Source organism: Crocodylus siamensis, chromosome 4 (genome assembly GCF_052110815.1).
Source record: "Crocodylus siamensis isolate JL-2025a chromosome 4, ASM5211081v1, whole genome shotgun sequence".
Classification (NCBI taxonomy): domain Eukaryota; kingdom Metazoa; phylum Chordata; order Crocodylia; family Crocodylidae; genus Crocodylus; species Crocodylus siamensis.
In genome coordinates, this window is record NC_143398.1 from 162246628 (window position 1) to 162318716 (window position 72089).

General features: G+C 43.1%; 2 protein-coding genes and 1 long non-coding RNA gene across 3 annotated transcripts in view; 1 reads left to right on the forward strand and 2 right to left on the reverse strand.

Moving 5' to 3' along the window:
- Window positions 1–1287: 1287 nt before the first annotated feature.
- Window positions 1288–49116, reverse strand: ZNF652 (zinc finger protein 652). Its single transcript, XM_090044694.1, has 6 exons — window positions 48777–49116; window positions 19522–20669; window positions 9896–10043; window positions 8926–9041; window positions 7220–7364; window positions 1288–6815 (listed from the first exon to the last, which is right to left on the reverse strand). Exons 2-6 carry the CDS (start codon window positions 20428–20430, stop codon window positions 6301–6303), a joined length of 1833 nt encoding a protein of 610 aa, XP_089900820.1. The 5' UTR covers window positions 20431–20669; window positions 48777–49116; the 3' UTR covers window positions 1288–6300.
- A 102-nt stretch (window positions 49117–49218) lies between these two features.
- On the forward strand, window positions 49219–52054 carry LOC149867057 (uncharacterized). The gene is made up of 3 exons (XR_016441608.1): window positions 49219–49263; window positions 49715–49940; window positions 51283–52054. It is a non-coding gene; the product is annotated as an uncharacterized LOC149867057 (long non-coding RNA).
- A 20015-nt stretch (window positions 52055–72069) lies between these two features.
- The window catches only part of PHB1 (prohibitin 1), an 8768-nt gene continuing 8748 nt past the window's right edge, over window positions 72070–72089 (reverse strand). The window contains exon 7 of the mRNA XM_090044696.1: window positions 72070–72089. This exon is cut by the window's right edge and continues 1209 nt beyond it. The gene's annotated coding sequence lies outside the window, so the exon portion shown is untranslated.

Genomic DNA, 72089 nt, shown 5'->3' on the forward strand with positions numbered 1-72089 from the left:
TGCCACTCACGTAAGTGATACTCAGGGATAAAATAAGGATGGGGTGGATGGGGTAGAAGAAAGCTAGAGAGAGCCCTGAGGCACTCAACAGAAAGGGATGCAGGGGATGATGCCTCCCCACCAAAAATGAAACAACTAAGAGGTAGGTTTTGAACTGAGCGGAGTGTACTTGAGATACTTTTTTCTTCGAGGCACTTGAAGACCAAAGGGACCGTTCTAAAGCTGTACAGAAAGATAAGGTAGGAAGATGCTCACACTCTTAGAAGTTAGCCCCCAAAACCTGCATCTGTATGATATGAAATTCATAGCTGGTGCCTTATCTAAAAAGGTCAAAACCAAAATCAGATTTTATTAATCCAAGTTTTTATTTTGGTTTTGCATGTCCTGAGATCTTTGCAAAAAAATTAGGTTTTATCTATATACATACAAATATATTGGATGAGGCAACTAAATGTATCCCTTCGCTTGCTTGAAGAGGGCATAGCGAGCATCAATGCGACTAGAAAAGGCTTCTGTAAAGAGGAGATCAAACAGTTCTACAATATTTTGGTTAAATAATGAGTAAAACAAGTAACTGATGTGAAGTCTTTTGATGTAGCAAATTATGTTTGATGAAAACTGGTTAAATGTTAATGGGATTTCAGAAACTGCAAGGTGTTTATGACACAGGCTCTCTCAAATTTAATCCAGCAAAGACCTAATATATTACATATTCATAAATACTGAATATATCTTTTTCCAACTCTTGGAATTTGGCTGATTTAATGAGAAAAAAAAAAATCACTCGGTGATCTTCAGCATTAGTATTTAGCAAGTTGAAGAACTGACACATTTGTGACTAATGTTTAACTCTTAACATTTTTAACAGCACCTCTGACTTGCTGAGGTAGGGTTTAATGCAGCGAAGTTTGATTATTTTTTTGCCAGAAGTGAAAATAGTATGATAGCTTTTGCAACAAAACACTGCTAACATCCGTTCTGATCTTTGACATTCCCTATTATAACTATGCAAAAATTTTCCAAGTTTAAAAAAAAAGAACATAAAGGTTGCTCCTTTTGAAAATTTAGTGTACAAGGTTTTTTAGCTCAGTAGCATGCTTTAAGCAAAGTCTGGAAATTAAAATCTATTTCCCCATTAAGCACCACAATATTTAAGGATGTAAAACCCTGAGGTTACAAGGGGGGTTTTTTTCTTTTGAGCATTACTGGAAAAAGTGGCAGACCTCTGCTTTCAGGAGAGGTTTAATGTGTTTGGGCAATACTATTGTTTTATTTTGTAAAAAAAAAAAAAAAAAAAAAAAAAAAAAAAATCACTCACATCTTATACCTCACTACATTATAGACTGGAAAAAGCTCCAAGCATTCTGTTCTTTGCCTATAAGGTTTCTTAATATTTGTTAATGGAAACTGCCACATGTATTTACTTAACTGGCCTTAATGATCTCTTGTGTAAATGTGTGTCCTGTGCATCTTTTTAAACAGCTTTTTAAAGACAGAAGCTTAATTAAGCTCTACTTACAGATAAAATGCTCCATATCAGTGGGTAAAACTCCACAGTTCAACAAGTTTATTTTTTTTTAACTATTCGGGAATGGAAATTAAACCATAAAACAAACATTTAAACCAATCTGGGCTACATTCCCAAGAGCTAGGAAGTTTCACATTATTAATTTAGTAAACTCAAGTGGCTCATTAAAAATTACATACTGTTTTATCACACGGTCCCTCACCACTTCTGCATCAAGGGCATGTTACTGTACCTTTATACTCCGTATGTAATCAAATTAACAGGGTTAATGCAGGAATATTTTACCCAAGTCCAAACACCACCAGTTAATATGACATAGCACTCTGAAAAAAACACACTTAAGAATGCATACAATACAAATAATAGTTTGTATCTGAGCCACTAATAATAATACTATTTGTACTGTCAAGGGGTAGGGAGCAAAATTAACGGTCTTAAAAGTATTGATCATTTTTGGCTCAGAGTTGTATTTTGTTGCTCGACTACTTGGAAAAAACAGAACTGAGGGTGACAAATGGAAGTGCTTTGTGCTTTAAATGATATAACTTCAGCTTTACCTCCTTCTCTTCTTTACCAAACAGGAACTCCCACCAATAATTGGTACAAGATCAACAAACTATAACAAGGAAAAAAAGCAAAGACTTTCATAGATAAGGGCTATATGCAGTAAGTCATATATGGAACGCTACGAAAGAGATGGTGCCCATCAAAGACTGTACTGCTTAGGCCTGGCTCATTTTCCTCCATAGGACCCAAGCTTGAATTTGGCTTACAACACAAAATCAAGAATTATTATAGCCTTACAGCTGTTCAGGGATTCATAGGAAGTGTTACAGCTAGATGTGAGGATAGCTTTTGATGTAATCATCACTCCACCAAGACCAAGACTGACCACTAATTACTACTTTTGTCACCCAAACCAACAGAAAAGACAATCACCTAAACAGGCATGGTAACAGCTGTTCTCTTATCCCAAATGCTTCTTTTCTCATCAGCAAAAACTCAGCATAGGGATGCTTACACTTCTGTTGTTTGTCATAAGGATAAAGATCTGTCCCCATTCCTAGCAGGTTTTAAATTTTTCCTAAGCTACAAATTTACACTTAAAAAAACCCAGCTGTCATGGCTGCTGCTATTTGCAAACATACTAACACTTAAAGGAAGTTAGTTTATTTTGTGTGGTAATTAGTGTTTGTCAACTCTGGTGAATTTTCTCTTTTAAATTATATGTTTAAAAGTCTGTAAAACAAATTTGATCTAGAGTCTAGTTTTTTCGCTCAACTCAAGTTCAGTGTGTTGGACTTAGAAAGAGTGAATAAACATGCCAGAAATGTCACGACTTGACTGCAAATGTTTAGCTGATGTAAATTGTCTTTGCTCCAGTTGCTTGAATGGAGCTATGATGATTTACAACACCTGAGAAACTGCTCCTTGGAAGGCTCAACTACAACTATGCTTATTTTAAATGACAATGTAAAAATAAGTGGCCTTGTTTCAAATAAAAAAGCAAACACACACAGCCCACATTTGCTAAATCCTTAGAAATTTGAAAACAAGTTACCGATCTACAATTCAAGAGAAAGTTCCTCAGCAAACCAAATTTACAAGTTTTGCTTTATACTTTTGTAACTCAAAACAGATTTTATTAATGCAAATAACTTCCATTCCTGGACTGCCACCTGTATTTCCTCTGGGCTGAAACTCTTAAAATTTAGTATTTTTCTGTCACCGTAAAAGTGCCTAAAAGGCCTATTACAGTATCAGTAACAATAACTGTTAGTATACCCCAGGAAACTCTTTAGAAAACTAAAGGACACTCATGCATTAAAGCTAATACATACATTTATGCTTAGTTTCTCCACATATATTGGCAACTATTAGACAAGTGTTTTACCATATTCCCCAGTGTTGTGTGAACCCTGTGAAAGAAGATTCATACTAATATAAAATCATCAAGCTATTTTAGGCATAATCAAGTAGCCATGGCAAATCTCTCCTTTGAATTTCCTGATTTGTGTACCACTCAGACTTTTCTGTTACTCTGGCCTGTGTTTTTATGGCACAATAATGCAGGAATTTCAGAACAACATATCAGATTCATTTTTAATTTGTCCCCAGATGATTAAAGAGAATCTCTCAAAGTTATAGGTCGTACACCATGAAAACATATTCAGAATGTGATTATGAAAGCTCATTTTGGGAGCCAATTTTGCTTCTTTCCATAGGATAGTAGAAGTTCATATAACTTAGTAACAAAATCAAATGAAACCCAAGATGTGCTGTTACTATGCATCACATAATAGTAGCCTAATACTGTAAATTTATTGAGAAGAAAATCATTTTGCAAAACTGGAATACAAATGATTTGCTAAGATTTCTTTTAGCATTGAAAAATCATTTAATAACAGGCCTGGTCATAAAATAGTGGCACCACAGAAACTTAGGTTGCAAACATGGTGTGGAATGCATAGAACCTCCGGGCAGACCTGCCACAGTAAATACAACAGTTGTAATCATAAGTGTAAGTTCACCTTCATAACTTGCTTTATCACCTCTAAGATCGGGTATATATAAATATTATAGAGAAACATGTATTTATTTTTTTAGAAAAACAAACATTATTTTTTTTTTTTTCCAGAAATGCTGGGGGTTCAAGTTCAGTCAAAAAGGTATAGGTATGATGGGCCAAGACTGCCTTTTTCTGTTCCTAAAACTTCTTATGTTTTTATGAAATGACATTAACTAACAGATTGTAGAAACTCAAAATATTAAAAGAGCTACTTTCAAAAGAGCAAGAACACGGTATTTCAAAATACCATGCGCTTAATAGCATTAACCTTGAGAAAATAACGCTGGGAAGAATTTCCACAGTTTATACTACTGTGAAGACTGAAGAAGTATCAGCCACAAAAGTCCAGTTCAGGAACAACTAAAATGGCAAGTTAGACTTTTGTCTGCTGGGGTTTCTGGACGTGGAGTTGGGTGGTACTCGATTTATTAAGCAGCACAAAATAGTAGGAAATTGTTTAAAAAAAAAAAAAAAAAAAGCTTACAGGTACATGGCCTTGGGCCTGTGTCATCACTGAAGGGGGCAACCATTACCTAGACTGCATAATGCTGCTATACTCAGTTTCAGTTAAAGAGAAACACAAAGCTGAAAAATAATAGCCACTCAACTGGTTAAAACTAATAATTTGGCTTTCCAGCCCACCATTCCTGTACCAAACTTGCCATTGTCATTCACTCAGTGGCTTCCAAGATTATGAAACTGTGACATGCCTAAAATTCAAAGTTTTCTATCCTATAACTGTAAAACAAATTTGCCAAAAACCATGACTATGAACCCCTACAAATCATCCCATATTTTATACACATACTATGTTTATGGGATAGAGCTTCATACCATAGACACAGTGCTATCAGCATTTTGTTTAACAAGACCATTTTCCCATTCAAATTTCTCGTCTGCGCAATCTGACAACCAACCGATCAGAAACATATTTATGATACTCCCATAATTTCCCTCTCCTAACAACTCAGGAATTAAAAAAAAAAATTGGGAAGAGCAGCATTTGATATGATCCCAAAATTAAAATCATACCATTAAAAAAAGCCACGAAAACCAGGCTCTCCTACATAGAGAGAAAAGATGCTTGGCTGGCTTGAGATAGTTTATATCCTCTCTGATGTCAGATCTCTCACTCACCTGTAACTTCACAACTCATGAACTATTGGATCTCTTCACTTGTAAGGAGTGTATCCCTTTCTAACCCATTCCACACTTCAGTCCAACTGATCTAAGTGAAATCTGCAGAGCAGGAATATGGTATCTCAATATCCTTGTCCCATAAACCTAAGAGACTGTGGAAAAGGAAAGGGAAGGTTTAAAAAAAAAAAACCAAAACCAAAACAAAAAAGCCCCCCAACTAAATAAATTATATGAAAGCTCTGAAATCAAGACCACTTCTGAGGAAGCCTTGCCAGGAATTTCTTGGATTCCTCTCTTCTCTGAAGCACCTTTTGAGTTGTATGGATGTAAGAATAACTTTAACTATAGAAGCTATATGCATCTTTTAAGAATCACATTTTGATGATTATAAAAATTTATCTATTATACAACATAGGTCCAGCTACACTGAAAAAATTACACTGCTTATTGAAATACATTTCATTTTAGAAACAGACTACTAAATAGGTCTATACAAAAAACTCTAAAATAATTTCTGTAGTAAAATAAAGAGTGCGTTAGGAGAGCTACACAAACAAGAATTTTTTTGTCTTTCTCTATAATGCTTGTTATACTGTGATACGTGGCTGGCTCACTCCACAGCCAGCACCAAAAGCTGAAAAGAACTCATTACGATACACAGTGATACAATTAATGCTCTGTATTAAATCTCACAGCCTTTCCGATTAGTACAAAGGAAACCAGGCCTATCTCCTCTTTGAGGAGAAGTCCAGGATATAAAAGCAAGCATACCTCATCAGCTGATACGAAATTATAAAATTCCACAAGTCTGAGTATTTGAAATTTAAAAAAGTCCCCAGTAAAACACAAGCAAATTGGGTTTCGACCTGTTGGTTCCTCTGGTTCAAATGACCACCGCCAATTCAACTTCCTTGTTTTTTAACTGATTCATGGAAATATCAGGATGTTCTGCTGGGAGGCACGATAGACGGAAAGATCCTCACCAGCTCTCCCTCTGCAATTTCCAGGAGAACATGTTTCCATATGCATAAAATGGGAAAACAGGTGGCAGGAAGCAAAAATATTAGTGGTGTTGTGCTGAATTGTTCTTTTCTGCCAAGTGTCGCAGAAAGTTGTCCTCACTCTGGCCTCTATGATTTAAAGGCTCACTCTTAAAGAGAGCAGGAGGTGGGGGCAGATGAGGAACTGGGGGAACTGGGAGATGGTGTGGGTGGTGAGGGTGAGGGTGGAGGTGAAGGTGTGAATATGGATGGGGGATAGGACGTGGAGGAAGCGTGGTCACTGGGTTCAGATTGATTGGTGGAGTTGGGGTGGTGGGTGTGTTCACTACAGAAGGGACTGTGGTAGCAGGAGAAGTTGTGGTTAGTGGAATCTGGACAGCAGGTGGCACATTAACAGGGCTTGTGACACGAAAGCACTTTTCCTTATGGGCCTTGAGCATGTTGGAGAAGCGAAATCGCTGGCCACACACATCACATGGATAGGGCTTCTCTCCTGTGTGAGTTCTGCGGTGTCTCTTCATGTTTGGGCGGCTAGTGAAGCTTTTGCCACAGATTTCACAGATAAAGGGCTTCTCTCCTGTAAGACACATACATGCAGCAGTCGATTAGGGCCTACTTCAGCTATAAGCAGTGAATGTTGCATATCGTATGAAGAACACTAAGTTAATTTTGACCAAAATAAAGACATAACAACTGCAGCTCTCTCATAGATGCCCTTAATTTTCTCTTGCATTTTGATGTATGAAGATATTTGTGGTAAGTTCCCTTCAAGCCACAGTAACTAAAAAACCATACCCAACCTGTTTTGCACATTGAAATACAGGCAGTGGGAGACAAGAGTAGCTAATGCATTAGCCTCTCATCTGTTGACTAAGGCAGAAACCAGCTATGGTCTCAAAATTTGTTGGGATTAATACAAATTAAAAACCTAGTATGTTAATGTGCTTGTAGCATCTGTCCTTTTCTTAGCTATGTTCTTACCAGTGTGTGTTTTCATGTGTTCATCAAAGTACTGTTTCATGTTGAAGTCTTTGCCACACCATTGGCACATGAACTGTTTGTGCCCAATGTGGATGCTCATGTGGGAACGCAGCTGGTATTTGTACTGAAACCTTTCATCACAGTTCTGCAATAGAGGGTAACCATGACATTCAGATATCACAGATAAAGCAGCAGAAAAGTTTCATGGGAGGCATTCAATACAAAAAGCACCCAAAGTAGTTTTAAGATTAAAACATAGACCCTCATGAACTAATAAAACAGTCCAGACAATTTAACAAGAAGAGTAGAGTTTGGGTCTGCACTAGAAAGCTCTGATAGTATACCCACGTCAGCTTGGAGAGTGAAAAAAAGATCATAACCTGCCACTGACATAGCTATGCAATCAAAATCACTGCTGCAGACAGAACCTATACCAACAGAAGACTGCCCTAAGCTATCTAATTGCAAATAGTAGCCTCTCTCACTCATATATACATCATACACAACTCTCAGGGGATCCCTGCTTAGAGCACTACCTTGTATATTCAGAAGGGACGACTGTAAAAATAGTTATGAAGTTAGGGCTTAAAGTTAATATATAAGATCTCTCTACTCCACTCCTAACAGGTTACCTCATGTGAGTGTGTACTACAGCAGTGCTCAACCTTCTAGACTCACAGGCTGAATGAGTGGCACTGGGTCCGCATTGCAGAGTTGGTCCAATCTGACTGCACACTGGCAGATCTAGTGGGCAGAACCATGGCATCCAGCCTGCAGGGCTCCCCACAGGTCTGGAAATTTGGCAGCGGGGAGTGACAATTAATGCTCCGCTGTCACCAAATTTCCAGATCCATGGGGGGGACCCATGAACCAGATTACATGTTTTGTGGGCCAGAGATAGAGCACACTGGTCTAGTATATTCCCCGTGCTGCTAGAGGAAAGAGACAATGGGTTTTTCCAAGAGCACCGTCTGCATTCTTCCAAGTCTATTTGTGGTTTGGCCTGCAGGTGTCTGATATATTTTGATTTTCATCCTCTCCAAATCATGGGGAGAGGTGGGGGGCAGGGAAGAAGGTCATCTGTTTCACTCTCTCCCTCCTTACCCTCACACCTAGTGCTGGAAGTAATAGCAAGCTCTGTTTTTTCTTTAATTGCTCCTAAGGTATAAAACAAAATATCTGGATAAGACGTCTAAAACACCTCCTCTCACTCCCATTTATTCCTGGCTTCAAGACAAACTGAGAGCTTCTTGCTTTTCCCCCTCAAAGCGTTCAGAATAATAACTTTTCTTTGCTTCCATAGCTTTCTCTGGAAGCAACCTCATACAGTAAGTAGTCTGTGGTTATTTTCACTGTTCCAGCTTATATTTGTTTCAGACAACAGTAAAATAAGTGAGATTAAATGTTACTTTGCTGTTGGCAGTGGTAGAGGCTGGGACTCGATTCTTTCTATCAAGGGTGCTTCAAAACCTGACAGGAGGAACAGGCAGAAGTAACACTAACCCAACATTTCAGTTATGCATTACTGCTGTGAGTACTCATGCTCTGCTCTCCACAGCGTGCCTTAGTTTCAAGCCTTGATGGAACTACACCACATTCACACCTCAAACACTTCCATATCCATTTGTCTCTCTAAACTGGTGGTGATACTTTGTTGCACAAGCCTTTTACCACATCAAAACCTTTCATTAAAATGGCAGCCTCACCTCACATCTGAAAGGTTTCTCCCCAGAATGTTGTAACGAATGCACTTTAAGTGACATACTGCGTTTAAATGATTTTCCACAGGTTTCACATGTAAATGGCATGTCCTTTGTATGTGCTGCAAAACAATTTCATACAAGAAAAAGTTATTAAGAATGCTACACGCTACATTACTTCACTCAATCTTGAATCCTAGAAAGACTGATTCTTTAGTGGTGAATATTATCTAGTGTTCCCAGTACTACGAATGTACCCTTTTAGTTTTTTCTCTCTATCCTTGATCATGCTAAGGCAGGGGTGGGCAAAATGGCAGATCCAGCCAACAGACGGACACATTTCCCAGCAGCCCCTGCCTGTGGCTGGTTTTCATGGAGACCCCAGCAGCAGCCATGCTGTGATAGCACAGTGACCAGGGTTTCCATGGAGACTGGCCCCAGCAGTGCTGGCAGGGCAGAGAGTTGCTCCAGGGCTGGGCTGGGATCTTGCAGCAGTAACAGCGTGGTCCAGAGCCAGAGCCGTGATCTGCAGCCTGCGTGCTCCAGGCAAGGATGTGGAGGCAGTGGATAGCGGCTCTGCCTTGGCTCCGGACCATCCTGTCACCTCTGCAAGGAGCGGGGGCAGAGCCATGATCCACTGCCTGGAGCATGCTGCAGATTGTGGCTCTGCCCTGGCTCTGGACCACGCTGTCACCACCGCAAGACCCCAGCCCAGCCCTGGAGCAGCCCCCGACCCTGCCAGCACTGCTGCAGCTCATCTCCATGGAAACTGGCCCCAGCCACGCAGGTAGGGGCTGCTGAGAAATGGAGTCCACTGCTAGCCAGATCCGGCCTGCAGGCTGGACTTTGCCGATCCCTGTGCTAAGGCCACTGGGTTACCTGTGTTATATGCTGTTTATTAAAAACAGTGATTAAGATGTACAAACCAGGAAGACAAGGTGGAAGTCTGAATAAACATAAAACAGCAAGAACTCACCAACCATGTGCTTTCGCACATGGGCCATGGTGTAGAACTTCTTTTCACAAATCTCACAGGAGAATTTTTTTTCTGCATATCCGTGGACAATCTTGATATGTTCATGGAGGGACCAGAGCTTCTTGAATGATTTATTACAGGAAACGCACTGAATGAAAGGGACAAAAATAAGGAAGTTCAATTCAGAAAAAGATTCAAAGCTGTGAGTTTCAGGAGATCAGGCTCATATCTGCTTGCACAAGAAAGAATGACCCCTCAAACAAGAAGGCAGTCAGCGTCACAGTACATACTACATCAGTTTGTATATCAGTCCATATTTACTACTCTATGAATTTGGTAAATGTAGATATTTACTAGGACTACACATCAAAGTAGAATGGGTGAAAGAAAAAGAGTTAATATATTTGCAGTTTGGTGCCATCTGCTGAAGTCTCAAGAGCAGTGCAGTTACTACACTAATTGTTTACAAAACCCAATGGGATTTACAAGAACAGCTCATGCTGGATCAGAGTCTCAACTCACACTCTAGTATCAGAAGCAAAGTTTTAGTCTGACCACATCAGGGTCTTTCAATAATAGAGCTAAAAAACTTCAGGCTTTGCAAATATCTTGGATGGCTCAGGACTGAAAAGGAAGCAGTGTCTCAATACCAGACAGCTCATTCCAGCACCAGGACCCAAAAGATAGCAATGCATGGTCAGACTTCTGTGCCTCTTGAACTCTGGGTTCCTGGAAATTGTAAGATTAGAAGGTAACATGCAGGTCCCTCACTACTGATCCAATACACTCCCAGATGCTGCTATTCTTATCTTTAATTTACATTAAGCAGAGGCTGTCAATTCTTTGGTAGTTTTATAGGGTGGGTAAGTTAGCATAGACTTATTTTCACATATTAAGAAAGACAGCTAGATGCCAGAGAAGCACAAGTCCTAATTCTGGTTTGTAAAATGACACTTTATGACGTTTGGCAAGACACTTAAGAACATGGAAACACAGGGCTGAAACAGTCCTCTTGCAACATGAGGTCTAGTTTTCTGCATTTGTAGGCATCCATTTACCTAAAGACACCTAAAAATTGTACACTTTGAACACTGGCACACCACAACCACCATGCACAAAACCAGAAACACAAGGAACTTGCTACCACATGCCACAGGTAAAAAGCAAGAGAAATTAAACACTGCCAATGCTCTGCCACTGAAGCGGGAAAAAATTGCTAACTATACATTCAGAAGATCACAGGAAGTAGACCACGCCACGTGCTACAGAAGAAGGGCAAAAGCCTCCACAGCCCTCATCTCTCAGACCTGGGGGAAATATTCCTTCCTGATCTCAAATTTGTCAGTCGGTCTGATGATGAGAAGACCAAGACTCTCTAGCCAGATACCTGGGAGGTTTCTTAGGACTGGCAGGAGCATGAGCATACCCTTAGTCAAAACTCATAATTTAGCCATTGCCTATGTCCAGTAGTTCAGAGGAAGGGGGGTGATGGAAGGGGAGCAAACAAACAAAATCCCTAGAAGCTAATAAAATGCTCATGAGGGGGGAAAAAAAATCTTTTCTGCTCATGCAGACAACCAGAGAAAGCCATGAAGCACGGGGTTACCAAGCACTTGTCACACAGTGAAAGAGTTCTCTTGGTACCCCAGAATGGACCACAAATACTCGAATCCAAATACTATGCACAGACTGCTGAACCAAGAACTTCCTATTGTACTACCCTTTCCATAAAACTTACTAACTTCTTTCTTAAAGCAATTCAGATTCCTTGCCTCGTATTTTTCCTGAACAAAATGGGGATATTACTGCAGGAGTGCTGAAGAACAATTAACTTCTGTACCGCGTTTTTCAAACTGGACAGTACTATACTACTAATATTCAAGAAAGATTAAAACAATTTGGCAAAGATAGTGCACTATATTCTGCAAGACAGTACCCTTCTTTAAAAAAGGAAGACGGAAGAACTGGGGAATGACAGACTGGTTAGCGCAACCTCAAAACCCAGAAAGATGGACGTCATCAAGGAATCTATTTCTAAGCATCTAGACCAGAGGTGCTCGATTCCCAACCCATGGGCCAGATCCAGCCCATGGAGCTGTGTCATCTAGCTTCCAGGTGCCCCAAGGAGCCAGAAATTTGGCAGCAGCGGTGTGGTGGTTGCTGCATTAATTGCTGTGTTTCTGGAAGCTGTAGCAGCATGACCAATCCTACATGTGAGACTGGGGCCATGCAATGGGTCAGCCCACAGACCAATCCCATGCACCTGACCTGGCTCATGGACCATTCCCACCCCATTCATACAGCCTGCAGCCCAAAAACATTGGGCATCACTGACCCAAATGATAACAATGTGATCAAGAACAGTCAGCATGGATTCAGCAAGAGCAAGTCATGTTCTTATTTCTTCTACAAGGTGATGGGCTTCATGGGTGGAGAGAGAGCAGATGCAATTTATCTTAACTTTAGCAAGGCTTCTGACATTGTTTCCCATAACAGTCTCATTAGTAAGCTAAGAAAATACTGATCTAGATTGAACTACAGCAAGGGGATATATAACTGGTTGGATTATCACACTCAAACAACAGTAGCCTCAATTGTTTCCTGTCCATTTGGTAGGAGATCCTAAGTGGGGCTCAGAGGGACATGTTCTGAGTCTAGTTCTGTTTACTACATTGAAAGATTTGAAGCAGGGCGGTCCAAATGGCAATTTTGGCTGTGTGCAGCCCACAGTGAGTTAACTGATGGCCTGTGAGCTCTCACTGATGCATCGATCCTTCCATTGCTCCTGCTGCCACTCGTCACCAGGATCTCTGTATTCTCTCTTCTTTCTTCAGCTTCTGTTTCCTGGCCCCATCCTGGGGGTGGAGCAGCTCATGGGGCCTGCATGGCAAAGAGGGTGAGAGGGTGATCCATCAAGTGTGCGACCACTCAGGAGTTGGTGAGACCTGATTTAGAGGATGGGACAATTAACAAATTTACAGATTAAATCAAGCTGTGTAGAGTTGCAGAAATATTGGAAGATTGAATTAGGAATCAGGTTGACCTTGATAAACTGGGGAAATGGCTCAAAATGAATCAAATTAAGTTCAATAAAGACAAGTAGAAAGTGCTGCACTTGGAATAGAAAGATCTGGTACATCACACAAACACATGCAACCAAGAAGGTCATTCTCTTTTCCAAGTACCTACTTGCAGACATGTCAGAAATAACTTAAAGTCCATTCAGGTGGAGGGATAGTGGGGAGGAAATTGAGAACAAAACAATGTTAAAAGGTGGTGAGGAATCATTTGACTTCATAAAAAAAAAAAATTGAGAAATGTAAGCCCAGCATTTCAATGAATGACCAACCCTAAGCAATCTAGCTTATACAGTCAAAATTAAGCTGGTTTAATAAGACCATACAAAATTTTGTAACAATATTAAGTGAAAAAATTTACGGAGGAGACAGTGGCACTTCTAAATTGCTATAATACATCATGCAGACCAATCTTAGGTTTTTACTAACAGTGGTCTTTATAGTTTATCAGTCCAACTGCTACTTAGGTAGTGAATCCACAAAAAGCTTCTTCTGGACAAGGTCTGATGCATACATTACCCCAATGTATACTGCCAACATATTATCACTGCCTTCGCTGGTCAAATTCTATTTTTAAAAAGTTAAAGTTTGATCACTGCTTTGAAACATGTTGGAAATTTTAAAATTCACAAAGCATAGTTGCCTTGAAAATTTTTACAGGGAAAACCTAGCGCTTCAGCCTCAGACAGCTGCAACTGAAACAGTAAGACGCTCAAGTCAGAAACCGATCTGGCAAGACACGGAATCCACTTGCTTCCTTCTGCTCCAATTGGAGATAATATCTTCCATCTTACAATCTACTTGACTTCTTGTAGACTGGGTCTCAAATCATATGTCTGTCTGTCTTGGAGATATTATCAGGTCAGGCTGAACTTGTTATTCAGCACCTAGGCTGCAGTGCTTATCTTTACAGCTGTGCATCATTAACCAAACAACACCTCTATGAGACAGTTCCTCATTTACTACTAATAAAGTTGAGACACAAGGAAAGTAAGTAACTTGCTGAACATCTCTTAGCAAGTGAGTGAAAGGCTGGAGATTGGCTTACAGCCAGCTGTTTCTTACAATAGACCAGGTTGCCTCTGCACATTTAAATCCATTTGCTAAATCAGTTTGAATAATTAATTTACCCTTTGCTATTATCAGCCCCTTCTGTGTTTTAGACACATTGCTGTTTATATTTCTTTCCATTGTCCCAGCAGCCAAGTACTTCTGGTCCACTTCTGGGTCCACTGGGGAGCATGTGGGGGCTTCCCAGTGCTCATCTGGCTTGGCGATTGGCCATGGGGGGACCCCAGGTGCTCCTCCCAGACCCAGGAGGCACCAGTCATCAAGCCAAGGGAGGTATGGAGGGCTCCCTGGCAAACTCCCCGGTGGACCCAGAAGCCGGCCAGAAGCGCTTCTGGTCTACTTCCAGGTCTGCTGCCAAGTGCGCTGGGGAGCCCCCCGCACTTCCGTGGGACACTCATGTGTCCCAGCATCGCAGAATTCACGAGCCATCTGCCACCTAGAGGTATGTAGAAAAAACATTCAAAGCTGCGTCTATGTCCGAATCTCTGAATCGATTCGGAGAGATTAAAGGGTCCTCTGATTTGATTCTGTTTGGAGATTCATCCACCGAACTGGGCCAAATCTCTGCTGAATTGAATCAGGGACCAAAGCTTCGCACAGCCCTACAGCCTACCCTACCAAGATCCCCATGTGTAGGGATCATTCTGTGGTATTTGTGGTATTTCTACAACAAGACCCTGGTCCATAACTAAACTCCTAGGTACTGCAGTAATACAACTAATACATAAATAAATAAATAAATAAAAGAGGGCAAGATGTGTCACTGCACTATTATAAATTGTATCTATATAGATATGTGACACTATTGCAACTTTACTGTTATCTTAGAAAAGGCTTTGTTTGGCTCACTTCTATGCTATCTTTGTTTTAAAAAAAGTGGCTTACCTCTGTTGTTGCAAAGTCTTAGATTATGGAACACAAGACACAGCTATCGATGTAGCTGTATTAATAGCATTACACACAGAGACCCAGTTCTAGAGTTTATAAGGACCACAACCATCACATTATATGGAAGCAAACAACCATACTGTGCTAACTTTAAAATGGCTACAGAAATAAAATTTTCATAACAACCCAAGTAACATGGCAGCTTACACTTTATTTTCAAAGGTGACTTGAGCACTTTGGATTTGATTTTCAATTAGATGTAAGCTCTTAAATGGCTTGGTCACTCTTCCAAGTGTAATTTTGGTTTCTACCCCATTATGTTCAATACAAACATACTAACAACAGTGGTCAAAAGACTAACTTTCTGGACTAATGACCCCTTTCCCAAGTGGTAAGCATCTGTACATGCAGTTTTGACCTGCACTTCCAGATGTCCTTTATATACCATGTGTTAATTCCATTTATAAATTCCTGATGACAATTTTAAAAGGTCAGCTTCTATTAACCAAGCTACTTTAATGACAGCCACACCCTTTCGATGTATAGTTAAATAGTCTCTGCTATATCAAGAGGTCTTGAAATAATTCACTGAAATTACAAGAATTTTTCTAATTAGCTGACAGAGAGGCGAATGCAGCAAAACCTTTAGGGTTTTTTTTTTTATATTTTATATACAAATGCATGGAATTCTTTTTCAAGGGCAATGAGTTTCACATTTATGCCAGCATCTAAACCATTTATCATTCTCTCAAGATTCCACAAGTGCTAAGTGATGCTACCAATGCCTTACTTTTATATAGATGCACAGTAATTTCTCATTTTTCTTTCTGATTTATTATATGAAAAAAAATCACAGAAGACTCTATTCTCTTAGGCCAGGGCCCATGGGCCCCAGCAGTGTCCTCTTCCTCTACTGTGTGGCAGTAGAGGGCCCTGTGCTACTTGTGTGGCAGAGGGAAGGGGTGTATGCTGCTGGCAAAGGCCACACTGTGGGGGAGCAGGGCAGAGCCCACACAGGGGACTGAGCTGCTGGCACAATCTGCACGAAGGGGCAGGGAGCAATCTGTGTGGCCCATACAGTGTGTACCCAAGGGGCCACACACTGGTTCCACCTGCAGCTCCTGGCTGCACTGAATTTGGAGAGCCATCGTTTACTTTGGAGAATTTTAAGAAAAAATAGCATACTGAAACTATCGGTGATTTGAATGCATGTGGCACTACTCATTAATAGGACATGGCTATAATTGATATATCTGTCCCAGAAGCAGTCTATGAGGAATGTAAGAAACTGTAATTCTGACAGCTATGCTGGGAAAAACAAAGGGTAGAGACATAATTATACTAAAAAGAAATATGAGACTTTATAGGTAAAGCTTTTTTTTTTTGATCAGGGGAGGAGAGAGACTGATAAAAAAAATATTACTCTGGCAGTATAGCTCCATCCTCAGTAAGAGTGCTTTGCAGTCCACCCTCTGTAAAGTGCTCTTACTGGAGCCAAAGTTCCAGTGGTTTCTAGAGGTTTTTATTACAAAGTCATTTATACCTACTGAGAAGCAGGTTTACTTGGCAGCTTGATACCAGATGCAGATGAGTTGTCAGTAGAACTGGCTGATTTTTTCCTATGCTATCAGGTACATACAAAGCTTTATCCAAGCACCTAACAAGATAGCTTCTCAATGTCTGGTTATTCTCATGGCCTGCTTAGTTATAGCTTCATAGTCAAACCTTTTCCCAGCACTTCTGGCTCCAGGAGTGACTTCATATCCATTCTTAAAGCCTCCTCTCTACCATTGGCAATGGCCCCATTTCAGTCATCAACAGCCAGAAACTGGGTATTATGTACCTAGCCCATCCCTTGCATGTAGACAGGAATAAGAAGGGGTTGGAACCAATTGAGGTCACTCTGCTTGTAACTGGGAAAATCCAGATTTGCTTTGTCTATATTTAAAAGCTCTGACGCAGATACACCAAATGTCAGTCACCGGTGGCTGAATTATGGCTGCTCCAAGGAACAGACAAGGTCTTAAGGAAAACTATTCTGAAATTTGTGGAGTCAAATGGCCTAACCTGCTGTTAGCTCAATTTTTAAAGCCCAGTCTGGTTTATGAGATAAAACATAGGGCTGGAACTCAATAAAACTGGTTTCTATTCCCCACTCTGTCACTGGTCCACTATCACTCAGCAGACAAGTCCCTTTGCTATGTCATCTACATCAGTGCTTCTGAACCTTTTTGTATCAGGACCCGTTTGTAAACATTGATAGCCAGTCCTAACCCAGTGCCCCTCACTGCCGACCTGCTGCTCTCCACCGCCAAACCCCCTGTGTGTGGAAGGGGTATGTGTGGGGCAGGCATGGGAGCCCCCCCAGACAGCCCCTTGCAGGCTGGAACTCTGCCAGCCTGCAAGGAAAAACCCATGGTTTCCCACATTTTTCTCCCTTAAAGGAGAATCTCTTTTTAAAGTTTGCTCACGACCCTTTTATATATTATTGTGACCCATTTTTGGGTTGCGACTCACAGGTTGAGAAATGCTGGTCTACACCACTCAATCACCATGCCAAGCAGTGAGGCAGTGCTGCCCTGATATGATTCACAAACACTTCATCCCAACCAGAAGCAATGTAACCAATCTACTGTGGTAGTGCACATGTACCGATAAAGCTCTGCCTCTCAACACTAGGTCAACTATGCTACTCTGGTTCAGATGTAGTTTATACAAAAAAAGTTTGAAGCATTTGAGTACAGCACTACCCGACTATTATTTAGTGTAGACAGCCAAACCAACCTCCTTTGTAAAATGTTTTGAGATCTACTGATGAACAGACAGCACAGCAGAAACCAGATCATTCATACCTAGCTGATCTGCAACCTGTTTAAAAATTCTCAGCCAGTTGCCAAATTAAGAATGAACCAACCGTATTTGCTGCAACTTTTACTTCAGAGGGCACTGTTTTTGCATGGACTTGCTATACATCAGCAATCCCACCTGTGTCTTGCCGCTTTGTATACAATACTCTTGGTTACTCTTCAAAGCCCCAAGGGGCAGGGAGGGGGGGAAGTTAAACACAGAGCCAGGGAGGGAATATTAGGGACCTAACTGCAAAGTACCCATATTAATTTTTTCCTTTTATCTCTTTGCTATGAGCAGAAATTTAAGGCAACACAATGCAGTCATAAGCATACCTTGTAATGTGCCTCTACTAAACAGACAGCAGAAAATGTTTAAAATGTAGGAAGAACCATAAATAAAGTAAATGCAACCTTGTCCTTTTGCAACAGTGTAACCTACATGCTAGTGAAAAATCCAGAACCCCAATTTAAAATAAAAAGAGAAAGCAATTTAAAGACTACACAAGCAAATTCTTAGCAAAGGTAAAAACATTACTGGGTGCTGTACTAAAAGTTAAGATACATTTTAGACCCAAATTCCTTGACTAATGCTATTTTCAAGATCCTTTAGTCTTCCATTTGACTTGTCACATTTCAACATACCCTCCCCCACATACCCTCAAAAAATTAAAAGTGAAAACTGACATTTGGAGACAACTCATTAGACAGGAGGACTAACTTACTTGGTCTACTGTCTTTTAATGTTTCAACTACATAAAAACTGAATTCAAGGTCTTTATTCTAGGCAATAGGTTTATTTTGCCACTAGGCAGCAGCGCTGTATTAAGTTTACTTCAACAAGGCAACAAAGCAAGATCAAGTCACCAGATCAAATAGAAATGCCCCTAGTTATGTGAGAACATATATTGTTATGAGTAGAGTGCAAATCACAAACTCAATTTTCTTTTCTCATAATTTGTATTTCAAAATGGCTCTTTTGGAGCAAAGAATTCTATTAGTGTGCATAATAAATAGTGTGGAGAGGGATCTCTTTCATAAATTCAAAAGGATGATTATTCTATTATTTAGATTTTGCACTATAGATGTGAGCAAGTTATGAACAGCTTTACTTCCTGTATTTATCATCAGCTGAGCTTCCACATACTTATGTGTATAAAGACACCATTGTAAATCATACACATGTAATGAATACTTAAAATGTCAGAAAGTGAAGCTTTTTTTTTTAAACTAACACTTTTCACATCTTGAAGGTACACGTTTTTTTTCAAGTCACTAGTTTGCCTCAGTCAACATTCTTCACACTGTTGGTTCCCGTGCCCCCACCCACAAGTCAAAATTTTGTTCTTTCCTGAAATCTTACCTTTATAATTTGTGTGACTGGTTTTCAAGCTAGTGAAACTGCAGGTGCTCAACCCCTCTGAAAAAAATCAGTTTCTATTTTTTCAGGGGTGCTGCACATTTTTAACTCATTTACTCTTGTATCTGACATGTTAAAAAGCAACTGTGCATTTTCTGTGTAGTGTAGTTAATTACAAGAATAACTCTGCTACAATAGAGAACAGGCACCCTCTAACCCTACGATTTGTTTCCTTTGGCAGACACAAAAAAGTGTTAAGGTAGAGGCAGGTCTCAGTTAGGACCTGGTCTCTATAAAAAGATTTCCCCCTCTGAGGTGTCCACTAGCTGTATCCAGGGCACAACAGAAGGTATGGAAATCTGGCAAGCAGGTGTGCAAACCTACCTGAATGTTTTTTTCACAGTCTGTTTGCTGGTGAAGGGACAGCTCACTTTCTAGAACAAATTTCTTCCCACATTTGTCGCAGATCTGCATGCGCCTGTGAGTGACGTTCATGTGCTTCTCCAGGTACCAGCGTGTGTTAAACACCCTGGGGCACTTCTCACAGGTCAAAGTCTCCTTTTCTTCACACTTTGATTTCTGCACAGGTGCCTTGGGCTCCTTTGCAGCTTTCTTCTTACGTTTGGGGGGCTCCACACTCTTTCTACGGCCCCTTGTAGTTCTGGGCGATAGGGAAGTTGTGGCTGCTGCAGCAGAAGCAGCTCTCCTTGTTCTCCTTTGTGCAACACTAACTTTCTCCACTCTTTTCTCTTTTTTCTTCTGCCTCTCATTTTCCTCATCATCATTACTGTCTTCAGTAGCCTCTTCCCCACTGTCACCCTCCTCTTCCTCACTGCTGGTCTTAAGAACAGCAGTCTCTTTGGATTGGGAGGGGACACCCTTCTCCCCTTTTGATACATTTAATGTTTGGTTGTTAAGGTTTACCTCTACTATAATCTGCTCCCTTTTGTAAGTCACTTCATCTTCTTCCTCCTCTTCCTCCTCAGAGTCGTCAGAGTTTTCTCTATCTTCTTTCACAGCCCGGACCTCTCCTACTGATCTGTTCTCCCTGAAATATGGCTGTTCCTCTCTTTCATGGAGATGTGGTTTACTCATTTTGGTATCCACCAACACAGAGTAAGGACTTCCTGACTCCCTTTTGTATACTTTGGTGGACAGATCAAGTTCCTGGCTGGCACCATGATAAAAAGTGGGTGGCACCTGACTGCGATGGCTATCCTCTTGCGCCATTCCTGCTACATGCACGGCAGAGTTTTCAACCAGCTGTTGGCAAGAATTGGTTGTTTGACTCATTGGGGGGGCTCCGATTCATTGAGCACCTTTGATCCTAGAAAACCAAATAAGCAGCTTTAAAACAGGATGGGCTTTCAGCAATGAGGCCTGTTCCACCTACACAGAATGGCCAAAGTACGATTCTTTCCTGATGTTTAGCACGGAAGCATAGGTCATGGAATTCTGGTGTTATGGCAAGATCAGAGCTGTAGTAATTATTCTTCTGAAGAAAGTCGTCAATGAACCTCCAGACATTTTATCTGCAAAGAGCAGAAAAAAATTAAATCAGCATTTTAAAGATGATTGAGGACATTTATCCCCAGATTACTAGTTTACTTCCAAATTATAAATTTAGGCAGAATTCAGGATCTGCAATACAAGTTCTTTATTACTGGGCTTAGTGATCTACTCATATTGACAGTTAAAAAGAAAATCTTAATCTGATTACTGGCTCGTGCAGATCTCAAGACAGGTGGGAGACTACATAGACCCAAAGATGTAAAGCTAGGACACAATCAGAACTATATCTTAAATAGGAATATCTGGATGAAAAGCAATGTGAAGTGAACAGATTGTGTGCTGCTTTTGTTTATAATGTCTAGTGGCATCCCTTCTAAGACCCCAAAATACATATTTCTTTACCTTTTCTTTTTTTTACATTATAAACTGGAGTTATTTACTTCTTTTCCTAAAAGCCAATGCATAAATAGGGTACTATTAAGATTATGGCTCACGTTGCACATTTAAGCTCAATGAATTTAAAAGGGAAGTGAATTTTATAGCAAGAGCTTCGTTACAGATTCAGTACCTACTTAAGGACTTAGAAGTCTTGCAATAACCCTCAAATTACACCCACATGAATTTTCCAGCAATATTTAGTCAGGCAGGGGGACTTAATATTTCTGTTAATTCGAAGTTTGCAGTAATTTAACAAACCCATTTTTCCTTCATCAATTAGGAGGTAATTTTACAGGATTACAAAGAATTACAACAACAAAATTAAAAAAAAAACTTCATGTGAAAAATGCTGTGCATGTGCTAGTCTATAAAACACTGACAGGCAGCAAGAAAAGGTCTATGGAACAATTTAGGGCGCTGTTACAGGTTATCTTTAAAGTATTTTCAAATCTGTGGAACGTTATATGCTGTCAAAGTCAGAACCGTTTCAGAGCAGTCACAGGTTAAGTCTTAATGACATCTCAGACCTGCACAACTGTGACTTGCCACTAGAGGGATGGATAGGAACCAGGAATCTATTGCTATAGCGGGGAATGAGGGCAGGGGGAGTCTGCCAGGGAGGGCATCTAGCTCAGAGATGGAGAAGAGGGCTGTGAAAGGAGTAGGGAGACTCAGGAAGAAACAATGCTTTTTCTCTGGTTGATTCAGGGCTGGTTAAAGGTGCCCTAAAGAATGAAATCCTGAATTTATCCACACAGTAGGTATACCATAGACAGACACAGGGCAAACCTCCACCCATGTGCCTCAGCTGTGGCCTGGAAGGAACAAAAGAAGTCTCCATGCCATTATGCCATCCTTGATATTTTTCACATCATAAAAGGGACTAACTAAACAGGCAAGGAAAAGTGTCATTTAAGCTCATGTTCTGATCTGTCAGTCAGGAGAGTAAAGTGCCGGCCCCAGTTCTGCTGCTAGCTTGTCTTGTGGTGTTGGAAAGTCTCTCTGCCTATTTCCCAATGTGAGAGATGATTTTGTGCTTCCTTTGCAAAGTGCTTTGAAATAGGATGACGAGGTCCACACAAGAGTTTAGTGTGGCTTTGGCAAGTGCTTACTGTCTGGCTGGGCAATACCCAGCCACACTCCTTCCCAGCAGCTGTTTGTTTCTCCTACTCTAGCTCCAGTGACCTGGATGCATTTAAATACCCTTGACAAGATGCTACTTGAGATGAACCGCAATAAATGTCAGCTCTTAGATTTGACTCGTTTTTATACTACAGAAAAACAGAGCAATTCTTCTGTTACAAAGAACTCAGAAAAACCCTCAACAGAGCAGAAGGTTCACTATGGATTCTTACTTGAAATCTGAGGGTTTATCTTGTGAATCATGTTTGTAAACTTAAAGTGCTAATGTTATGTGACACCCTTGAAAGGATCTCAAGGCAATCCTAATTTGTCGTCTCTGAATCAAGAGTGGAGCCCTTGGGTATTAATCCCCAGCCACTTCACTCTCAGCGCCAATTGGCTGAATGGCAAGACTAGGCACCCCAGGTAAGAACAGCTCCCTAGTCTTGCTGCAATTAACATGGAGGTTCTGCTCTCCATGTGGAACTGCCAGGGTGGGCAAGACCAGGGAGCTGATGGAGGTATCTTCCCCTGGCTTCACGGTGGGTGAGACTACGGCAGCCATGGGGGGCTGGGCTGGGAGAATGGGCAGGGGTCAGGGGGCTTGTGGCAGAGCCCCCCACGCAGTGCAGGGCAGTGGGGAATCGCTCCCTGCCCGGCAGTAGCCAGTGAGTATGGGCTCCCCCCCCACAAAAAAAAGAGCTGGGACCTGGGGCTGGGCAGGGAAGCTATTGAAAGTGGGTGGGGAATGTGGCCTGTGTGATTTGGAGATTTGGCAGCATCCAAATCTCTGAATCAGATTCGGCCGAATTGATTCAGTGATTCGAATCACTGTCCCAAATTGAATCACTGTCCCCCGAATCAGCTGAATCTGAATCTAAAGCAAATACAAGCTACTTCACACAGGCCTATAGGTTAGTACAGTCCATCTCAAAAAGCTATATGGTAGTGCCCATTGAGTGCAGTCCCGCTCGGTGAGCCACTACACTGCATACATTTCGACCTCCTCTTCACTTCCACAGCTGAGCTGTACTTTTCTTTCCCAAAATGATTCCCATTACTTCACCAGCCTTAAATGTCTGGCAAATATCACTAAATGGGGGCTGGACTCAATGATCTTCCAATGTCCCTTCCAGCCCTAATGTCTATGAAAATGGGGCCCCAAACAGCTCACCCAGAATCCCTCTGTCACATTTTCTCTCAGCCTGCTGCATATGATTTATTAATGTGGCCCCCCATCAGGTAGAACCAGACCAAGCCGCCCTGCACCTCATATACAGATACATTTTTGGAGGATCCCAGGACTCATGAGCATTGTTGCAGAAAAACATGACTTTTCTCCTTTAAAGGAGGAAAAAAACATAGGTTTCCCCTGGTAGGCTAGCAGAGTTCCAGACTGCAAGACGCTACTTGAGGATGGGGGTGGAACGGGACGTACAGGGTGCCACATGCATGTGCACACATGAATGTAGCAGCCAGGCAGTGTGATGAAGAGCAGCTCCCACAGCTTCCGCCAGGTAAGTCTATAGGGTCAGAGGCAAAGGTAATGAGGTGGGAGGGGCAGAGGTGATAGGGAGGAGGCTGGGGGAGCAGAGGCAATGCATAGGGAGGTGGGGGGCACATGCATAGGGAGGTGGAGGACACGGGGCTGCAGCTGAGTCGGACCAGCTCCAGGCAGGAGCCATCTCTGTAGCCCAATGGGCACAACCTGGCACAGTAGGGAGCGCCATGCCATCAAGGTTTAGTTTATATATAGAAAACGTATTCGGCAGCTGGGGGTGCTTTTGTATTCAGGGTTGTCTTATGTTTGATTAACTATAGTAGTTGCATACTGAATGACAGTCCCCCACACACAGAATTTGCGTGAAAATGCTTTTACTTTGCAGAAATAAATCAGAGAACATGGCATCCAATTACTTGTTTCTACCTCACAGACTTCTCATGCCATATCTATTTTATTTGAAGCACTTTATTCTTTTCTACCTAAGCTGTTCTCATTCCCAATCACTCATTCCTCAGTGCAGGAACTAACCACCACATTCTCTGCATCTGTATTTCACTTGCAGGTAGCCAAGCTAGAATTTGATGAGTTAACATTTCTACTTCCTCCTGCAGAATTCCATGTGCTCTCTGAAGGCAATTAACTTTATTTCTCATCCAAAAGATGACACTTCTAGCAGCACAATATTAGAAAGACAAGCCAACATATTTCATTAGAGGGATGAAAACAGAGGTAGACTTGAGTCTTTAACATAGATGTAAAAGTGCTCTTGTCTGGAGATGTTACATTTCCAGACAAGAGCACTAAAAGCCAAGTAAAGAATAAATGCTTATAGGCTGGGGAAAGAGGATGGACAACTAAACAGCTTTGAAAGTCCAATCAGAACCAGAAAAGCCAACAACTACTCCTAGGATTAGAAAAACTTCCTCTATGGCTAGGTTACAAAAGTGTTTTTCATCTCTAAAGCTAGTTCTAAAGGTAAAAGTAGAGTACCTTTAATTTAGCAGAGCTGATAATGAAATCTGTGCTGTTTCAATGAAAAAAGCCTCCCAAAACTTAAGATAAATAGAAAGTAACACTATATTACAGCTGTATATTATAATACATTTCCATTCTCTTAGCACTACACATTGTTAATATAAATATTCTCTAAACCACAAATATGGTAAATTTCATTCCAAGCATATTTGAAAGTAATTTATAGAAAGAGGAAAGTATATTTTTCATTCCTCTATTCAATTGTCTTATACAGTTCAGTTAAAGTAGCTGAAAAAAAAAAAACAACAAACCAACTCTAGGTCTTCTTCACGGAGAGTAGGAGGTAAAATGGAATTCATTAAACCAGTGATGGCTCTACTAAGGTGGACAAGTCACCAACAATTTCCAGAATAAAAAGTAAGCACTCTACAAATAGCAGAAGAAAGCAAAGGTTCAACTGAAAAATGACAAGGTAGAAAGAGTTTCTTACAAAGTGCTTTGCATAACGAAGCCATATAACCCACTATTACAGGAAGTTTTGTTGGAGGGAAGGATGTGCATTATAAAGCTAGAAAAAAGCAATGTTCTGTAGAAAAAGATGCTTGGTTATTTCATCACATCAACTCACTAAACAGTTATCAAGTTACATAACTAAATCTGGAAGTCTGAGAATACTGTTAGTAAAACTGAACCAACTGAAAACTTTTTCATTGAACATGAAGGTATTCTCATCTTCCTTTATACCGAGTTGTTTCACCTCTTCTCATTTTAGGATTATTCTATACAATAAAACCACTCTGCATGAATATATTACCACTTCAAAAGCAAAAGGACACACTGAGTTGCATCAAAAGATGTTTGGTCTTAAACCACTTCACTTTGCAAAAGCAATAACCTACTTTCACTTTGAATATACCACTTGCTACTCTCTCAAGGGACCCACAACTTTCGAACAAGATTATTTTGCTAACTGCTACTACAAGAAGCTGATAAAGCAAAAGTTTAATATACACAATGCACTACATCAGCTGATTGATGAAGTGGGGAAACAACAGTTCAAAATCAAAATGCTAAAATATGAGAAATTTTTACCAAAATATGTCAGTAGAAAAGGTCTACTTTTTTTTAAACTGAAATTCAGCTTCAAGCTGCTGTCCAGGTTAGGCTCCAAAAAGAATCTTTTATCATCACATAATAAATTAAAACAATAGTTTTATTTAAAAAGTACGAAGATTGGCCCAGGCCCAAAACAATTCTTGTGGGAATGTGTCTGACTAACTCTGGACCAGTGGCTTTATCATGAATATAAAGTGAAACAAGTGGAGGCACCCACAGGGGTGTCAAAGATAAGGCTCATAAGGCTGGATCAATTGTATGGACTCCTGATACCTTGCTCCCAGTGCTGTCCCTGGGTCCAAGTTGACCCATGCAGTGCATGCTGGACCCACTCAGTGCACAGGGATGGGAATGTGCTGCATATGGTGTCCACTCCAGAATCCATGCTATCAGTACACATCACCTGCCTCGGCTGGTCTAGGACTGCACTACATGTGGAGCCCATTTCAGCTAGTCCGGTCCAGTCTACATGTGGCACCCCCAACCTCGGCTAGGCTGTGATGTGGGCCACACACGGTGCCTGTTCCAGCCAGTCTGTGATCCATCCTGCACACAGACCAGTAAAGCAGGCAATGTGTGACAGCATGGGTTATGAACTAGCTGGAGTGGATGCTGTGTGATAGATTCAGCATTTGGGAAGCAGGGGAAGATTTGTGGGCCTGATCTACCCCATGGACCAGCCCTGTGCTGCTCATTCAGCCCACAGGGCCTGATTGGGTTTGACCCTTAACCTTTAGGGTTAAATTCCCACCATTCAGGGAATTTGTAAAACACAGACTACACCTGAAAGCCTAAGATGTGAATTTACAAGCATTAGGCATTAAATGCTGAAACAAAAGTGTACCAACTCAACTTGGAGACAAACGTGTAGGTGGAGGAAGCATGTATGTGGGAGCAGCATTTCATGCAATGCTGTTATTTATAAAAGAAAAACTCTGCTTCTTTATGCTATCTGCACTAATAAAAGAAAAATCTGCCCAGCAAGAAAGTCTAGAATAATTATGCAACTTCCAATCAAGATGAGCTGTTAGAAATAAACAGTCTAAATCAAACATACACAGTGCTAATGCCTACAGTTTTTAAAGCACAATAACTTAGGTTAGCACAGTAAATAGGAACCAGCTTGATAGCCAGGAAAGCTATGCTCTAGTCTTATTTCTGCCATTGACTTATTTTGTGACCTTGTGCAACTGTCCTCCTTTCCAACTGTTTCCCACTCCCATCTGTAAGATGGGGATAATGCTTATCCCACCTTCGTAAAATACCTTGTGATTTATAGATGAGAAGTACAACACAGTTATTCCTGCTTATCAGGGCTGTCCGTAAGGTATTCATGTATGTCATATATTCCCAGCTGGATGCACTTGCTCTGCAAGTAAGCTGGAAACACAAGGTGGTAAGGGGAGGCAGGAGGAAGGACAGAGATACGGCACACGTCTTTCATCCTGGACTGTGTCTGGTGGCTCCCATGAAAGACAGGTGCATTGCAGGGCACTCCATAACCACTTACGGCAAGGATTAGCAAGATACAGCCCGCAGGCCAAATCTGGCCCATAGACTTATCTAATTTATCAATGCTGTACCCTAGGGTTACCAATATCGTCAGTGAAAACTGACAGACTCTGTGGGCATCTGGAAGATTATTTTTAACCATAAAGACTAGGGGCTTACTTTGCAAAGACAGAAATGTCTAGATCAGTGGTACCTGAGTTTTTCGCCCAACAGGACAGATGAGCGATAGCAGGACTGTCCACTGGCCAGACCTGGCCAGTCGGCTCAATTCAGCACATGGGACTGGTGTAACAAGGGTCAAATCCCACTGCAGGGTTTGTGTAGCCCAACCATGATCCAGCTGTTCAGGGGGGCAGGGAGGGGCTTGGCCCCAATCTAGACATGCAGGGATGGCAAGGGAAGCGGGATGGGAAAGGAAGGGACAGTGCAGCCCTAATCTGGGTGCATTGGGGTGGGGGGTGAGGGGGGGGGAACAGCCTGGTCCCAATCCTAATGCATGAGGAAGTGGGAGCAGAGCCATCCTGATCCAGACACATGGGGAGCAGCCTGGCCCTGATCTGGAAGTGCAGGGAGGATGGGAGAAAGGAGCCCAGCTCAACTGGGATGTGCAAGGGGTGGGCCTGGCCCTGATCCAACTGCATGACAATGGCCCAGGCAGGGCTGGATCTGGGTAAAGCTTCCACTGCTCCCCAGCCATCAGACTTCCCGACCCATGGGGACCCCCTAGCAGGCTGTATTTGGCCTATGGGCCAGGGGTCGAGCACTCTTGACATCAATTCTGTAGACTCTAAATCACTTCCTTAAGAAAGGTTGCATTTATCTCACTATAACAAAGGGAGAGATTTGAGTTCTGAAGTTTTCTTCTCAGCTATCAACTCTTTGCATATGAGCACTGTGATTTTTAATATAAAGATGTGAAGACTAAAATACTGTTTTGATCAAGGAGAAATTAAGTAATCCCAGTAGCCAACTCTATCTTTAAGTTCACTACCAACTTGAATTCATTAAGCAGTCACTAAAAGTCTTGTTGACATATAATATTTCAGAGTTGGAACTCAAATACAGAAAATTTCTTTTTTGAATCTCATCCATGCTGGACTTACAACATTACATTACATTAACTTCACATGGTGAGAAGCAACCGCAACTCTAATAATAAAACAATCACAAGAAATAAAAGTCAACCCTTTGGAGGGGGGAGGGGCAGAGCAGTACAGGACAGAAATCTGCACCAAACATAAGCTTAGCCAGGAGTAGTCAAAATTTCTTAACCCCTTAGCTGCAAACCCAAAATCTTGACATGTCTAAGACCCACAGGACACAACATTTTCAAAATGTGTTTGCTCCAGAGTCAATCTGTGCAGTGTTACACTATTCCTTCAGGACCTTCCCAGGACTCTCAAATTATAATTTGTCCATTCTTATACTAAACTAATAAACTCTTGGGAATAGAGACCATCTTTTTACCCATTTGTTTGTAAAATACCAAGCACAAAGGGGTCCTGATACTCGACTAGGGCTTTGAGATGCTATGGTAATGCAAACAAGAGTATACAGGTATTAAAAATTAATTGCATATTCAGCTTCCTTCAACAATCAATAGAATCTACACCCCTTCCTTATAATACAATCTATAAAAAATTAGCAGTTTAAATTTTTCTTCAAATGTAGATGAACCATGTAAAGTCATCCCTGACACAAACAACCTTCTTTTAAAACATTTATGCAGATTATAGATATGAATCCATCATCTGAGACTTAAATAACAGACCTATTTAAAGTTTCACTGCTGGCATGGTAATATAAGATTTTTTTTTTTTTAATTCTTGTTACCTAAGGATATTATGGTTCAGACTGACTGAAAAAGATTTTTCTGTTTCAATTTAAAAGAAATTGCCCAAACTATATGGATAGCACCTTTTTTTTTTTTTTTTTAGTAAAAGCAGTTAAGCTACATTTGTCACGTGATATCCAGTTCCATTCAGCATTTAAGCAAACTGGCCAGCGTGTGTAACAGCAAATGCCACACAGGAAAAGTTATCTGTTTGTTTAGTAGCTTGTAGCTTGAAAAAGATTATTTTCCCACAAAACAAAACACTGTAATCCACTCCTTTCCCACTTGTTCCACTGAAGGCAATCCTACCTCTGTATGTACATTAACAGTTGGAAGCAGTTAAGTCTCAGTCTTTCAGTTATACCAGCAATTAGCAGGTGCTGCGCATCCTGGGGCAACTGGATTTGCAAAGAGTTTACAGGTGGTGAACCACTTCATGTGCAGCACTTTTTAAGAGAGTGTCTCAATTCCACAAGACCCAAGTATTTATGGAGGTAACCACAATCAGAGCAGGCATATGGTTTTCCTAGTTTTTATCGATGTGTTATGGGCTAATTAGGCATTCTGTGTGGCCACATAAATAGCCAAATAAAAAATTATAATAATACCAGTCAGAAGAATATGGCCATACAATCAGGTCGCACTTTTGAACAACTCACCAAATTTGTAACCAATTAGAAAAAAAACTCTCTTCTTGGTCAGCCACAACTTTGCTCTTACTACCATTTAAACTTGCATTGTATTTTAAAAGGTTATCCGAAATTCAGACTAGTATATCTAACTATTCTAAATTAGCAGCCCCCAATTCAAAGGAAAGCAGTCATAACCCCTTTAATTTAATATAAAAGAGGAAAAAAGTATCAATCAACAATAAGCCTTTATTATTTATTTGTGTTTTTTGAGAAGCTGACCGATCACTCAACCTTGGGCCAAGTCTGCAGGCAGCTGGGAAAAAAGATTTTCTTTGATTTAGATCGCAATGAAATTTTTTCAAAACCTTTCAGAATTCCCCTGTGAACTGTCCCCCACTGGTTGAAAAAAAAAATAAAAAATAAAAAAAATCACTGAAGTTATTTCTAGCATACACAAGAGAAACTCCCTACTTCATGCTAACCGATGGGTTACCCACTGAATTAGATAATTTAAGAATTAGTATGGTTACCCAACAAGCACAAAAAAAATACAAGCAAAATAAAAGACATCTTTATTTCATAGTGGTGCTTTAGTTTCAATTAAAATAACCAGCATACTAATAAGTGCTCTGCAGTACATTTTTTGTATAAGTAATAAAATCTTAATAATTTTTCACTACAGTTCTGCACTGTGAAATCTTGAAGAAGTGATGAGGCCACTTTTCTGTGAGTTATGAAGTGTGTTATTAAAAAAGCTAATTAAAAACTGCCTAGTTTCTGCTTCTAAGCACCTTTGTATTGAAATATTTTACTGAAATTTCAATTTCAGGGCACATGGAAAAATACCAAAGCTTCAATGTATTTGGTCATTTTGGAGCATACTGACCTGAAATGAAAAAATGACATACAAGAGTGTTCATTGTAATTAGTAGAAAAGCCTTTGATACAAGTTGTGTCATGTCAGTATGTAGTAACGAAGTCATAATAATACTGTTCCTCTTCAATACAACTCATAATTATGAAGTGCTTTCACAGAAACGTAGTCACTCACAAGTGTAAATATCTCAGCTATTTTACACATGAAAACCAGTCCCTCCACACCCCTACCAAAACCAAACCAAACCAAACCAATATCACAGAAGCAGCAGTAAACTAATTTCTACCATCAGGAAGATCCCAATGCACCGGGGACTGATTGTCCTTGGATTTCTGTACACAAGCAAGATAACGAACATTAAACCAAGCTGGCCCCATCTGTAGTGTCTGTAGATGTAACGGGGATGGAGCAAGATGGTCTGTGCAACTAACAGTCTGTTATCTGTTTGATTCAAGATGTGTTAACTTTTAAAAAAAAAACACTCTGAACACTTTACTTCCTGTAGATACTGCAAACATTGATACAAATAAAACTTAAAATAACAGCTATTATTATGAGATAGTTTATTATGTGCATTTGACAAACTTTGAGACTACAGTGTAAATCGGCTAGCACTGTATATTGCTGCAAAACCATCCATCATAAGAGAATTTAAGAGAACGTACTCTGATGATTACCTGAGATAACTGTTTTTAGCAATGTGCTTTCTCTTAAAGCTCTTACAGCATTTATGAACAGACCTTCCCATCAAGTCATGCGAAAGGTTAGATACTAAATGATGATAATGCGTAAAGGCTTTGCGGCATTGTGGTTTGCATGCTGGTGAAATAAAAGAAAGGCAAGCTACACATTTGGCCATCTCCATCACAAATGGATCAGTCTAAATTCAGGCACATGTATAGATAATGAAAATCACCACATGTATAGATAATGAAAATCACCATCAAAAGTGGCATGAATTGGCACTAACCAGTGATTTTGCAAGGTATTTTTGAGGCAAAGAACTCAACTGAGAACAAAGAGTGATCTAGTCTCTTAAAGTAGACATTGCCCTTGAGGTGCATTTAACAGGGTAGAAGGAAGCTTCAATACAAAGAATATTCTCTGCAGCATCAGATCTTTCAAGAACACACTAAATTCACAAACAAAAGAAAAAGAGAAAGTGAAATCTACATGCTGCTTTTGATCTGATAAGCATGTTATACAATACTGTTATATTCCTATTCACATTTCAAATAAAATTGTCTTTTTATAATTTTAAATTTAGCACATCATAGAAGCTAAGTTTTAGACTATTCCAAAATATTGTAATTATTGTTAGTTAACAGTTATGCAGACTCAGTCAGAGCCCTTTACATGCTTCATAACTAAAGTACTACCAGCCCCCACCCCCCAAAAAATCTGGCCAACTCAGCAGACAATGTATTTACTCTTCAAAGCTGGCCATTTTCCTACTCAAGTATTTAATATTCTAATGTGAAAAGTCAAGCAGACTGAACACATCCAATTCCAGAAAAAGATATTGTGACCTAAAACAAGAATCTAGCAAAACAATAAAAAACCTGGATACCTTCTTACACAGTATGCACAAGTTAGTGTTTAGGGGTGACTTCCAAGTATGCGAAGAAAGTCTCCACCACTGTACATCTGGGACATCCTATGGACTTTTTCCCCCTAAGTAAAAACATGTGTAAGAGGTTGCCATTTAAGAACTGAACAGTATCATAATCCCTTGGTCTTTGACATGCTGCCAACTGTTTTTTCTTTGCTTTTAGTCTTACTTTTAGATAATGCTTCAGTGTGTTAAGATAATTTGGCTACAGCCACCATAAAATCTTGAAGTAAATTCTAGCCCACTGTGGTTCATACTCTGAAGTGCAAAGTCTAGAAATGCATGCAGAATCAGACTGCTACCTACACAAATATCTAGCGCAAGTCTCCATTAATTCAAAGTCCTAGATAATACAGACCATGATGGTCCAATAGACCAATAGATCTACTGCTGACTTAAGAGACAAAATTGGTTAAGTCAACAATAGATCTGGCACTTTCCTATTTATACATTCTGGTATTTTTTTTTATAAATTTTATAATTTTTATAATTAAAAACTTATAATTTATAAGTTTTATATTTAAAATATAAAACTATATTTTAAACTAAAATATATAACTATAAACTTATAGTTTAAAAGTTTTATAATTTTTATAATTTATCATTTAAAAAACAAAACCCTTTAAATTTAAATTAAGCTACTTGGACTGCATTCAGGAACCAAAGCTAATAAGATACTTATAAAAAGTGCCACACTTGATACCAACTGTAAAGATAGCTTACTAACCAATCATAACAAACATTACAGTGGGAGAGACTGGTATAGTCAAACTGCATAAATGTCTCTATTCTCCCTGTTTTTTCAGCCACTCATCTCTACTCAACAGTAGTTATTTGAAAAATACTGGTAAATACTATTTCTGTGTATGAGTGGAAAAAAGAAAAGAAAACAAAACAAAAGCCTTCTACAACTTAAAAAAAAAAAAAAAGTGTCTTCCCCCTCCAAAAGAGCTCCACACCTTAGAAAGCGAGAGGTCTGATGTAGAAAGCTATCTTCTCCCAGGGCTCCAGAAAGCTCTAGTGGCACTGTTGGGGGAGAGGAGGAGATGGAGGAATGGGGGGAGGAACCATTCACCCACAAGGTCCATGTCCCCTAAGCCTCACACTGCACGAGATGTCAATGCAGCAGAAGTTCCAATAAGTTTACCCTTTCCCACTGTTGGTGGTAACAGGAATTTTGGCAGTCATAGGAATCTTGGCAAGAGATGAACAGTGGCAGCTACAGCAGGGAGGCATGAGACTGTCCACAATACAAGTGATCTTGTAAGAGGGAGGTCCAGAGCAGAGTGGAGACAGCAAGAGCCAGGTTAACCTTTCCCTGGCTCTGCAGCTGTCATCGTTTTATATGGCAAAGATCAAAAGCTTTTAAATCTGGTAGCAACTGCAGAGTCTGGGAGGGGTTAACCTGGCTCCTGGAGGTGACATCCTTCCACAGCAGTGTCCAAGGTAGACCTAGGATTTTTAGAAGGAGGATGCAGGTAGCATGGCAGCTCAAATATAACTGGTGAAAAATGTGTTGTGTAAAAGAGAACTAAGAGACTTTACTACTATGTCAGTTGAAGATCGAAGCAACAAATAAATATAACTACAGGTTTCCCTCACTATATGCGAGTTCTGTATGTGCAAATTCGCTCTCATGCGATGATCCTTTTTATACCAAAAATTCATTATATGCAATGTCAATTCCCTCTCATGCAAACGGTGTGGTAGAAGACTGCGGTCAGCTGCTTTGTGCAGTGCATTGTGGGAGTGACGTGACAAAACAGTCTCGTGTGGATCTGTACTTCTCGCTTATGGTCTGCGACATGTTTCTGTAGTTGCCATCCACATTATGATAGTGCCCTGTGCTTGTGTGTACTGTGTGTTGTTGGTGAGTACCAAGATTGTCTTGCAGACATGGCAGAAATGGGTCTGAGAGTCAGTACAGTTGAGGTCTTGGAACATATCCCTATTTGCTACATTATAAAGCCGGTTTCCTTTATGTAAATTTGAGTTATGCGCTGTTTTCCAGGAATGCACATACAGCATAAAGCGAGGGAAACCTGTACAGGAATGCACACTACTTTGGTACAGCATATATAAAATAAAAAAACCAAACAAAACCTAGGCAGAGTCGAAAGATATTGTGTTATTAGTTCTGTAATCCTTATAGTTAAATGGAGCACCTCCAATTCATAAAACAAAATCTAGTCTTCCTGGAGCATCTTTACACTGGCTCCAATAGTTCCCAGTCAGCCTTTTCTACACCTAAGTTACACTAACACATGTGAGTTAAGGTTTTTAGCTAGAACTAAAAAGCAGTTTGTGGGAGTTTGAAATGGAAGAGAGCTATTAGGAAGAATGGCTAACAGACAGCAAAATTGCAGATGAAAGGATAGTTTGAATAGCAAAACACCAAGACCATTAAAAAGAGAAACGGCTGTTAACACCTGTGTTGGAGAGAGATTAACAGGAATCCCGGAGATAAATGAGCCATGAAGTCAATTGACTCCCTCAGCCCTGCCTGAATAGAAATGCTGCTGCCCCTCCCAGGCTGTTGGTTTTAAAGTTTGGGTGGAGCAGGAATTAAAGGAGGATGCAACTGCACCCCTCCGGGATCTGCCCCTGGCAGTATTCTGCCTTCACTCCACTACTGAGAATTGGAATTTCATGGGGGATTCAATTGCCTTCCCACCCTCCCTCCCTCTACACATATATCCATACACATGACATTAACCTCCTGGTTACTGTCCCCCAACTGCAGTTGCTCTGGCCACAGTAGAAGGGCTTTCTCACTGTGGCTTGGAAAGCCCTAGCAAGAACAGGACTTCAGACTGCTCTGGCAGCACTGCGGGTGGAGCCTGCCAGGGCCCAAGAGGGTAAAATCCACCAACCAATTTGAGTATGACATTCACAAATACAATTTAAATACAAATACAAATAGGAATTCACAAAAACAAGCAAATTCCTTTGCTATCTAATCAGACCTACCAGTCTTGAGAATGTGCCTTAAATAAGTATATATACATTGTACTTAACAATTTGATGCTTTTATCTATCTAACCTATTATGAAGTTTCAACCAAGCCAAACTAAATGAACTAAAATAGGACTAGAAGCTAAGTTTACTGGACAGAAATGGAGGTCTTCTAAACTGTCACAATGTTCTGAATTCTACTAGCCTGAACTGGTATTTTACCTGCACAATTCTATCACAAAGTTTCTCAACCTTTATAGATTCAAGACTCCCCTCAGAAAATGCCAGCTTTCATTTTTCACTCAGTTTTTGACTATGGAAAAATTATACACCAATTTTTCTGTTGCAAAGACAGACCACAACAGGCGACAAAGGTTGCAACGTAATGGGTTCTTACTTGAAACGTGGGTTTCTGTTATAAATCATGTCTGCATACCTAACAATGCTAACATTTTTGTGGCATCCTGTGGCACCCTGAAAGAATCTCGGCACCCTAGTTGAGAAGTACTGCTAAATCATTTGATGAAACTATCTGAGATAGAAATCCAATACAAATCCAAGGAAGTAAAAAACTCAAGACTGTAACTCTAATTCTGTTTCAGTCGCGTTCTGAGCCCAAACTGTATTTGGAACCAATTACTAGTATGTGAACAAAATACTGAAGAGGCTCCATATCTTTATTTTTTTTTTTTTTATGGTTCCAATTCTTTGACATTAATTAGATCAAGCCAACTTTTACTGAGACAGTAGTGTCATCCTATTTGTCAAGTCCCACTGAAATGTCTTTCAATTTGCTTCTGTGAGTTTACCGCACCTCTGCAGAATCCCTTGCTGCATGAACTGTTGCTGTTTTGATCAGAAGTCCTTTTCCTGTTGACTTTAAATTTCAACATTTATGGCAGATGCATAAAGTGCAGTTTTCCTGCAGAGCTACAAAAGAAAGTATAATTGATTCTCTCCCCCTCCTCTTTTTTTAAATTCACTAATTATCCATCATACCCATTTAGTGACTGGAAAAAGTTTCTACAATGCACTTCAAGTCTATGTTAAGTGTTACACATTGTAGAAGGTTAATTTAGGGTATCGGTACCAGAGACAGTCACTGTCCTGTTGTCATTTTGTTGCTGTTTAAAAGAGAATGGTAACTATCTCCTTTTTCATATTTCTCTCTATTCTACCCTCTTTTTTATTCTTCTCTCTATTCTGAATCAAATCTTGAAAAAGCTGGACAAAGTATTTAGTGACCTCCTTTTCAGATATAGAATTAATAGCATTAAGTACATACACATTTCACTCTTGCATGAAGATTTGCATTCATCTATGCTGTTTCTAATTTTCAAACTACCATTCTGCATCAAAAAAAATCAATGTTAGTACTTTACTTCTCATCTCTGAGTACTATTTTACTGCACCTTCAAGCAGTGGGCTTGCAAGGTAAAAATTATATGTATGAATAAAACAAGTACTTTAATAGTTTAAAATGCTTATTTTGTGCTTCACTGAAAACAATGCTTCTAGTGTAAGAGGAGGGTGCAACTTTCTTATCAAGTTTAAGTCTTTTTCTTTCGGTTGTTTTTATGGCATAATCACCGATTGATCTTTGCCATTTATGACACAGCATGTGAACAAATGCTGCTCCCGAATAAACTTAATTTTGAACCGCTGGAAGGCCTAGAACACAGCATTAATGATTGTGTGTACATTTTATCTGTTCTTCCTTCCCATAGATATATGCTGAAATAATCTGAACCTCAAAAACTAAAAGAAACTATTTTTTACTTTTTGAGAGGAGTAGAAACTCTTATTACTTGATGTTTACATTTTAAAAGAAATGTGTTTTATACCTTCACCATACTCAATTTCTTGTTTCCTACAACTACCTTTAACTTTAGGTCAAAGAAACAGTAACCGCTAAGCTTAAAGTATCAACGAGCTTTCATATTTTGTACAAACAGAATTAGGTGGGAAATGTAGTGCATTAAACCCTCTGAAGACCGAAATAACAAAATTTAGTTATGTAGAGAACCATCTTAACAAATTATCTGTTCCTTTCCAGTTTTTAAATGCTATCAAAATAAATCCCAATAATTCAAACACCACACTTCTTTAAATATGTGACAATAACTGTTTTACCCACTAGCTTGACCTACCCTCCAATGACTCTACACATTCCTCTTTATTTCTAAGTTTCTACGTAATTCTGTAATTTACTTTCTTTTCACTAACAGGAATTTTAAGCTTGTTGATATTCTTATCACGTTGACAGTTGATGCTTTCATTATGTGGCAACAGAGATCGTTTCTAATATCAAATATTTTAAAATGTTATGAATACATAAATACTTCATAGCAGGGGTGCTCAACTTTTTGGCCCAAGGGTCAGACAATTGGCACGGGGCATGTCTATGGGTTGGATCAGGCCCTGGGCCATGTCTGTGCATTGGATCAGGTTGGATCAATCCTGTGTGCCAGGATTGGGTCCTGGTGGCCGGCACTGCCTTTCCCGCACCATGCACACTGCTTAAGTGCCGGATCTGGTATCCAGGGCTCTCCAAGCATCCAGAGATTTGGCAGTAGGGCAGCAATGCCACTGCCCCCCTGCTGCCAAATTTCCAGACCCATAAGCTAGGTCTGGCCCACAGGCTAGATCTTGACCATGCCTACTTTAGAGGATTACAAATATCCAAAAAAAGTCTTTAAAAATGTCAAAACATCTATTTTTCACAAACCTAACAGGGAAACCATGACAAAAATATCTCTTTCAAAAGTAAATAAAAATACTGCTTTCCTTAAAGAACAAAAAAGCATTTTCTAAAATGAGGGCGATTCAAAGAATTAGTTTTGATTATGTGACCTCAACTATTATTTAGATTCACATTTTCATTAGAGTCCAGTTATTATGACTATAAAAAGTAAAATTCAAGTATATCTATTGCAGCATTATCTGCCCAACTTTAACAGCTTGAAACAGAAATTCTTGTGGTTCATCTGATCCCACATATTTCAACAGATGCCAATGGTGACTTTATTTATAAAAGCAAAATTAAAAAAAAATAGGAGAGGAAGTATTTTAAGGAGATATATACTCTTATTTCCAAAGTTAATGGTTCTTCTTCCTGCCACGTGTGTACATGCAATGGGTCAGTTGGGGACTAAAAGGCATAAAAATGAAGGGACTGTCTACAGAGGGAAATGTACAGGTAACTATACCAGTATAACATTTCATTTGCATACTCTTATTCCAAATAAAAGTGCCTTCTTTCAGTTTAGCTACTACTACTTTGGAAGTGGTATAAGCTAAATAAGAAAAAGGCACTCAAACCTGAGGGCCCCCATAGAGAATGATACTAATAAAGTTACGACTGCAAATGTACATGTTAGACAAGCCCTAAGAAGTCTTTAATAAGCATATTGAGCCAGAAAGGGATGCCAATTAAGTCCTTCTTCACAAAAATGAAACAAAGTTTTGAAAGCACTGGGTAAAGCTCTCAGCAGTCCTACTGCCCAACAGTGAGGCAAAGTACCTCCTACTACTACTGAAGCCTTCCAGATCTGGCCCATGAGCCCAGGCCCTGCACCCAGATAATTTTAACTTTGCAATCAGGAACCAACTTGTAACATACCCCATATGCACAACAGCTTGCAACGGGCACACAACTGCTGTCTACAGTTTTAACTATACCATCTTTTCCTTGTTGCCCACCCCTGCAGTAGATGATGAACATCTGGCCCAACAAAGGATTCTACCCAGCCCATGGTGGGTCCCTCAGCCCTGCACAGCCCAAGCAGGGGGCGGGGGGGCTGTACAGCCTGAGCCAGTCTTGCTGCCCCCAGGCATGTGGTAGGAAAAGGGTGGTGGACCGACTGGAGCTGGCTTCCTGGCAACCCCCATGGCAGCAGATCACTCTACCTAGCTGTCACTGCCAGTTGGCCTTTCACCCACCACTGCGGGGAGGTGGAAGAGGCATGGTGACCAGCATGCTCAACTGGATGGGTAGGATGGGGATATAGGCATGTGGGGAATGGCAGCCAGGGGCGGGGCCAGGATCACAGGGTGGTGACAGCCTGGGGCCTGGATACAGCCAAGATCTGTTCCCCACGTATCCCTGCCTATGGAACTGGCACCTGTCACAGGGATGTGCAAGGAGCAGATTATGGCTCTGCCCCGGGGCCCTGTCCTGGCCATGCACTGTCACTGCCCCATGACCCTGGCTTTGCCCACCCACCCGCATATCCTGCTCCCAGATGTCACTCTCTGTCCACCTGCAGTCCCATCCTATTTGCCTGGCTGAGCATACCCTACCCACAGGGATCCCAGGCCCATCTCTATGGAGACCCCACCCACCCTATGTGGCACCCCGGTGGTGGGTGAGGGGCAGACAGGCCAGAGGGCCAAATATGATCACATGCTCCTTCCCCCCACCCTGGCCCACAACAGCTCTATGCAGCCATATTGCTGAGAGTACAAGGGTTCTCAGCCTTTTTAAATTCAAGGGACCTCAGAAAATGGCAGCTCTCCGCTTTCACTCACTTGTTGCTTACATGAAAGTAATGAAGCAAATCTGTTGCAAAGAACTCAGAAAGATCACAACAGGTCAGAACGTTTTTGACATTACAGATTCCTGTTTGAAATCTCTGGGTTTTATCTTGGGACCTATGTACACGTCTGCAGACCTAACAGTGCTAATGCTGCACAACCCCCTTAAAAGGCATCCTACAATGCTGTGACTTAAAGCTTTAGTTTAAATCTGTTGGTAGCCTCGCAACCATTCTCTCTCTGAATACTGGTCATAGCACTTTTAGCTAGCATGATGGTTAAAAAAGCAGCATGATGGGCTGCTTGTCTATGCTCGAGTTATCACCAATGGAGCTGTAGCCCTTGTAGTTACAGTGGGAAGTTTTAGCAGTCTAGTGTTGACAAGGTCCAAATGTGCTGATATGCAACTGTGCCACTGTCATTGTTTCTCCTCATACAATGTCACAATGCTCCTGCAAGCTTTTAATGACTGTGTTGTGCAGTAAATCCTATGTTTCTCAGGTCTTTCTTGTTTGGAGCTACTGCAGCTTCTGCAGCTTTATATATGCACATTTCATGTCCCAAAGTGCAATGCAAATGTAAGGCTTTACTTGTTTCAAAAAACGAAAATTTATTTGTTCAAAGCATCCTTCAATTTGACAAGACCCATTATTGTATACATGCAAAATGTTATATAGTTTACATTACACTGAAAAGTGACAATTTGGACAAACAACTAGGAAGGAGTATAACAGCACTGCTTGGGCATGCAGGGATGAAGTCAGGAAAGCCATAGCACAATTGGAGTTGCAACTAGTAAGGGATATGAAGAGTAACAAGAAGGATTTCTACAAGTATGCCGGTAGCAAGAGGAGGCTCAGGGAAAGTGTGGGTCCCTTCCTGAATGGGGGAGGCAACCTAGTGACAGAGGACGCAGAAAAGGCTGAAGTGCTCAATGCCTTTTCACTTCAATCTTCACAGGCAAGGTCAGCTCCGAGACTATTGCACTGGGCAGCACAGTTTGGGGAGGAGGTAAGCAGTAAAAAGTGCAAAAGGAAAGGCTGGGGACTATTTAGGAAAGATGGACATATATAAATCCACGGGGCCAGATGGGATGCACCCAACAGTGCTGAAGGAGTTGGCTGATGTGACTGCAGAGCCACTGGCCACCTTCTTTGAAAAATCATGGCAATCAGGAGGTCCCAGATGATTAGAAAAGGGCAAAGATAGTGTCCATATTTAAGAAAGGGGAAAAGGAGGATCCAGGGAACTACAGACCAGTCAGCCTTGCCCCAGTCCCTAGAACAACCATGGAGCAGATCCTCAAGGAATCCACTGCTAAGCACCCAGAGAAGGTGGTGATCAGGAATAGTCAGCATGGATTCACCAAAGGCAAGTCACACCTGACCAACCACACTGCCTTCTATGATGAGGTAACTGGCTCTGTGGATGCGGGTAGACCAGTGGATGTGTACAGTACCTTGATTTTAGCATGGTTTTTGATACATTCTCCCACAACATTCTCACAGGTAAGCTAAGGTAGTATGGGATAGATGAATGGATTGTAATGTGGTTAGAAAACTGGCTGAAGCGTCAAGCTCAGAGGGTAGTAATCAATGGCTCGAAGTCTAGTTGACAGCCAGTATCAAGTGGAGTGCCCCAGGGGTCAGTCCTGGGTCTGGTTTCGTTCAAGATCTTCATCAACGACCTGGAAGATGGCACAGAGTGCACCCTCAGCAAGTCTGCAGATGACACCACGCTGGGGAGAGTAGTCAATTACACTGAAGAGTAGGGCTGGGATTCAGAATGATTTAGACAAATTGGAGGATTGGGCCAAAAGAAGTCTCATGAGTTTCCACAAGGACCAGTGCAAAGTTCTGAACTTTGAAGAGCCAATCCCATGCACGAGAACAGGCTAGGGATTGACTGGCTGGGCAGTGGGTCTGCAGACAAGGACCTGGGGGTTACAATGGATAATAAGCTGAATGAGCCAACAGTGTGTCCTTGTTGCCAAGAAGGCTAACAGCATCCTGAGCTGCATTTGTAAAGTGCTGCCAGCAGGTCAAGGGAAATGATTATTTCACTCTATCCAGCATTTGCGAGGCCACATCTGGAGTACTGTGTTCAGTTTTAGCCCCCATATTACAGAAAGGATGTGGACAAATTGGAGAGAGTCCGGTGGAACGCAACAAAAATGGTTAGGGGACTGGGGCACATGACTTGTGAGGACAGGCTGAGGGAACTGGGCTTATTTAGTCTAGAGAAGAGAAGACTGAGAGGGGATTTAATAGCAGCCTTCAACTACCTGAAGGGGGATTTGAAAAAGGATGGAGCTAGACGGTTCTCAGTGGTGAGAGATGACAGAACAAGGAGCCGGTCTCAAGTTGCAACAAGAGAAGTTCAGATTAGATATTAGGAAGAATTTTCTCACTAGAAGGGTAATAACACACTGGAACAGGTTGTCCAGTTTCCATCCTTGGCGATTCTTAAGACCCAGCTAGACACTACTTTGGCTGGGATGATCTAGTTGGTGATGGTTCTGCTTTGAGTAGCGAGTTGGACTAAATGACATCCTGAGGTCCTTTCCAATCTTAATTTTCTATGCTTTCAAAGAAGTTTGTATCAGCACCCCTGCAATAGCAAACCATGGTCTACACAAATCCTTGCTCTACAAACTTGTATGGCAAATATTACGAACCAGATAATCACAATGTGCCATGAATATTATAGCAAGTGGAGGGCGATTTTTGTGAGGACATGTCAAACACCTATGCTGGCTGGTATAAAGCTAATGCAGTAGGCACACTGTCCAATTACAAAAGTTCATAACAATCTTCAGATGTTGGACCTGTGCTATTTGCTAGTTTAAACACAGCTATATATCATGTCTAGTGGTATAATGATTACAGCAAACTTTCTGGGTTCTATTCCCCATTATTTCACTAACATGCAATGACCTTGGACAACTTCCCTCATCGCTGTGTCTTGGTGCACCTATGTGCAAGATGAGGATAATGCACATCTGCAGTTTTTCCATCAGTGTTGTGTTAAACACTATTCACAAAATCCTTTTATCAGATCACTGGACTGAAGGGGCTATATAAGCAAACAGAATTCATTTCACTGGTTAAGATAGTCAGGTTTTTTTATAGTGACTGACAGGTTTGCTCCTTGGACTAGCAAGTATTAGATGAAGGCTTTAGAACCTATGCTTTTCAATAAAACAAATTAGAGGTACACAGCAGTCATTGTTTTATTACAAGACATAGGGGTCTGATGAGTTAATGCATTTTTGTCCTTGTCTATAATTTCAGAAATCAGGTCCATACACAACAGCTTGCCTTTTCATTATGCAAATTTAGTGAAAGTTGTGTGCACTGAATGCAAATCCCATCCAAAGCAAGTCTCCAGAAAGACTTAATTAACAATGATCTGCATCCTATCACAATGCTGTATTATGAGAAGTCCAGTGCATTACAGGTACCACCCCATTGTGAAAATGGTGCTGAAACCAGCTATGTATTATTACCCATGCACAAATCCTTACTTGGAATCTGAGATGAGTTGACAGATTTTACCACAAAGAGAAAACATAAGGAACAGAGGGATGACAGTAAGCTGATGCCATAAGGATGTCTAGAACAAATACTGCAAGAGATAAGGATTTCTTTGGGCAGTACCTTCGGACCAATTGTATAGTTGGGATAGACTTAACACTGACATGGTTTTATGGCACATTATAAACTACCTGATTCCTGAATTCTTCCCACACAAGAAAGGTGAGATTGACCCTCCCTCTTTTTGACAGATCCTGATCTCTCAGTAATCAGCTTCTTTTCTTCCGCTAATTGTCTGCTAACCCCCAGCAAACTTTTTTACTATGCTGTGCTACCTTTCCTTCCTCAGACCTCCTGAATTATGTTTTACATTTGAAAGCCTGTCTAACTCTATCACAACTATATAGTATGTCTGATAAAAAGATATCAACCTAAGAAATCCTTACCTCTCACAATTCCCGGAACATCAGAGCTACAATATCAAACCAACACAGTAAGATTTCTTCACTAAGTGTAATCGCTACTGCACTTTTACAAAAATGGAAGAGCCCGAGGAACTAATTGGAAACAAGGACAGCTGGTTTTTATTTTGTGACATGGTATAATTCTTAAGCAATATAAAACAAAATAGAAAAACTTCAGAAATGCGGGTAAAAAAGTTAATATAATTAGATATTTTTAAATACAGATTACACAAGAACATTTATTTTTGGCTGACTTACTATTTAATAGATGCCCAACATATACACTAGTTCTGTAGGAACTGAGAAAAATCAGTAATCAGGTTAACACACAGTAAGTTTGCAATATCTATGCTTATTTTAACAAGTAATTTGCTGTCTTCATTAAACCACTAAAATTTACACTTAGTACCTCATGTAATTTGACTTCAGACACAACTCTCATTAAACTATATCTGTCCTACAGCACCCTCTCACCACATGAGCACTGAACAGGCTTAAATAAGTGCTGCCTAACTGTAGAACTTGGAGCAGGTTTTTATTGTCTACAACATCAAAATTAGCCAGCCATAGCACCAGCAAAATTCCTGCAAGCTCTATGCACCTGCAAGATTCAGCTATACTCCAAGTCAAATATTTGTAACTTTGTGTGTGTGACATTCATACAAATGAAGGTATGCAGGTCAATGATGACTAGCACATACATTTTTAAGTATAAAATGACAGCTTGTGTAAAATTATGAACAATCTGTACTACTTTAGCCTACTTGATCACACCTTCCTCTGTATTCTCCCTCTCTCTCGACTACTGCAGATATTTTTCCAGAAAGATTTCTAGCCATAAGAAAGATTCAGCATTTGGGAAGAAACAAAACTGATAAGACTGCCTGACAGGTTTCATCACAGCTGTCAGCAAGGATCCCAACACTGTTAATGCAAGACCTTAAATCTTGTCAAGAAAAGTATAGCAGTCATCTTCAATTCTACAGGATTGTATCATATTTTTTAAAAGTACTACTTGGCAACCTCTCCAATATTCAGCACAAAGGACTCGCATGCATAATGCAAAGCAGTTGATTGTGTTTAGATTTTTTGGGCGAACAATCAGAAGTCTTGGACATTCACAAAGTATTTATTCTAATTATTTATTTACTGCATTTTAACATAAAAAGCAAGCCCAACCTCCTGCTGACAAACCTGTTTCATATATTCCATTTTTAACAGCACTTTCATTTTTAAAGAATAAAATTTGGAAATTTAGAAGTAAAAGTGCAAATGAGCTGCAGAAACGCTGCATAAGTTTTGGCTGTTTCTTTGCATGGCTTAAAACCAAGTACTTCTCCTGAGTGAAAACTATTGGCCTGAAACCTCCTCAGGGAAGGGTGTCTGAAAGTGTCAAGGAAACTAATGCAAGCTGTTTGTACTAATGAGTTTGAGCTGCTGGCACCACAGCTACCTCAAGAGTTTCACTCCCTGTGCAATTGTTTTCTGGGGTGGAAGAGAGGGGGTGGAGCAATTTAAATCTTCAATTTAAGATCATTTAATTTTTCTAAGGCTTCATAAATTTACTTGGAAAGCTCAGGGTAATGCAAGTTTAGGTTACATTTCATTACGAACTGAATTATATTTTCATTTTAATTGCAGATACTGATGATGTGCATTTGACTTTTATAAGACTGCTGTAAGTATAAAACCAAGATCTTCAAAATTAAGGCCTGAACTTTATTCTAATTAACTTACCTACCTAAAAGTCAAATGTGTTGTAATAGTTTGGGGGCCTAATATTTGTTTCATCAAAATTGTATAAGTTTAAAAAAACCACTACTGCAATGCAAAACTGAAAAGTTTGTTATTGTATCAAAAATCTAAATAACATTGCTGTGAGCTGTCTCATACTGATAACCCAGCCTTTTCAATAAGATGATCCTCAAGTTATACTTCTAGGCCCATATTTAGGCACCTAACACTATACTGGCTCTCTCAAAGAACCAAAATAAAAATTTAGGAATGCAAGTCCCACTGATTTTAAACTACAAGCCCTGGACAAAAAGTATTATAGTTTGGTTGAAATACTTCAGTTTTCTTGATTGTGGAATTTCAATATATGTTATGGCTGTGTTAGCTGCAAATATAGCACAGGATATCTATTTAAACCAGTGGTTCTCAACCTTTTTTGCCTCAAGGAACTCCTTGTTAGGCTCAAGGCACCTTTCCAAAAATGCCAGCTTTTTGTTTTCATTCATGTTGCAACTATGGAACATTAATACAGCTATTTGTCTATTGCAAAGAACTCAGAAATACCACAACACATGAAAATTCTTTTTCATGCTATGGATGCTTATTTCATCATTGAGTTTATCTTATGAATCATACTTGCACATCTCACAATGCTAACACTGCATCAATCCTGCAGCACCCCTGTAGGGATAGCAAGGGACCCTGGTTGAGAATCAATGACTTCAACATTTGAAGCCATGTTCTTACAGTAAGAATCTTAGTGATTCTTTCAGTAGAGGGAAACACTGTAACTGTGAAACTTTTGGCAAAATCTCTATGTAATACCAGACATTTTAACTATTAGAAAGTTAATTAAAGACAAAACATCTGCATTATCAGTGGAAGGTTACTGAAGCAGGGAGGGTATAAGACAACTAGCAATATGTAAACAAACAAGTCAACATTTCTGAATGCGATTTAATACAAATTGCATTATTTAAAAGATAGTTTTTTTCCCTACTCTCTCTTCCAGAAAAAAGGTCAATTTCTGAGTCCTGCAGGAAGACATCTGTTCTCACAACAGAACACATTATACAATCAGCTGTTCTGTGCTGTGGGAATTTAACCAAGTAGGTGGTAAATCATTTAGAAACAGTTTTGTAACATTAGTCCAAAGTAGTAGATTGTCATAAATATTACTTACCTTTTCAACAAGTTGCCTTTTTTCCCCCTGCAGTTGTGTTGTTTCTTTTGTAAGGGGCAGAAACATGCTTTCTTGTGTACCAGCATGTTATATGGCACCATATAAAAAAGGTAGGCCATTATGACGTGCAGTTTTGGAATCACCTTAAATATTTGTATTCCTCTCTCATAAATGTACCATCCGCATGCTACTCTTCAATTAGACATTCGTATATAAAAGATGACATTATGGATGAAAGACATATTGTTTATTAAAGTCTATCCAGTTTAGATGCGTGTACTCAGAGGATCTCTTTACTAGCTCTTTCTACGTAAGCTCTGCCTGCTCTAAATAGGGCAACTCATAGCAAAGTACATTGACAAATGTTTCAAAAGAAAGAATTCCCTATAAATGTTTGATATGCACACAAATTTTTGCACTTTTTTTGCATAAAAGCTAATTTCCAATTACAGTCTGGTATCTTCACATTTCTCTCACACACTAAAGCTGATGCAACAAAAGCAGATTCTCCAGACACCCTGCATTAGTAGAAAGAAATTGAGAGACTGCCCTTAAAATCTAGCTAATGTTGCTGAGGCAGAGAACCTGGCACAGAGAATGTACAAGCACAAATGATATTAAATGATGTATTTTTCCCACCAGTATCAAATCAGCAAACACTGCTACATATTTCAGAAGGTCATTTAGAACAGGTCAACAGTAGCCTAAAAACGCAACTGAAGTAATATCTGAAATATCTACATGTCTTGGGTCCTCTTTATAAAACATTATTAAAACTGTTTTATGTTGCAGGTTTATTTTTCGTTGGACTCATCTTCACTAATGTGTCACACCTCACGTTATTTTTTCAAGTCAGCACTGAAGTTGATAGCTGGACTAGTTCAAATGGCTAAAACAGTTATTACAAGACCCAAAAAATTAAGTATTTTCTAACAGCTCCCCTTCTTCCAGTCACTGCATTTAACAGTTTTGTGGGCATTTATAATTAAGCAATCTCTATTATTTCACACTTCATCATATCAGTGGTATAGTTCTTCCAAAAAACCTTTGAAACTTCTTTCTTTCATTATCTACATTACTTCTCACTTAGAATGTAAATATATTCTGTGTCTGTACTGCATTGTCACCATCCAAGTTTAACTGTAAACTGCCTCAGGCAGGAATTGGATTCTTCCTTTTCTCATACAGTACCAAGAGCATAGTAAATATTTGATTAATCTGCACAAATGGACAAAGAGAGCAAGCACCCGTGAGCAGGGGCAAAAAGAAGGAAACGGCTCTAGAAACAGAGTACCAAGATGAAAACTAAAACCACGTAAGATTTTCAAAGTAGAAAGGAATTATTTTTGTTTACAAGAGTCAGCTAATAAAAGGACATAAAAACATGGCGCTTTCTACGTGAGCTCCCCAAACACCAGAGTCCTTTTCCCATGATAGGCTCTGTAATCCCATCCCGACCGGACACATATTCAAGTTCATGCACACCTGGGATACGGACCTTGACCCTGAGCACACAACGCTAACCTCTCCATTGATAATCCAGACACAGGCAGTCCAAGCCCTGACAAATCAGGGTGCATCAGCCCATCCTTTGCAAACCCTGCACGTTAGAGCATCTCCTGTAGTCAGCGGGCCAAGACCCACACACGCCCGCCCGCAGACACTCCGCACCACTCTCCCACTTCACCGCCAGCGCAGGCACCGCTGTCAACAAAGCGTGTGCCAGTTGCCATCCCCAGAACAATAAGGCTCAGGTCACCCTCTGGAAAGCAGACCCCGAGGAGACAGAGACGCACAGACACCCCCTCGGCACGGCCGTGCCTCGCCCCCCGCAAGCGCTCTTGCGGCACCCGGGCACCGGCTCGCACAGGTAAGACGCGAAGGGAGAGTGGCAGGACAGCGGCGGCACCATCTGCCCCCCCCCGCCCGGCAGCTCCCGAGACACATAATGGGGAGAAAGAGAGGGAGGAGGTGGTTTCTCCTCGCACAGGGGCAGGACGCGCACCCCTGACAGCCCCAGCAGCCCCCCGCGCAGGCTGGGCCTAGCGCTGCCCCAGGCCGCGGGGGGCGGCCGCGCTCCCGCCCGCCCGCACTCACCAGGCCGAGCCGCTCCGAGGCGCCGCCGCCGCCGCCGTCCATGCCGGGCGGGCGGCGGGGCGGGGGGAGGGCGGCCGGGGCCCTCCCTTCCTCCCTCCGCGCGGCCGCCGCGGCCCTCGAGTAGCCGCCGCCGCCGCCTCAGGCCCAGGCCCCGCCGCCGCCGGACGCGGCTCGCGCTCCCCCCAACCGCCGCCGCAGCGCTACGTGGCCGCCGCAGCCAGTCTCGCGACTCCGGCTCGAGCGCGAGGGGGGAGGGGGCGGGGGAGGGGAGCGAGGTGCGGAGAGGGGGCGCGCGAGGCGCCTCGCGCCGCCTTTTCGGCCTGTCGCGCGCGCAGCCCCATAGGCTAGAAGGGAGGGACGGGGGGGGGAGGGGAGGGAACGGGGGGGGGGGGGGGCTGGGGAGGAAAGGATGGAGGCGGCGCATGCGCGGTGGAGCGGGCCGGTGGTTGGTCGCTGGGTGAAGTTGGCGAAGGCCGGCGGGGCTCAGGTGAGGTTTGCAGGTGCGCATGCGTGAGTGGGCGGGCGCAGGTGGCAAGGTGTGTGCATCGTGTCCCGTGTTGCTGCTGCTGCTGTCCCCTGCCCTGCTCAGGTCCCTGCAGCTTGGGCAAGGGGCCGAGGTGTGAGTTATCTCCAGCCTGTCTGCCTCAGTTCCATTCTTCTGTAGTGCCAGGGAGAGCTGGCTTTCCTTCCGGTCAGTGGGGCTGGGTGAGTTGTAGCAGTGCAGTGACTAACCTAAGCCCACACTTGTTGTCTTAGCTCTGAGTAAAAGCTGCCCAGCTCCTGGATGGGTCATTCATGGTTTAAGTGTGGAGGTTTAAGTTAGTACCAGTCTGCCTGCCTGCTGGCTTCTTGGCAGGTGGCATGAAAGATTAAGTCTGTAGCGTGATACCAATGGTGCCCTATTTTCTTGTTCAAGTCAAAGGCTTGTTGCATTGCAGAACCTGGAAGGGGAAGGGACGAAGCATGAACATACAGGTGGAAGGAAGGCTGGCCGGATCAAAGGGCTGGAAGCTACGAGCTTTCCTTTAGCTCTGCTGCTGATCTGCTGATGGCACTAGACAAATCCTTTCAGCTTTTTATAACTGGCTTCCTATCCATGAAGTGGGGATACTGTTGATGCAACCTGTGTTCTGGCAGAATGATGCAGGGTAATGCACTTTGAAGGTAAGTGCTTGATATCAGTACAAGCTCAGAGACTGCCCCATCTCTGCACTAGGTGTTTTTCTTGCTACAGTATTTGCAGTGGTTTGTGGCGAGGGAGAGTGCTGTGAGATCCTGTTAAGGGTGCTGTGCAATATTAGTACTGTCAAGTGTGCAAACACCTACACATCATTCACAAGATAAACCCAGAGATTTCAAATAGGAATCTATAGTGTCAAAACCATTCTGACCTGCTGTGCACTTTCTGAGTTGTGTGCAACAGAAAAAATGCTCTATTATTTTTTCCCATGCCCAAAAAATGAGCAAAAACTAAGAGCTGGCATTTTCCGAGGGCTGCCTTGAGTCTAAAAACATTGAAAACCATTAGTCTTGTGCTTAAAGCAGCAGACATTAGGAGCTGAGACTTCTGTAATCTGTTCACAGCTACCAGCAGCTTGCTGTATGACTTTGGCAGGTTGCTTTAACTTCTCTGGGCTTCAGTTTCACTCTTGGTAAAATAATGATAGTAGACTTATGCCAGCTTGTTTTGAGGCTAAAGTGATGTATATAATAAAGTCATTGAAATCTTGGGGTGGAAGTACAGTAAAAGTGCAACATATTGTAGTATGAATAGTACAACATTATTTATCTACCTCACTGGAACCTTGTAAACCTTAGCAAAAATTGAGACATGGGGAACTTTTATGTTTTACTCAATTCACTGTCTGTTAAAAATAAAACTTAGAAATCTTGACTGCTTCTTTAAACTCTGGTTCTTGGCTTCTCTGGTATGGGGCTGTTTTCTTCCAGACCCTGTCTAGTTCTTTTGCTCTTTGGCGGCACTGCATGTAGAAGCTGTGGAGACTGCTTCATGGCCTCAAAAAACACTGCTTTCCTTGCTCCAGATCAAGTGCTAGGTGGAAGGAGCAGGAATTTCATTGTGGTGGCAGGAGGGGCTAGAGTAAGAGTATCGTACAAAAGTAGTGCTGAAAGGGATCTAGTCCAAACCCTTGCTTGAGACGGGACCCATCCCTATCTAACCCAAGTGTTTGTCTAACCTGGTCTTAAGTACTTCCAAGGAGGGTGAATCCAAAACCTACCTAGGTGGCCTGTACTAGTGCTTAACCACCTTCATAGTAAGAAAGTTTTTTTCTAATATCTAACTTAAATTTTCTGTGCTGTAATATAAAACTGTTACTTCTTGTTACTCTTTGTCCTGTTCTCTGTGGTCACAAAGAATAGTTTGTCACTATTCTTGCTATCTCTACCATTTCAATATTTGAATAAATATTTCAATATTAATTAAATTCCCCCCCAGTCTTCTCCCAATAATCATGGTTTTTCAAATCTCTCCTTGTAAATTCAGATTCCCTGGCTAATAATCATTGTGGTTGCTCTCTTCTGGATACTTTCCAGTATGTCAAGATCTTGCTTGAAGTGCAGTGGCTTAGACTAGAGACAGTACTCCAGGTTGGGCCCTGCCAACCCCAAAGAGAGTGGAAGAATCATTTCCCATGACTTAATGGAAGATGGAACAAGGTACCATGTTAGAAACTAACTGGTTCAAAGGAGCATGGGCTTTCAGAAGCTACAGTCTACTTTATCAGATGCTTTGAATGAACTTGCAGGAAGAAAAGATTATATATAGAAGGGAAAGGGACACAGGAAGGGGATGCTGCTAAGATGGGTAATTAGTTCAGATGATCAAGACAGTTAACACATGACAGCTGACAGCTAGTCCAGGTAATGGGATAAGAATCCATAATCCCAGTTGATTTGCAAGTGATACTTCTGTTTATACATCCCATTGTCCTGTTGGCCTTTACTGTTGTGCTGTGGGCACACTGTTCAGCTTGTGGTTTGTTACTACTCCCAGGTCTTTTTCTGCAATACCTCAGCCCAGCCAGTTGTTTCCCAGTCTGTATTTTGTATATATATGATTGTTTCATCCAAAGTACAGGATTTTGCATGTATCCTTATTAAATTTAATTTGATAAGTTGGAAAAGTGGTTTGAAATCAATCAAAGTCCTTTTCAATCCTAAATCCTGCCTTCCAGAGTGTTTGCAATTCTGCTTGATGTCATCTGCAAATTTGCTATCTGTGCATTCAATCCCATGTTCCAAATTCTTAATAAAGATATTACACAGTAGCCTGCAGCATTATTCTTTCCTGTTGCTTCTGATTCAGCCCTGTTCTCCAGCTAGCATTGGCTGATTTCTAGTGATTTGGGACTTTCTTCTTTGCCTTCCCACAGTCGCTGAGTTATGACCCAGGGACTGTCCCTTCTGCCTCCCCTGAGACTTGCATCTCATGCAAAGAGCAACATGGGTCCTTGAATTGTCCCCTCCCCGTTTCCTTCGGTTTGTTTCTTGCACCACCTTCTTTGGCAGCTAAGAGTCTGTAAACTGTGGTTTTGAGGTTCCTGAACTAACTCCTCCTGTATGTAAATTACCTGCAAATAAATTTGACCTGCTCACAGCTTGTATAAGGTTAACATCTGAGTCAGACTCTTCTTGCAGGGTGAGAGCAGAAACCATCTAAAATCTTCCAGATTAAAAGAAAGGGGCAGTGCAAGTCAGAGAGCCTCACTGGGGGAAATGGGCATAGAAGACAGGTGTGTTGACTTGCCTGACCCTTGCAACCCCCAACATAGTGACATGGGAAAGAAGCATAGCAGATGTACTTTGCTTTTGACAGCCCCTAAGGAGCTATTACCAGCTGGCTCAGTTCAGAGCAGGCCCCAGGCTGTTGTAATCTCTGTTGAGGCTGATCTGCAGCCAGTTGGAGAGCTGGGGAGCTGCTGCTGTAGCTAACTGGGGACACAGGCCTAGAAGAATCAGTACAGACATCTCAACCAAATTCAGCTTCTTGCAATCACAGGTGGCTCAAGTGAGGGGGTGGTTGCCTCTGCAAAAGTAATAGCCACCTGTCTGAATAAGCTCGCTTGTCATTGAATTCAGTGTGTGCTCCACAATTACAGCATAAATGAAATAACTTTTGGGAGGCTCTTGGAGAGCAGGATGAGTCAGGCGGCTGTGAGTAACGAGACTTTTGTTTCCTGGATTTGGTAGTTTCATGGGAAAGAAGGATGGAGGTGATGTTAATGAGATTTGAAACCTCTGCTCTTAGGGAGCTCAGGTCTTTGAAACCTTTGCTCAGGCAAGCCGTTGATTCCTCTTCCCCATCTCTTGGCACCAAGTGCCACCTTGTTTTGGGTGGGGAGGAAAGGGGGTCTGTGGTTCTTCCCCTTTCCATCAGTGTTTTTGCCAGATCTCTGGTCCAGGAGGCACTAGGGGCAAAACAGCCTTATTCAGTGCATGTTTCATCCTGGTGAAAGATACCAGTGTGACAGTAAATGAGCTACCTGGACATCTCCTCTCCACAGAATGAGGACAACAGCTGGCCGTGTTCCCCTCTAGTGCCCTGTCAGGGTGTCAGGAGGCACTGTCCCTAGCATCTGAAAGAAGAATTCATCCCATGTGTCCTTCATCTCTGGCTTCCCCTCTGAGACTGGCAGCAGGGATGCCAGGGGTTTTGTGATCTGTTTTCCTGACCCACTGATCTCTGGCTTCAGACCCATCCCTTGTTTTTCCCTAGGCTACTTTGGTAGTCCCCTTATAAGAGGCACCTATGGCTCCTATTGACTTCCATGGGAGTTCTATGGTCTCTGTTTCTGATATTAGACCCTTTGTTAATACTGACTTGATCAGAATGTAAGTCCTCTCACAGGAGGAAAGACTCTGGCTCCCATACCTGATTTTCACTGAATACATATAATTTAAAATTTCCTTCTTAGATGAATATTTCCCCAACTTTGTGGAGGAATGGGGAGGAGAGGGGGGTTAGAGTTTGCAATCTGGATCCTGCTGGCTTCCAAGACTCAGAGGTTTCTTACAATGCTGGCCTGTTTCTAGAGAGACCAAAATATTCTCCCAAACATCTTCTCTGCCCCACAGCCCTTCTCTCAACAGCCTACAGAAGAGAGTTTAGAAGCTGCCATGGCAGAAAAGTTTGCATTTTCTTCCTAGGCTGGGTCTCCTTTATGGCTCCTGCATGCCCAGACTGCCTTACTGGGCACTTGCTTTCTTCCCTTGCTGATTGACTAATCAGAGTGACAGTTCTCAGTTCCTGCTCCCAGGCAGGAATCTGTTTGAGATGTTGGCCACAGCACTCAGTTCCTGTTCCCACAAGGGAGTCTGTTTCGGCTGCTTACATCTTTTTCCCTTTGATCCAGCTTATGACATGAAAAAACATGTCAGCTAGGTAGAAGAGGAGAGCAGAAAAAAAGACAACCTGACAACTAACCCACACCTTTGCCTGCACAAAAACTGTTCTCCAGCACATGGAGTTGCACGCCTGCCTCTCAGCTGTAGATTCTTATCAGACCCATGATTTCCTCATTACTGTCTTTCCTTTCTGTTCTCCTTTTAGTTCATTGTACAGCTTTTTGAAGTACTAAATTCTCCAAGAAGGGACGCACAAATATAAGCCCTGATCTACCTGCTCCCTGAAGAATCCATGGCCTGTTGCAATTCCTGTGTAGATAGAAAATGCAGAAAGTAAATGTCTTCTTCCCCTAACCGGCAGTTTCAAATGAATATGTCATAATTTCTTGGTTCCTACCAAACCCTGTTATGTAGGGTTGCCAGATGACCATTGACTCACTCTACAAGTAGTTACATTTCATGGTAAGTTAAAATTTCCTTTTGCATGGTATAGTAGATTGGTGTGTTAAATCTGCACAGCACCTTGGGACATTTGTGGAATGAATGGTGCCATAAAAATGGAAGCAATGATTAGGTAAGTGGCATCTGTGATCCATGATCTCTTATGTTAGCAGTACTGAAATGTAGCTATCTCTGGGGTGGAGAACATCAATCAAATATAACACAGCAAGCTGCACAACAGAAAGAAAACAGTCAGTGCAGTGAAGCAAATTCCTTGTTCCATAAGGAGTTAATAGGATCTTTGACATCCCTATAGCATGCACAGGGTCTCGGTTTGTGGCACTAATTATTACCAAGTAACCTACACAACCTGTGAGGCATGCAGGAGTGGTGGAGGATGGGGAGGGTTCTGTAGTGTCCAGAAGCAAGAGTTATCAGCTTCCTTCATGCAGTACCTCATTCATAGACATATTCTGGAATCCTCTAACCTTTGTACTGCTTCTGTGCACTATGGTAGCGATATTGTTGGAGCTGGCCTGATGAACTGTCTGAGGAAACCCAGGTGAAAGTGACCTTCCAAATACATTCCAGGAGAAGACCAGGAACAGTCTGCTGTGGGAAGAGGGGCTCTTCAGTCTGTACAGGGCCATAGGTGGTGATGATGTTCATACCATCAGAGCATCATCTTACTGGGTCAGCACTCTAATGTCAGAATGTCACCAGAGGGGAAACAAATGTAGGTGGGTGCACAGAGACAGAGTAATGAAATCATCTTGGACTGACCTGAACACCTCTTTCTGCTGGTACAGAACTTCAGCTGAGGAAGCCTGGGCTTCCTCTCCTGCATGGTTAAAACTTGCTGTTCTGGCTGTGTTTTGGCCCCAGACCCAGGACTGTAGTGGGCAAACTGAGTGATGCTCTTAGCATAACTTTAGGCCTTCCCGGAACTAAGCAATTAAACTGTACGGAGTGCCATATAAGGCACTAGGAAAAGTGAGTGCTGCGATTGGTATAGTGGGCTATCCAGGTACAGTAGTTTCCCTAGAAGGTAAGGAAACCAAAAACGGAATAGGATTGGAGTACCTTATCTAAAAATATGAGGTAAGAAACTCAAGGATTGGACACTGTGGCAGAGGGAACCTCCCCCAGGAACTATTCTAAGGGAGGAAGGTGTGTGGCAGAGCACCTCTGGTGTCTGCCACTTTAAGAGTCTGAAGAAGCAACCGTCAGGTGCAGCCCAGCTCTGATGAGCGCCCATCTTAAGGTTCAGGCCAGCAGAGCTGGAGGCAGCACTCTCCTGCCTGGCACTGAAAAAATAACATCTCCCGGTAGGAGGTAAGGGCAAGAGCTGATGGGGATGGTTAGGAGGCTCTTGGTCCTGGGCAAGACGTAAAATTGCACCCTGCTGGGGATGGGTGGCCTGGTGGGGCTGTTTGTGGCAGAACAGCCCACCCAGAAATGCCAGGCCAGTTACCACCCCAGTGGAAGGCAAGTAGGGGCACCTAAGCCACAGCCCTCACCTTCAGGTGGGTCAATTAATATTGGAGGTAGTTGGGGGCCAGGCATGGCTGCAGCCACCTAAGCCTGTGGGGTGTGTGTGTGTGACCCCAGGCCCCAGCATAGGGGGGCAGAGTATGGGCCTCAGTGGAGACAAAGGTGTAGAGTGGGGTGCAGTGGGGCACGTGACAGCCTGCACCTGAGTGGCAGTTGGGAGGGCTGGAGAGCCTAGTGAAGAGGCAAGGAGCCCAGAGGCCAGGAGCCCTGACTGTGCGTGTGTCGGGGGGGAAGGAGCACAGTGAGAGTGAGGGGCTCAGAGTCCAAGGAGAGAGGCTGGAGTTAGGGGCTGGGATAGTTTCAACATGTGAATGCCGAGAGGGGCAAGTAGTGAGGCCCTGTGAACAGGGGGCCTAGGATGAGGCCCTGTGAGGAAAGGGTGCGAAGTGGGTCCCGGTGAGCAGGGGGCTCAAGGGTAGGCCCTGCTAACATGGGGGCCTGGTTAGGTCCAGGTAAGCCTTCAGGTGCCTGAGGCCACAGGTGGGCCAGAGGCTGATTGGCTGGAGTGGTTGAGGAAGTGTGGCAGGTACACAACAGGGCAAGTCAGAAGCCCCTAATTCAGAGCAGCTGGGTGAGCAACCCAGTGAGAACTAGAGGCGAAGTCACTCCAGTGATCGGCAAACCGCCCAGTGCTCACTCGGATGAGGGTCGCGGTCAAGGCCCAAGAGGCCTTGCGTTTGCTGGCCGGGGACTGTAGGGAAACAAGCCCCATCACCCTTTGGGCGAGGGCAGAGTGTGTGTGGCTCTAGGAAAAGGAGAGGTGGTATGAGAGTGGCCATGCAAAAGGACAGTATGAGAGAGATTGTGAGAGGGCAGCGGTATGAGTGTGGCCCATCACAGGGCAGAAAGCGAGAGGCCTAACACTCAGATGAGTTGAGCCTGATCTCAGGCCAGAGCACAGCTCAGGTGTTAGGAACATCTGCGAGGCTTGGGATGCAGTATAGGGGTGGTTGGAGCTGCATACATAAGCCCAGAAGACCAAGGCATTGGAAGGGCAGCCTCCTGCCTAATTAACACCTTAATTATGTGTCATCAAGGCATGGCAGGCGAGAAAGGTGGGTGGTGGGCCCAGAGGCAGATGAGGAGACTAGCACTGTGGCTAGTCAGGGAGTTCCCACTTTGCCACAGACAGTTTGAGATGAGAAAGCTACAAAAGTAGCAGACAGACAAACTGTGTGTTCTCTGTTGCCACCCTGGGGAGACAGGAGCAACCCTGGAATTCTTGTTCAAACAACGAGCAATCTAAAAACTAACATCCCATACATCCAGCAGAGGATCTGAGGCTGGTACTACTGAAGGTCACTGTTGTAATGCCTGAAGGGATCACTTGCCGGGTCGTATTATAAGGAGAAAACTTGTAATAAACTTAGGGATTACTATTAAAAGTTCATTTGATACCAAATCGGACAAGGGGCCGTATCAATCTTTGGGGATCTCTGGTAAAAGGAATCCTGGGGAACAAGGACAGTACAGGGGAAGTAGGACAACCTTCTTTCTTTGGTGTGAGATGAATCTTGGTGGCTTCTTGATCTTTGTGATGAGGCTAGAAAGAAGCAGGTTAGGTAGCAGGGAAGGCCTTGGGCCTTTCTGAGGTTGAGACCACAAGCCACCACATGGTAGCAGTGCTTTATCAGTAACAACCTGAGCTGAGTGTGATCTTTAACTGAAAAGCCCTTGATCAGTCCTATTACAGTGAGGCCTGTCCCCCTTTCCCTGGGGATGAAGACCTTTGTGTGCTCAGCACTGACCAAATTTTCAAAAGACCCTGCACTGAAGAGAAGCAGAAGACAGGCAAAGAAGTGAAGTAACTCACAGTAGCTCATCAACTAGACATAGACATAGAAGCCAGGGACAATGACTGCCAGCCCAGTGCACTAATCACAGTCATGACATCTCTTGTTTACCAGTCCCCAGTATCATTCAGCACCCTCTCAGACAATGTTTGGAATCCAGAGCAAAAAGCCTCTGTCTCAAGAAGCTGTGCACTGTCTAGGGGAATACCTGCCATTGAACTGTTTGGTGAGCTGTTGTGAACTGGAAGGAGGAGTGGTGACCCAGCCCAGCAGGGGCATGGGGAGGGCAATAGCCTATCTGGCCCTGGGTCTATCCACCCCACACCCACCACCATGGATGCCAGATGAAGAGGGCAGGCTGGCCTGGGAACCCCCATGGGCAAGGCATGCTCATCAGGGCAGATGGGATGGGGCCACAGGCGGGCAGGGAAGTGGTGTCTGGGAGCATGATGGGCAGGTGAGTCTGGGATCACAGGGTGGTGACAGTGTGGGGCTAGGGCCGAGACAACACTACAATCCACGCACTGCATGTCATGGCAACAGACACCAATTCCATTCATCCTGCCCATACACTCAGCGCCCATTGCAGGGACACACAGGGAGCAGATCGCAACTCTGCCTCAACCACACTGCACTTGGTTTGTACCATGGCTGCTCACGATCCAACATCGGGGGGCAGCTGTGATGGGATTAGGCCACCCTGCCCTGCTGGGCTGTGCCCCTCCACAGTTGCACTGTCCTGGGGCTGCCTGCTTTGCACCTCTGCTGGAGTGGGTGCTGGGTCACAGGTGTGGATTCCACCTCTCTCCTGGGTCTGGGCAGCCGTGATCCACTGGGGCCTCCCTGTGATGCCAGGCCATGAGCAGTCAGTGTAAATCAGGTATAGTGCAGGACTGGGGCCCAGGGCACAGATGCAATCTGCTCCCCACATATCCCTGCAACAGGCCTTGGTTCTGCAGGCAGGGGCTGAGCATGGCTGCTGTCCATGGAACTAGCATCCATCATAGGGACATGTGGGGAGCAGATAATGGCTCTGCCCCAGCCCTATGCTGTCATGACCCTGCAATTTTGGTCCTGGTCTCATCCACCCATCTTGCTCGCAGATGCCCGTCCCTGCCTGCCCACGGTCCTGTCCCACCCACCCAACAGAGCATGCCCTGCTTGCGGGGTTTCCAGGTTGGTGTCCATGGAGACCTGGCCCACCTGATCCTTCCGGCACCCTGGTGGTGGGTACAGGGCAGAGATGATGACCCAGCCTAGCAGGGGCATGGGGAGGGCAACAGCTTATCTGGCCTATCAGCCTATCAGAAGAACAGATAAAATCCCTTGGCAGGCTGAATTTGGCCTGTGGGCTGTATTTTGCCCACCCCTGCAATAGGGCCTTGGTTTCAGTTTGGGAGAGGAAGCAGCCACTGGCCCAGTATAATCATGAAAGCCCTGGTAGAGCCGCTCATGTAATTAACGTGAACTCCTTAGGGCAGAGACTGTGTCATCATATACATTTGCATAGAATTTGGCAGGCTAGTAGGGCTGCAGAAAAATCACAGGGATTCTGAGTGGCTGCAAGGCAGGGTTGGAGTGGGAAGGTTGTCATATGTATAGGAAGCTTCAGGAAAGTATACCTTACAAAATATGTTTGTGGGGGGGGGGGGGGGGGGGGGGTTCTGTCTTGACTTGGTCTTTAGACTCTAGGCTCTTTCTGGGAAGGCTGTTCTCTCACTAGGGTTTTTTTTTTACGAAAGATTTACCAGTTACAACAGTGTAATTATACCAGCTCAGTTAAATTGGTATCACTTCCTGTATCTGTACTCTGGAAGCACTAAGGACCCTAGTTACAGACAGGGCCCAGTTGCACTAGCCACTGTAGAACAGTCCAAAGACCATCCCTGTCCCTGAAATCTTACAGTCTTAGAAACAAGATCCTGACTACGTTTTATTAGACTAAATAAGAAATTGCAAAAAAATTATCTTTTTCTGCAAGCTTATGTGCACACATGCCCTTCCTCAGGCTCAGGGAAAATTAAAGATGGTAAAAAGTCCCCATAGATAGAAAATAAACTTCATTTTTGCACAGAGGAAGCTGAAGGTGGAAGTTTGTTCCTCTGGGTCCATGAGAGTGTCTTTGAGAGTTGTTCTCTGATGTGCAGATAAGGCAGGATTCCTTCCCTGGTGCTGGCAGATGGCAGAAAGGCTGGGAGGTGTAGAAGTCTTTCTTGTTCAGCAATGAAGTTTAAATCCAAATTCAGCTAAAATTCAATGTATTCCGTGTTTCAGGGATGTAATCAGTAGCCGTGTCAGTCTGAGACAAACGGAAATGCAAAACTCTAGAACTCTTGGTTCAGAGATGATACCTTTTATTAGACCAACTACGAAACTAAGAAAGCAATTTCTTAGTTGGTCTAATAAAAGGTATCATCTCTGAACCAAGAGTTCTAGACTTTTGCATTTCTGTTAGTCTCAAACCAACACGGCTACCAAATACAACCCTGAAAGATCCTGACTATACACCTCAGTCCTAAAGTGCAAGGTAAACTCCTGATGACTTACTGGTGCTCAAATAGAGCACTAGGTCTGTATGACTTGACTCAGCCCTGGTATGTTCTAACCTCAGACCATCTATGTGGCAAGGAAAGTACTTCAGCTGAATGCTTTTATGTGGCAATTACCTTTGTGAAAGTGGGCTCAATGTTTTGTGTGTCAGCTCACCATCACTGTAGGGGGTTGTTTGTGCTTTACCTACACCCCATCTCAGATCCCTACTGCTTTCCTGTAAAATCTTTAGCCCAGCACAATGGGGCTCCAGTCCTGAGTGAGGCCTGTTTTGGTGCTAATGAATGCATTCCTGCTCCTCCAGCTTAAAGCAGCAGCAGCAGGAGACTTATCCCCTCAAAAATATTTGTTTGAATTAATATTGTCACCAGTATGCGTTCAGTGTGCTTAGACGTAAACCCTGCTTCCTTCCTGTTTTTGTCTGTCTTGAATATGAGAATACTCTTAAATGTAAGAATATTTTTAACCTACTGCTTCATTGGCAGGCTCAGGGCTGTCCTTTCTAGTAGCCTCTGACCCTTCCTGGTGCTGCCACTATCTTCATCCCTCAGCTTGGTTAGGATAAAATGGGACATATTATGGCATCTGTCTGGTAGCTCCTAAACACTGAGCCTTCTGCACCACCCTGCTGAACATCCACAGCTTCCCCTCTGCCTATAGTGGACTCAGTATGTTCAATTTCTGGGAGACATGGAGAAGATTCGTTACAACTTCTATTTCTAGCCTGAGCGTGGTGCTGGAAGTTGGGATTTCTTGGGTAACTTGGCCACCTCTGCTGCTGCTGTTTTGCTATGCGAGTATAGGTATTTCTAGTTCATCATACTGCATCACCGTGAATGTTGCACACTGTGGCCCTGAACAAGTCATTTCACTATGGTGTAAAATAGGAGTAAGGATGCTCGTGGCTTTCCAGTTGAGAGCATTTTTATATAAAGTAGAAAGTTTTACTCTTGGGTTTTACTCTCCCCAGCATCAAGCAGGGGAGACTCTAAAGCACAAGCAACATTTCTTATGACTGTTCCTGGGATTTCAGGGTTTTTTTGTTTAACATGTTGCTGACAAAAGTGTTTTGTTTCTCATTAGACTTCTTGTTATATATCTATATACAGACTTTATACTGCCACCCAACACCATGTTATCTTGGTGTTTTGCATAAAGGGCTTGTCTGCACACTTAAGTTGGCTTGAGTTGTAGAGGCCTGGACACGCGCACACACACATCCCCTTCACTCAAGTTTGGCATTGCTTATAAATCCAGTTGATAGGCCTATTCAGGGCTATAGGTAAAATATCCTGTGGTACAAATCATAGAATAATAGAAAAGTAGGGCTGGAAGAGACCTCTAGAGGTCATCTAGTTCCACCCCTGCCTGAGGCAAGATCATCCCTATCCAAACCACCCCGTACAAATCCTTGTCTAATTTATTACTAAAACTATACAGGCAGCCCAGCCACACAGAATAATACCTTTACCTGCTACAGGTAAAGCAGGGAGATGATGGTGGCCAATATCTTGCTGCTGTGAGGGTTGTTTAACGTACACTGGAGAGATCCAAGAAAGAGGGTTATGCTCCCAACTGCAGAACAAAGGAAACTCACCACAGTCTGTATCAATCTGCCCACAGGGATGTAAGCAAAATCCATTCTTGTGCTACTAGTCCTCCAGTGCCTTTCCACAGTTCCCCATCTCTTCTCAGAAAGGACAAAGAAATTTCCCCCATAACTTCCTAGGGAAGAATTGGTAGAGTGGTTTGGCTTACTGCATGTAAAGAGCCTTGCTGGGGTCGTTTGACCCCAGTACTCTTTCCTGCCATGGCAGGGGGTTGGACTCGATGATCTGCTCAGGTCCCTTCCGACCCTAGAAACTATGAAACTATAAGGCTGTCCCTAGAAGTCCTTGTGTCACTTAAGAGTGAATGTGGTGCCAGCAGGTCAGCAGTTACTTGGCAGATTGGCTCTTCTCACTAAGACAAAAATTGTTGAGTACAGAGATCTGGATTTACCGCTGCCATGAAGAAACCCCCAAACTCATGAGCCAAGTACCTGATGGACTTCATGGAGCCTCTGGCTTCCTTCCATTTGGTAGTATAAAAGATTGGCCCATGGTTGGGTTTGGTTCTTTCATCAATTGGCTGGTGGATTTGTGTCATAACTGCTTTTCATGGGGAGGAGTAGCAGTGAAGATAGGGGGGAGTCAGTGTGGGCCATAAAATTGAAAAGGCTGTTTCAAAGAGGTAGAAGGCAGGGTAGATTTGTACCTTACATACTGACTGACTCAAAGATGCATTTCTGCTTTAGTTAGTCGAGGGCTGTCCAACTGCTGAACTGTCCACCCCTCTGGGCCACATCCTGCTCTGCACTGTGTGGGATCCACCCCCTTCCCCCAGGCTGTGTTGTAGGCACTCCTACTACACTATGCCAATGCTCTTGCACACTGCACCATGGGCTCCTTCACACCACATGCCCTCTTTACTGTGCCATGGCCTTCCCTGCTCTTCACTGTGCCAGCACTCCTGTGCTGAACAAGGTCCCTGGATCCCTCTCGAGCTCCCTGGCCATGGGCTTCCTCAGCCCTGTGGGTTTGTGCCACACCACCCCTGGCCAGACAGGCAGTGGAAGCTGGAGGAGGGAGGAGTAACCCAGAGACTCTGGCTGTGGGATAAGCAGCTGGAGTGATGTGGGGAGTGGCACCCAGACCAGGAGCCCAGAGGCTGCAAGTTAACCCCTTGGGGGCCTCATGTGGCCCACAGTAGTAGACAGTCCTGACATCATCTATGGGTGCAACACTACCCTGCTTTCTGCCTGACTTCAGACTAACTACCTCTTTCAGAGAAGCCAGTTTTGTAGTGGTTTTAAATGATGTTTGATTTCGTTAGTCTCCTCTCCTCTCCAGAGCCATGCCCTAAAGACAGTGTATTCTGTCCCCTCTTGTACTTTTCCAGGGAAGAAGGGACAAGAGTTAAAAGCAGAGATGGGTAAAGGGACACTCAGTAAGATTGACTAAATCAGGAACAGCTGCATTGAGGTCAGTAGTCATGCTGATGTAAAACAGACCAGCAGGAAGGTCGGGACCTGCTGTGATCGAGCTTAGGGGGAGTTAATCCACATGCATATGGGGGAACTAAGCAGAAGTTAGCCCCAAGCATTTAAAAGCCTCAGGTTTTCACCACATCCCAGATAGTCTCAGTACACCAATTCCCTCCTCCCCTACTTTTCCACTATAGAGTTTTTCCATGTTCTCTGCTCATTGAAACAGTACCAGATATACTCCCTCTGAACCAGCAGGAGTGACTGCAAGAGGCATAGCAGCAGTGAATCAGGCCCTAAAAGTCCCTGTGCCCATCTGTTGTAAGCATGCCCAGGTGCCATGCAGTTAGTTATACCTCGTTTCAAATTCAGGGAGCTTTCTTACCTCCAAAGAGTTCAGCTCAAGGACAGCAGCGGAGAAGATGCAAACCTGGATATCCCTGCTCCATGTTACAGCAGCTCTGACATGATACTCTGCAGCGCAGTTGCTTGTGTTCTCTTTAAATATCAGGTAAGCTGGTTATCTATTTTAAAGCAAAGGGTAAGGCTGAAAGGAAATCAGGCTGTTTCCTGTTTGTTTATGATGAACAAAAGTCTGTTTGGCTCATCTGTGCTTAACAGCGTTAGACAGTCTTGAATGTAGCTGTGGAATTTAACACTGAAGAAGTTGTCTGTACCCAGCTTGAAATCTGCCTGCAAAGAAAAACCTCAACTGTGATATCATCTTGGGACAAAAACAAAGGATAAATGAGAGGAGATGGGTTGTGGGGTGGAATCTCACCATAAATCACAGTCATCACTCAGAGGTCAGTGGTGATGGGTGGTGGTTAGCATCTGCTCTTGGATAGCATCTATGAAATGAGTTTGACAGGTTTCAGTCTAGTCCCTAATGGAGAGAGGGTTGCAGTCACAGAAGCATCATAACCATTGAGCATAGGTGCCTCTTGGGGCCTTGTTACAAGGTGATTGTGGGTGGCTCCTAGAGCTCTTAACCCATGAACTGTCTGCACATTAACACCTTAAAGAGGTTTTAAGCACTCATTATGCAGCTCAAAATTAGCCACTCCAGGCCAGGATTATCTCTGATCTGCATTACCCAGCTTCTGTTCTATTAAGGTGTGGCCACGCCCCACAAATTTGCCACCCAAGTTGCAGTCCTCCAACATCTCAGGATCTCTCTCACTTCCCCCCCACTTCCCCTCCCCACCCTCAAAGCAGGGACAGAAGCCTGTCCTGGCTCACCAGCCCTCTAGTGGCTACTCACAACTACAGCTCTTAGTCCTGACCCTGCTCTCCAGGCCTCTAGTGGCAAGTCAGAGCTGTGCAGGTGGGGGACAGTCAGAGAAGGTTTCTAAATTAATAGTGTGACTGCTCCAAACTCCAAGCTAGCACTAACACTGATCAACATTTGTGTGGCTTATAGTAAAAGGTATAACAGGGCCTTATATTTGCAAATCTCAGCAGGCAGTCTCACTCCAAGACAGGCAGTTTGCTCCAGGGTTGAGATGCATGTTGGCAGAGAAATGTAAAGGACTCATTTAGTGCACAAGTAAATACAGAACCTTGCCTAGAAAGCTGAGAAGCTGGCACCTTTTACTAACACAACTCACATGAGTGAATATTGGAGAATGGATGAGTGAGGACACTGAACCCATGTTGAATCCCTGTTCTTCCTTTATATTACAGCAACTCCCTTAGAATTAACAGCAGGTGGTAAATTCCAGCAGTATAGATTATCAGCAATGAAATCACCACACTGATTAAAAGTTCTCTCCCTCTGTGATAACATCCCAGATGGATTTCAAGATATGGCACTCTATTTGGCCCTGGGTGCTCTCTAAAACCTGCAGTCTTGGGGAGCTCTTCCTGGCCTTGGATTTGTTATTGGATGAAGATCTCACCATGGGATTTATCTTTGGGTACTTCTAAAAGAAACTTCCTGCAAGAGTGGATAGAAGGGTGGGACAGCTTTTTTTTTGGGGGGGGGGAGGAACCTCCCACTGCTAATGTTGCTGCTAGATTTTTCTGTGGTATTTCTGTAGTTGCTGGCATCCCTAAGGGCTCACAGCTTGGTTTCTTTGGGTGAGAGGGGAACCAGAAATAAGTATTTAAACAAGGGGCTAGCTATTTCAAGGAGCAAAACAGAAAGCTACAGCTGTCACAGTGACCCAAGTCGGCACATGACATGATACACTACATAGGAGCTGGGGATCAGAGACTTGTTTGAAGAGCCTGGCATAGAAAGGAAGCCACCAGAGAGTTTGCAGGTTTAATGGATTAGCCCGGCAGAGAAGGAGTTAAACAGGCAGCTGAGCAGTGCTTATGTTGTATTGTGTTCACAGTCATCAAGATCTAATCCCTACTGGAAGTCCCTTTCTCCTGTGGTGACCCCTTTACCCACCTGTCCTGGTTTCAAGGGAGAGAAACACCTTTTCTTTTTTGTTCCAGGACACAAGTACTGGTCTGGTCTGTAGAATTAAGGTAGTGCTGTCACCTAGTGGCTGTGTAGTGACAAAAACCCTGTGTAATGACAAGGCTTAAACATCTCAGCTTGCTACCAAGGCAGGCAGTTGGTAGCAAACATGACACAGGGTTTTAAGATTAATTGTACACAGCTCTATGCCAAAAGCAAATGTGAGGCTGATAAAACTGTCACCAGCTCATGCACCCACCCACCCACCATTTTGGGTTGCTGTGCATCTGGGCTGGATTCAGACATGCCTGCACCTGGTGAAACAATTAGCCCCTTTTGACTACAGGAGTCTATTGCTTCCTTATGGCTAAAGACTGATTTCAGGGATGGGATTCAAGTGAGTCAGTGAGGCAAGAGGAAGCTTACCCTGCTGGGGTCTAGGCTGTACCATTCTACAAAGGGATGGAAAACTGCTTCCTCCAGCAACTCTTTCAAGTATAAAATCCCCTGCACAAGAAAATTATACTGTATAGGTAGCCTTAAAGATTCACAGGGCCCCTGGAAACAGAGGTGAGGAAATAGTGAGGTGGGCAAGCAGCTCAAGCCCAGGGTCTCAGGTGGGATTCCTCAGTAACTGACAAATAATGTTAAAGGGAAGGCTGAAGAAATTGGCCAGTTTTTATTTAATTTAATTTGCCCTTCAGTGTCTTGCCCCTTGATGACATTTCACTTTTAAGGCAAGGGTGGCCAGTCTGTGGCAAGCATACCACAAGTGGCATAGGCAGCCTCTGGGTGTGGTACACAGCAGATCAGAGAGGAAGCAGGGAACAGAAAGCAAGGCAGCAGATTGGGCAGGGGAAGAGTAATACTTGGGGAAGATGCCTGGCTTAATTTGTGGCACACTTGGCAAAAAGGATGGCCCCCACTGGTCTAAGGTATTTACATTGTAAATGCTGGACCAGATTGAGGGTGGAACAGGATTAACCCATGTTCTTTTTTGGGGAGGACAGGGAGGGAGTTATAGGGATTCTGGCTTAATGCTACCTGATTGATTGATATCCTCTGTATGCCCATAAGGACAAGCAGTTACAAGGAAAGCTTCCTCCAGATTATGCTTCTAACACATCTCAGCCACTTCTGTGAAAGAACTAGCCCCACAGGAAGTGAAGGGAGTTGTGTCTTTAGTAGTGTTCAGTCCTTGACATCTCTGCTGAGACTTATCAGTGAGGCTGCCAATTAGTGCTAACTGCTGTGGCTTTGTTTGTCACAGATGTCTGTGCACAGAGAAAGTGGTCTGATAGCTCCAAACTCATTTGACAGATGCTCATGCCTGTTGATGACTGTTTGTTACTACTGAGCTTGTCAAAACTTCCATCTATCAAGTCTATCAGTCAAGGCACGTGCTCTCATCCTAATCCCACAAACCACCCACTTACCCAGCCCCATGCCATTTCAAATTTCCTGTGCTGTTATTTTTCTTGTGGCCTTGATTTTGGGGTCATTGCCCCACATCTGGAGCCTTGCAGGGCAAGAGGTCTGAAACCGCATGCTCTACCAGACCAGGGGAATGACTGCAGGCCTAGAATAAACAGATTGAATCCGCACACGATGGGAATGATACAGCCTTCAAGGGGTTCTTTGACATTTGTGGTCTCAGGGTAGGTTTGTTTTGGGGGTAGAGGGAAAGAGGGAGGCAGAGGGAGGTAACAGGGTAGAGAGCAGCTAGTGAACATTTGCTAAAAGAATTACCTCCTAAAGAGGAGGAAACAGTGAGTGTAATAAGGCCCAGAAGCCAGTGTTTGAGCTTTCAATCATTTTTCTTCAGTGAGGCTAACAGCAAAAGCAGCAGGAAATGCTACACTCCACTGCAAACATGGAGTTGAAGGAAGAGGGAATATAGGACCACAGAAGCTAAGAAGGGATTTTTAGATCTACTTCTCTGAGCTCAACACCTGGTGCATGAAACTCAATCTGGACAAATGCAGGAAATGCTCAGGGTGTTTGAAGGGAGCCATGGGAAAAAGTGGAAGCTTCCTTAAAACACTGTCTAAAGCAATAAAACAGAGGAATAAAGAGTGAGAGTGGCGGAGGGGAATGCGGTCTGGAAGTTATTTGGGAATTATATATCTTCTGCTCGGACATTTAGTGTGCTTTGCAAGCCTAGGCACCTCATCACTGAAGCAACTTGCCCAATAGAAAGAGGACTGGAAGGGAAGATTTGGTTTTTCACCTGCATGGCACTACTTTGATTCCTGCACAAGGGTCAAAAAGGACCATGTGATAGCAGTTTGGGGCTCTCCTCTATGGAATAAGCATGTCCTTCCTGACCAGGAATCCTTACCACCACTAAGTACTCATTTATACGCTAAAGCAGGTTGTTAAGATGGCACATGCTGCTTCCTTTAGACTAAGCTACATTGCCAACATCCTGAGACGTGGATGGAAGAAGGAAGTATATAGAATCTCCTGGGATACCACTGTAGCATTATGTACACTTAACCCCTTTGCTTCTGGCTTTGGGGTAAAGCAGCCATTTCTTTAAGTGCTGCTATTCCACCTGAATATTAGCATAAGACAAAACAAAACGCTTGAAGCAGAATGGTACTGCCCTAAAGGCAGAGGTTTTTTGCTGACTCAGTACTTAAGTTTCAGTGATGTTGATACTATACAATAAAGTTGCTTAAGAAAGTCCCTTGCTGACTCAGGTGAGAAACTGACTCTTCCCAGAAGAGACGGCAGTGATAGTGAGCTGACACAGGAAGAACTGAATCCACTTTTATGCAGGCTATTTCCACATAGGACTATTCAGCGAAAGTCCTTTTCTTGCCATGTAGGTGGTCTCAGGTTAGAACATATCAGGGCTGAGTTGAGTCGTACAGAACCAGTACTCAGTTTGAGCACCAGTAAGTAGGCAGAAGTTTGTTTACCTTGCACTTTAGGACTGAGAGAGAGAGTCAAGATCTTGTTAACAGTCTGTAAGATTTCAGGGCAGGGATAGTCCTTGTTTAGTGTTCTACAGCAGCTAATGCAGCTGGGGTCCTTGGTGCTTCCAGAGTACAGATCAAACTTGGATAAGTAGTGCTCAAATATTACCATCATATTTCATGTAAAACATACTTTTTTAATGAAATGGCCACAATCTTACATTCAAGAAAAGGATATAAAATTCTTTTGGCTCTTATATGCCCCATACAGATTGTATACTTGTAATTTGTGTTTTCCTTCCTTAAGTTGAAGCTCAGAATCTGGATGCATTTCAAAATGGAAGGACTAATGCACTTTTAGGATCACAGAACCCATTAACAGATGAGGAATCAAGTACTGAGATGAAGTGATTTCCCTAAGACACAAGCAGGTCAGTGAGAATCAGCTGTGGGATCTGTCAGCCCTATCAGTCTAGCACCCATCTACTGGGCCATATGCTGGGTCTGAGGTTGAGCCAGGCAAGACAGAAAACTTTCAGCTGATTTCAAGTCAAAATCAATGAATAAAAGTTTCCCAATAACTACTCTGCATTTTGATGCTCAGCCAGGAGACACATGGTACTATTTCTCATCTAATTTCCGCTTGTGGTAGTGATTATTCCCCCACATTCAGCACTGGTGAGGCCACATCTGGAGTACTCTGTCCAGTTTTGCTGCCCCCTCCCCACCCACTACAGAAAGGATGTGGACAAATTGGAGGGTCCAGTGGAGGGCAACGAAAATGGATAGGGGGTGGGCCATTACTTGTGAGGAGAGGCTGAGGGAACTGGGCTTATTTAGTTTGGAGAAGAGAAAACCAAGGCAGGATTTAATTGCAGCCTTCAACTACCTGAAGAGGGGTACCAAAGAGGATGGAGCTAGACTGTTTTCAGTGGTGGCAGATGACAGAACAAGGAGCAATGGTTTCAAGTTGCAGCAAAGGAAGTTTAGATTAGATGTTGGAAAAACTTTACTAGAAAGGTTGTAAAGCACTAGAACAGTTTACCTAGAGAGGTAGTGGAATCTCTATCCGTGAAGATTTTTCAGACCTGGCTAGACAAAGCTGTGGCTGGGATGATCTAGTTGGGGATGGTCCTGCTTTGAGCAGGGAGTTGGGCTAAATGACCTCCTCAGGTCCCATCCAACCCTAATTTTGTGTGATACTATGATTTCCTTGCTCAAGATGTTTGTATCAAGTTATACTTTAACTACAACCATGTTGGTAAAGCCCTGTCCATTACCAAAGCATTGTTCCCAAGGTGCAAGGCTTTTTTGATTTACCGGTTCTATCAGCTGCTTAGGTCAGGGGTTTTCAACCTTTCTTAGTCTAAGTACCCTCAGCAGTGTGGCACGCAGCCAAGTGCCACTGCCTCCCAGGAGTAGGGCCAGGGTGGGATGAGTGGCACCCCTCTGCAAGGTGGGGAAGCTCACTGGGCTGGTGGGTGGTAGCAGCAGCTGCTGCCACCACGCGCAAGCTTCCTCACCTCACCCTGGCCGTTCCTAGGAGGCAGCATCACTCTGTTCCTGCCCGCCTGTACATACCCCCTAGGACCAGTCCAAGTATGCACACCCGATTGATGACCAGGGATCCTGGTTTTCTAAAAATTGCAAATTCTCTGATTTTGATCATGGATTTGGGGTTTTTAAAGGCCCCCCCATCCCAGCACTGCTGGTGCCCTGTATTCCCCCCCCACACACACACACCCACCACAGCTTCAACAGCCCTCCTGATGCCCTTCACAACAGCCCCCCAGACACGTAGGCACAGACATTCAGACACAGAGGCGTGCACAGACACTGACACCCACCCCAGCAGGTAAGTGTGTGTGGGGCAGGGCAGGGGAAGAGAAGGTGTGGCAGGGTAGATCAAGGGGGACCGCGCCTGTGCCCACTCCCAGGAGCAGGGCCAGGGGGTGAAGGTAGGGGTGCCACTTTGAGGGCCACACACATGCTGGCTGGCCTGACAGGGGTTCACACAGAGGCTGCCACTGCAACTCTGCCACTGCACCCAGCACTACCATCCCACGGCCACCCACATGACTTTGTGTCCTGCATCACTTGCCCACAGCAGTGGCAGTGCGGGCCATATATGTGCCACCTGGCCAAGCGATGAAAAGCGGGGCTTACATGCAGCAGCCACTGCTGCTTATGCCTCGCAACTGGCTGTACAGCTCCACAGCACTGCGGGGTGGTGGTGGCTGTGGGGGCTATGTGGACAAGCACTACCAATGTGGAGCTATACCCTTCGTCCCAGAGGTAGACAGGGCTGGGGGACTGTGGGGCAGGGCTGGGAATGTGGTTGGGGGCTAAGGGAGCAGTGGGTGCTGCCAGCTCCAGGCAGCACACCATAGCCAGGTGCAGGGCCAGGGTGTGAGGGCAGGGATGCCCCTCTGCAGGGGAGTTTGTGAGCAAGCTATGCAGGGTGCAGTGTGGTGGTGCCCACCCTGTGTGTACCACGCACATGCCGCCTAGCCAGCTGCCCAGGAGAGAGGGAAGCTTGCAGTGGCTGGCTGCACAGCTCTGCAGCAGTGGTGAGGGATGGTGCCTGGGTGGGTAGCCTGCACACGGCAGCTGCTGCTGCTTCTTACCTGTGGGGCCGTGCCAGCGGAAACAGCCACTGTGTACAAAACCTCCCGCTACCACTGCAGAGCCATGCCCAGAGCTGTGCAGCTAGCTGCAGGGCAGCAGTGGCACAGTGGTGGCAGCATGCAGCCATCTCCACCACCAACCCGAGCCAGCCACAGCCACACTGGGGACTGGGGGTTTCCTGCCCTTTCTGCAATTGGCTCTTGCAGGCTGGAGCTGTGCCAGCCAGCAAGAGCTCTTTGCAAAAGTAGAGAATCCACAGATTTCTCTGCTAAAAAGGGAAATCTGTGGTTTTCTCCATTTTCCAGATCTCTGTTGATGACCCCTTGTTTAGGTTCTTCAGTCACAGCCTCATGTTTTATACTTATAGTGGTAGCACAGGCATGATGTTCCAGAGCATATGCAAGCAGTGTTTGTTTGGTAATAACTTTTACTGGACCAGCTATGTAGCTGAGAGAGATGACAAGCTTTCAGGCACTGAATGCCCATCCTCAGGTCTAACAAAGAAGCAGATATAGCTTCAGCTAAATACCAGAGCCAAAAAAACAAGTGACATTTTTTTCCAGAACTTAATTATTTAAGAATGCCAAGACACCAGAGGCCTGGAGGTTTGTTTTTGTT

Excerpts from the sequence above, each read along its gene's own strand:
- ZNF652 (XM_090044694.1), bottom strand. The coding sequence starts at position 20,430 with ATGAGTCAAACAACCAATTCTTGCCAACAGCTGGTTGAAAACTCTGCC. Across the intron at positions 10,044-19,521 it reads ACTGTGAAAAAAACATTCAG|TGCGTTTCCTGTAATAAATC; the intron begins GTAGGTTTGCAC and ends CCTTTCATTCAG. Across the intron at positions 9,042-9,895 it reads TGTGCGAAAGCACATGGTTG|CACATACAAAGGACATGCCA; the intron begins GTGAGTTCTTGC and ends ATTGTTTTGCAG.